General features: G+C 39.8%; 1 protein-coding gene across 2 annotated transcripts; it reads right to left on the bottom strand.

Moving 5' to 3' along the window:
* Positions 1 to 29,285: 29,285 nt before the first annotated feature.
* CD2 (CD2 molecule) lies at positions 29,286 to 64,770 on the bottom strand. Of its 2 annotated transcripts, XM_007485260.2 has the most exons (6): positions 64,576 to 64,770; positions 63,971 to 64,276; positions 62,474 to 62,722; positions 50,937 to 51,053; positions 44,558 to 44,696; positions 31,960 to 32,046 (listed from the first exon to the last, which is right to left on the bottom strand). In XM_007485260.2, exons 1-5 carry the CDS (start codon positions 64,622 to 64,624, stop codon positions 44,563 to 44,565), a joined length of 855 nt encoding a protein of 284 aa, XP_007485322.2. In that variant the 5' UTR covers positions 64,625 to 64,770; the 3' UTR covers positions 31,960 to 32,046; positions 44,558 to 44,562. The 2 variants fall into 2 exon arrangements, with proteins under 2 accessions (XP_007485321.2, XP_007485322.2); XM_007485259.2 differs by lacking the exon at positions 44,558 to 44,696 and having other exon boundaries at positions 29,286 to 32,046.
* Between the last annotated feature and the right edge of the window lie 7,319 nt (positions 64,771 to 72,089).

Raw genomic sequence — 72,089 nt, 5'->3', positions numbered from 1 at the left:
TGGCTTTGCCAAGCCATGTTCATGGCTGCTCATCTACCTTTAGGGTCTATCTTTCCCCCAACTCTTGCTTATCTGTGGCTCTAAGAAGCCAAGGTCATCCATTGTCTCCAGTCATCACCACTCATCCTGACTTTTGTTTTGCCTCTGGACTTCTGACTCTGGAAGAAAGAGTGAAGCTGATGATTTTGTGTAACTGCCTCATTTAAGTTGAGTTCATGAGCAAGTCAAGACATCACCCCTTAAAGTTACTGGTCTTCTATGAAAAGGAAGGAGAAAGAAAAACATCTCATAGATCAGAAACCTTGACAGGCAGCACCTAGATGACTACCCCTGGTTCAGCACATTGCCAGGATGTGAATTTTGATTAATATATGATATACTTTGTAAATTACGCTCCTTTGATCTTTGAGGCAGGGAGATTTCGGCTTTAAAATAATTCCCTAAGGTGTTAACATTTGAGAGGTAGTGATCTCCACATACATAAATAATTGGCCATTGTAGGTAGTAGTCATCAAGTTGTTTGTTTGTTTTCAATCCTTACCTTTTGTCTTAGAATCAATACTGTGTATTGGTTCCAAGGCAGAAGAATGGTAAGGGCTAGGCAATGGGGGTTAAGTGACTTGCCCAGGGTCACATAGCTGGGAAGTGTCTGAGGCCAGATTTGAACCTAGGACCTCCTATCTCTAGGCCTGGCTCTCAATCCACTGAATGACCCAGCTGCCCCCTTATAGCCCTTTTCTCCATGTCACTTCTTGTCTCTCTCTGAGCTGGTCTATCACATCTCAGGAACCAATCAAAGTCTCTCTCACCTGGACTCATAACCCTTAATTCTGAGACATGTTCTGAGAGTTCCTAACCTGTGACCTCTGTTTGTAGCATTCCAGTAACATTAATGGGATGGGTCGGATGAGAAGAAAGTTCATGATCCTGGGAGGAAGGGGTTCCCTTTACACAATAGGCACCCATTTTATTTCCAGTTATTTATAACTATAATGGGAATAATAAAAGGAGTTCCCAGTGCACTGAATTGAGACCTATAGGTTCTACCCCATGGAGTGTGTGTTGGGATGGATCTATGTCAGTGTTGATGAACCTTTTAGAGATCTCATGCCCAAACTACACCCTCAAGCCCCCTGTGAGTCCCTCACATTACCCCAGACAGGGGAGGGAAGAAATGCTTACATTGAGCTGCTGGCCAGAGTGTGGGGCATGTGAAAAAATGTCCCTGGGCACTGTGGACAGGGGGAACAGAGGAATTCCTTCCATTATGCATGGGCATGCATGCCATGGGTTCACCAACATGGATCTATGCCCTGTACCACTTTCAAAGAGTTAAGTGCTTTACTTGGAGCTAAATCACTTATGCTTTGGGATGATGTGCCAATCCTGTAGTGGTCTCTTGGTTGCCTAAATTAGGGAGGTGGTGTGTGTGGAGAGAAGAAATTATAACAAAAAAGATTGAGTCCTAAGCCAGGAGGAGCCATCCACCTAGTAGAATTTAAGAAGAATGATTCTACTTACCCTCTGTCAGTCAAGCATATTGACTGGTTGAGCTTTCTGTCAGACTTCCAGGGAGGTAGAGAGAGGATCCCTTTTCTCTTCTTCCTGGTAGCTATGGGAACTACTCACATGTAGTGAGAGGATGTGCTTTTTTAGGAGAGCCTGAGCCAGTATTTCAAAACTCTATCTGCCTCTTCTACTTTGTATATGTACCTTTTCTTGAACGATGGTGCTAAGATGGTTGTTCATAGCCTGGTTCCTAGTGGTAACCTTGTTAGTTCAAGAGGTTAAAAGTTTCTGGATCCAGGTTTTGGTTTTCCAACGGATTGAGCTTTCTTCAAGATTGTGCTTTATAGAAGAAAAGACAACCTCTGCCAGAAAGCTCAGTCATGCGTGCCTGACCAGGCATAAGCTCTGAGTTGCTTGGACAGTATAGATCCAAGATGAAAATGAAATGTCAGTGCAACAGTACTGTATAGTGATTCATATTTTAATATACTCTCAGGGAGTATATTAGAAGTAATGGGCATCATGTTTTAAATATTTGTCAATCAATTCACATTTATGTGTGTATTGGCTAGGGATATGAGCCTTCCTTTAAGGACAATATGGGAGGGAGTCTAGAACTGGGACATAAGCACTAAACTCTGAAGTCCTCTTCCTAGCCATGGTCAATGGCTCATGAATCTAAAACATACAGTTGGAGGCATTCTTACTTAGGCACAGAATTCAGGTCGTAGCCCTTGCTTTCTTTGGTGAAGGCAGAAAATCCTGGCCAAGAAGGTCAGGCTGCTGAGAGTCTTGGTCCCAACTTTGGTCAACGATTCATGAACTAAGAGGGAAGACATTACATACTGCTGATGCACAAGGTTCAGTGACTCAGCCTTTGCTTTCTCTAGAGAAAACAGAACGTTATCAGTGGTGCTTCCTTATTCCTCTCCAGCCTCAGATCTGCCTGGAAACTTAGTCTTAGCTTTCATCAGTGACTTAAGAGTTAAGAGGACCTACCCATGGCATGGATTTATTTTATTACCCGTCTGTGGGCTCAGTTAGATTATGATAGGAAGGGTTGACTCCAAGAGTCATTACAGAAGGCTCATAGTGGCATATTGACACCACTACCAAAGATCAATGGTGGAAATAAGTCACAGAGGCCAACTGTCCAAATAGTTATAGGAAGAAATAAGGAAGGGGAGAAAGAAGGAAAATCTGGAGTGGGGTGGAGTCCCACACAGGCAATTAGGTATTAATTACAGGAGAAAAAAATAACCTTATCCACAAACATCAGCTGAGGGTAGGAGACAATCATGCTGTCAAGGGACTGACAATGATTGCTTCACGGTCTAACAATTTGAATGGGGGTTTTTCGGGTTCTTCAAGGATGTTCCCTCTGCCTATTTACATAGTGGGGGTGCCTATCTCTAGGAGCAGAATAAATGAAAGCTCACCCACTGTTTCGATCTTGGTCATTATGACGATGGTGGCTTTATGCCAAGAAACAGGGTAGGAGATGGTGTTATGGCCTTACCCTAAGAAATGGTGGAGGAGATGGTTGCTTATCAACATACACAGTCAGAAAAGATTGTGCGCATGTGTGTTTGGGGAGGGGAGAGGATCAGCAAGCCAACTAGAAAGTTTCCATAGCAAGTTAAAACTGTGTCACAAGTCAGAATTTACAGGATGAACCCCAGGCCACAAAATGAGTCTAAGAGGCATCAAAGAATCACGTAGCCACATGTATTTCCACTAAAATCTGCCTTTTATTCGTTGGGAGTTTTAAAAAGTATTTCTTTTGTTAAAAGAGAAGTAAAAAAACTGTTTTATGCCACATCTGCTTTGTACAATTGAGTACCTCTCTAGAAGGGATACTATTAATCCTTTTGAGGGAGACCCTTGATATGAGACTATCTAAGCTTTAAAAGGTTTTCTCTGAGGTGCCAGAGTGGAGTGTAAGTCTGAAAGTAGAGGAGGAGCCTTATTCCCTCCTCTTTGGAGTCAGGGACCTTTAGGACTGAACCAGATGTGTACGAGGCCAGAGCAGGGGCTTGTTAGTTGGAGGAGGTACGCTAGGCTTTCCTGATCCATGACATAAAAGGGCTGATACAAATATATGTATACATGTGGGTCCTTTGGCTTCTTTGAGGGTATATCCATAGGCTGGTATCATTGGCTCCAAGGGATATGCACCCAATGACTTTTGGGGCACCAAATTACTTTTGGGTTGGAGCAGCTCACAACTCCACTAACAATTAATTAAAACAAGTATGCTTGTTTTCCATCATCCTTAACCATTTCCACTTATGACGGAGCCTCAGAATTGTTTTAATGTGTGTTTCTCTTAATATGGTGATTTGGAGCATTTATGCCATTTGTAAATGAGTTGTCATCGGTAATATACTAAAGCCTATTTATACTCATTATGCTATTTTTAATACAAAATCTTCGAAGATCATAGCATGCCATGATTCACAACTATAGAACACCAACAACAGGCCGATATTAACATGAAAGAAATTGGCTTTTATGTCTGAAAGACTTTGATGGTCATGGAAAGCACTTTTAACTGTATGATTTAACTGCATGACTTTCCAAATGTGATTCAGTTCAATTTCATCCTCCTGTTTAATTCTTGACCACTGTCTGTCTGAAGCACCTGACAATTCCACAAATAATTTAATTCAACATTTCTAGCTGCCTACCATATGCTTGAATAAATTTAGATGAGACAGGATTTCATGGAGTTTACCATCTCATGAGGGAACAAGCACTCTGCTGAGCACTTTCAAAAATATTATTTCATATGATCCTTACAACTCTTGGCTGGAGGAGCTATTATTAACTGCATTTTACGGTTGAGGGAACTGAGGCAGACAGGTTAAATGACTTCCCCAAAGTCATATAACTAGTAATATGTATCTGAGACTGAATTTTAACTCAGGTCTTCCTGACTCTAAGCCAGTACTCTATGTCCTGTGCCATCTAGCTGATGAATAATGAGTTCATGTATAAATATGTATAACTGAAATACAAAATGAAAAAAATACAAATATTTTTTAAAGTAGCTAAATACATATAGTATTCTAAGAGCAGGTAATCTAGAGTTAATTCAGTGCTAATCTGGAACCTAGCTTTACCATCAATTAATTTAACTCAAGTGTCTTCCGTATGTGTGCTCTAAGAACAAAACGTGGCAAGAGCTCAGATATGGAAATTTTTGAGTATACCCCACTCATTGAAGACACATGGGGAGAAAGGTAGCCCCCAAGATTGCAGCCAGCATAGCTGAACCTCTCCTTCCAATTGGAACTAGTCTTTTGTCTTCTCTGTCTCTCTCTCTTGCTCTCACTCTCCCTCTGTCTCTCTCTCAGCAAGTTTTCTGCTCATCACCAGATACAACCAACCTGATCCATAATACATCGGCTTCTTTCCTACCATCTGACTCCCTTGAACGCTAATGAAAATATGAGTGTCATCAGCCTCCACTCAATTCTGCTATTTGTTTGAAGTCCTAGCCCTACATGATAGCAAGCTGGTGGATCTCCTGTATGCTATACACAATGCCTCAGGATCATGCAATACATCATTTTTCCTACTGAGAGAACAGTAGTGGCATCAACACTTTTTTCTCTCCAGCCTCTCTTTTCCTACTCTAGAGCTGGCTCCCTCATCCCACTTACACCCACTGCAGCAGGTATGGGAAGAAGGGAAAAAAGGGAATAAGCATTTAAAGAGTGCTTACTATGCTCCAGGCACTGTGCTAAGCATTTTTTATAAATATTATCTCATTTGATCCTCACAACAAACCTGGGAGGTGGGCACTATTATTTTCCCTATTTTACAGTTTGAGGTAACTGAGTCAAACAGAGGTTACATGATTTGCCCAGGATCACACAATCAGTAAATGTCTGAGGCTGGATTTGAACTCAAGTTTTCCTGACTCCAATCCTAGCTCTTCATCCAGTGTACCGCTAGTGTTGGTTCCTCTGAGGGTCTCAGCCATGTGGCTACACCTCTCTCTCAGGAACTATGCTATGGGAGAAGACTTACATCCAAACTATTCACAAATATAGCTCCTGAGCCCCAACTAATGTGCTTTTCGTTTAAACAGATCATCCAAAATGGCACCATGAACTATCATGAAACATTTACCAATTAAGAAAGCAAACAATTATAACACGACATAGCAGTTTACTCATAGCACAATGTCCATAGAGTAGATTTCCATAGGTGTAATGCCCATGCGCATACATTTATTGAAACCTAGAAATGGGGTATGTGAGAAAGTACCAAGAGGAACCCATGACTCAGATCTGTGGGTCTTGATGTCCTCATTTCCTTTAGGCTACAATCTGTACCACAAATCAATTCCTGGGTCAAACCACTCCTTTTCTAAGGATCCACCAGTTTGACCTAGGAGCTGATGATATACAGTGCAGAACCTATCTGTCTTTAGTCCCATTGGATTCAATGGGCTCTGCCTTTGTCAGCTTCTCTGCTCCACATGCTTCTGGGTTCTCCATTCTGAGTTCTGTCCCTTCACTCCTCTTTCTTTCTCGTTTCCAGCATCTTCTCCAATTGTTCCTTGATCTTTTAGCTAAGATCAAGTCCAGTGTCTTCTCTGTTTACTTCTCAGTAACTGAAATTAAGGCTCCCTTGTATATAGCAACCCATCTCAGTTTTGGTTTGAGAAATCTCAAAATTATTTTTCTATCAGATTAAAAAATAGTCAATATGCAATTTCCCCAAGAACCCCTAACCACTTAGGGATGAGAGACGAACCAGATGAAAGAAAAATTACACAAGTTTTCAAACATGAAAGGCTGTCAAATGATGATAACCAGTGATAGAGATTGTGAAGTCTCTAAAGAAAGTACACGTTGACAGTAAAATATTTGTAGACATGTTGAATTTAATATGAAAGAAGGACAGTCAGGGAAAAATGGCCTTACGTGATTGGAGAGGTGGATCTAAAGCTCAGAAGAAGAGTCAGGGTTGGTGAAATAATAAGATTAATAGCGAGCAGTTATATAGTGCTTACTATGTGCCAGGCACTGTGTGCAAATAGTGCCTCTTTTGAACTTCACAATGACTCTGGGAGTTGGTGATATTACAATCCCCATTTTACAATTGAGGAAACTGAGATAAACATAGGCATACATTTGGGAGCTTAGATGTGGTCATTGAAAGAGATTATCAAAGGAGAGAAAGTATAGAGAAAAAAAGAGAAGAGAGCCATGGACAGAGGTCGGTGGAGAACACTGATTTTAATGGATAAGGATGGGGCATCTAAGTGGTTCAGTGGATAGTAAGGCAGGTCTAAAGACAGGAGGGACTGGGTTCATATCCAGTCTCAGACATTTCCTAGCCATGATCCTGAGCAAGTCACTTAACCCCAATTGCCTAACCCTTACTGCTCTTCTGCCTTGAAACCAACACATAGTAAGGGTTTAAAAACTTTAAAAAAGATGAATAAATTCTAAATTACTTATTCAGTGTTTTATGCTTAGAGCACTGTGATAAGTACTAGGGATAGAGATTTTTACAAAGCAAGAAAATTCCTACTTTCAGAGAACCATTATTCTAATGAGAGGCAGCATGATACAGTAGATAGAATACTGTTATTGGAGTCAGGAAGTCCTGGGTTCAAATTCTTTCTCACTTATTCATTAGTTATATGACCCTAGGCAAGTTATTTTATCTTATTAGTCCATAGTTTCCTCATATATAAAATGAGGAGCATGGATTCAATGACCTTTGGGGTCCCCTCCAACTCCAAATCTGTGAGCATATTATCTTAATAGAGGAAGGCAACATATACAGGAAATTTCAGCTCTAAGTCCAGATGGCAAGGCCCAGTGGTCCTTAGGCAGATGCTAACCAAAACCAAAGGCAGATCAAGGTCACAATCAGAAGCACCAGCCTTGTGAAGAGCAGGAATACATCTTCCTCTGTATCGGGAGAGAAGGGTGAGGCTAAGAAGCCGTAAGTCTTGGTAGGATAGGAGGGGAATAAAGGGTGCTTCTGCAAGATGGCCTCCAAATCCTCATCAAATAGGAGGTTAAGTGCTCTGTTATACATGTGGGGTAGTGATGTAATTGTGAGCTTTGGGAGATATTTTTTAAACCCTGACCTTCTGTCTTAGAATCAATACTGTATATTGGTTCCAAGGCAGAAGAGTGGTAAGAGCTAGGCAATGAGGGTCAAGTGACTTGCCCAGGGTCACACAGCTGGGAGGTGTCTGAGGCCAGATTTGAACCTAGGACCTCCCTTCTCTAGACCTGACTCTCAATCCACTGAGCTACCCAGCTGCCCCCATTTGGGAGATATTAAAAGGGTCTGAATGGTCTCTTTGGGGAATGAGAGAAGGAATCAATAGTACAATAAATAGCTAAACAGTGATGAGGACCTAGCTGAGATTACGGAACATAAAAGTGCTATTGGGTAAATTCTTACTGGTTTTGTCAGCAATTTCTAGAAGCTCTGGAGCAGAAAAAAAGAGAAATAAGATAATATAAAATACCCAGGGATGAGGATTAATGGGTCCAGAATAGTGAAAAATCAAGAGTGTAAAAGATCTCAAAGGAATGGCTAGTGAGATATTATAGTAGGAGACAAAGTTAAAATATAGGTGAGGAGTGGGAAAAGAGACCAGAGTTAGAAAAAGGTACCAGAGCATGGAGGAACTGTTGTATTAGAAATAAGGGTGAGGGGAAAGGGTTGATAGTATAAGTAATCAGGTAGGGGAGCTGGAAGGATAAGAAGTTGTTGTTCAGTAATGTAATTTCTAAGTTTGGAATCTTAAAGGTGAATAATGAATTGAGACAGGAGGAAACCATTGATATTGAACCGACTGATCAACTGGGTAATTAAGGGTTTTAGAGGAGTCATCAAGTTACCCATATAGCATATAAGTGCTTGCTTATCCAGCACTGGATGAACCAATGATGGCAAATGAATGATAGAATTCACATCAAATACTCTAAAGCATTTATTATGCAAAAATAATGCATATTACATGTCAAGTAGTATATTTTAAGTACTTTACATATACATCACATAAGGTACTTTGAGTTTTAAAAAGTTATCAAGATGAATATGGAAGTACTAAGGATGATGAAAAGAAAAAAGATGGAGAAGATCCTAAACCAAGTACTGAAGTCATTTAAGAAGTTGTTAGAAAAATGACCTGGAGTTCAGCTGATGGCAGCACCAAGAATAGAGAGAAGATGATTGAACAAATAGCATGGACTTTGAAGACGGAAAGAATATTTAGAGATAGAGACAGAGAAAAAGCTCTGGGAGAGGGGGAGGAAAGAGTGGGAAGGAGACAATTTGTATCATATCACTTCAGAAAACTTATGTGGAAAATTGTTATTACATATAATTAGAAAAGTAAAATATCTTTATTTTTTAAAATCATGTGATCAATCCACTTCCACTAACTTTCATTCTATATCTCGCCTCTCTTTTGTGACCAAACTTCTTGAGAATACCATCTGCCACTGACATGTCCCACTTCCTCTCCTGTTCCTCTCTGGTCTGGCTACTATCCTTATCATTCAACTGAAACTGATCTCTCCAAGTCACAATGATCTCTTAATGGCCAAATCTAATAGCTTTCTCTCAAATTTCATCCTCTGAACTCTCTGCAGCCTTTAATATTGTCAATCAACCTCCTTTCCCAGATACTTGTCTCTAGGTTTCCATGACACTCTCCTAAGGTTTCAGGTGGTACCACTTGACAACTGGGCATTTGGATCAGGTCAAGTAAACCTAAGCCATCATTTTCTCTCATGGGTGGGCTGCTGGCAGCCATTCTAACCTCAAGTAGTGGGTGGTTAAATCGAAGCAAGAGGATTATAAAAGAATAAATGTGCTTAGCTGGTAAGAACACAAAACATAGGGTAAGGGTGTATGTTGGTACTTCTACTGCAACTGAACTGAGTGCCAAGACCTCCCAGGGAATCCCTTTTTTCTTCATGGAGAGTTTGTTTACATGTTTGCAAATGAGGCCAGCTTATAGTGGAGAATCAATCCAGCAGATCCTAGAAGGCAGCAAGATGCCTTCGTAGGGGGCTTTTCACAGGGTCAGAAAGAATCTGAGGGACCAGGTCACCAGTGCAAATCTTTCCTTTATGCATGAAACAAAGAAACTTTTATACTCCAGCTGCCTACAGAGCAGAGGCTGCTGTCAATAGGCATCTCCTAATTGCTATGTGATTTGTATTCCTATCTTTCTCTCAGCCTGTTCCTCTCCCCCACACCCCACCTTGAAATCTTATCCACACTACAGTCTAGAGTTTTCTTTCTTAAAATTCTATATACTTCCCATATCCTGCTCCCTCCCTTATCATGTATATAATATAGGACTTGCTACAACCTATTCTATCCTCTTAAACCTATTGTTTTTGTCCCACCTCCCATCTCTCTCCCATCTGTTCATGGGGCATATGGCCACCATGGTGGCTCTGGATTAATGGCAAAACATTAATGGCTTGCATTTATCAAGGACTTTATAGTATAGAAATACACATACACACATGTCTCCAGGCATGCCAGAGCCAACTTATACTGGTCAATGAGAATCGATTGTTAAATTTGAAGTGTGAGAATTTATGCCCAGGAAATTGGGACTTGTTACAAATCAGGCTTTGATTTATTATTTTGTTGATTGCCTAGTCTTAAAAAAGGGATGGAGATAATATTAATAATACAGATAAAATCTAAAAGTGTGTTGTATATGTAGGTCCCCCTCCAAGAGCTGGTTGTTAAATATTTACCAGCATATTACAGTATAATAGTAGTAGTAGTAGTCTCTCGGTAACCGAGGATGACGATTGTCTTTGTGTGTTTTTGTGCACAAAAACACCTGTGCATGAAGATTTAAGTGGAAAAGTCGATGCACAGAGACAGTCCCACTCTCTCGGCGTTGGAAGCCTGGGTCCATTGGCATGAAAAGTCATTACACCTGGAGACTTCCTCAGGTGCATTGGATGGCCTTGTTGTCTTTTGTGCTCCAACACACCCTAAGCACTCCACAGTGCTTTGCTGCGTCGCCATCTCAGCCATTGAACCTTCTTGTTGGTTTCTTCCGTCTGTTCAGCCAAAGCAGTCTTCACATGCTGGGTGAGCAAAGCCCTGGTTCACCAGGGGTCGACATCGACCCGATGGCTACTCTCACAAGGTTTAGCCGGCCTGTCGAAGCTGTTGCCCGGGGTGTGGCCGCTGCCACATGCTAGCAGCTACTGGGAGCCACAAGTGAGAGCTGGGTGTCAGGTGAGGGTCAGAGGCTGGAGAGTTGCCCTAGGAGGGCACGACAAGCCCTCCATACCAGAGATACTACCCCTCCCTGAACACCCCATATACCCCATATTACAGTATATATGCCCATGTATATACTATATTAATATATAATATCCACACCTGTGTATATTATATATTAATAGTCTATTGCATATTAATTTATCCATGAGATAGTTTATATATACCATATATATAACATGTGTATCCCATGAAGTGTTTATATCCCACATACCATACCTTATATGTGTACATACATGCATGTATATATACCTGCATACATACACATACATAGTCATCTCATGGTGAACTAATATGGGATAATGGAAAAAATACGAGACTTTGAATCAAAAGGGTTCAGTTCTATGTCAGTATCTGGTTTTTACTCTATGTGACTCTGGGTAAGTCATTTCACTTACCTGCATCTCATCTATAAAATGAGGGTAATAATACTTGTACGGATGTCCTCATCAGAGAAGGAAATGGTAAACTACTACAGTATCTTTGCAAAGAAAATCCCAAATAGAGTCATGAAGAATGAGGCATGGCTGAAACAAGTGAACAACAACAGCAACAACAACAAAAATATTTCAGGGGTAGCTAGATCACATAGTGAATAGAGCACTGGACCTAGAGCAAGGAAGATTCATCTATGTGAGTTCAAATCTGGCCTCATATATTTAGTAGCTGTGTGATCTTGGGTAAGTCACTTAACCTTATTTATATTTGTTTCCTTATCTGTCAAATTAACTGGAGAAGAAAATGGCAAACCACTCCAGTATTTTCACCCCAAAACCCCACAAATGGGGTCAAAATGTCAGAGATGACTGAAATGACTAAACAATTACCTCCCTCATTTAACATATTCATCCTACATTGCGTACTGACATTTCCATCTACTATGCATGCATATCTTAAGAATCTGTGGTGATCAGTAAACATCCCTAGTGCTCTTTTTAGACAATTGTCTCTTTTCTTCCCCATCAGAAGAGTTTCTTTTTGCATCTTTGGAATTTTATTTTTAAGAATATCTCTTGCCGAAATACACACACACACACACACACACATGTATTATCTGTACTTCTTGATGCAATTTTAGGTCATGGGGTCCTAACTATTTTTCCTCTGAATTTCCTACCTATCTGCTCCTCCAAATTTCTAAGTAATGCCATCTGTTTCCAGTTTTTCCTTCTTATCTATCATAAACTTAGTTACTTGAAGCCAGAGTTCCCACCATCTCTACTTCATCAACTATTTCTTTCTTGTTGGTTAAAACCAGTTCCTGAATACTAGTTCCTCTGTTGCTTTCTTTTTTAAAAATGTCTAACGGTACCCAGATGCAATACTCTTGGTCTGTTCTTTCCATGATTGGTTGAGCACTTATCTCTCTGGAATGGATCAAATGAGAAAACATACACAAAATATTTTACAGACTTTAAAGTACTATATAAGCATGAGTTCATGCTATTATTTGCTATGTACTATGAAGGGCATAGAGAAGTACTAGTCACAGCTCCTTCCATTGGTGAATCTTATTAATGTTTGTTTGTTTTTGAAGAGGACCAATGACATTAGGGATCATGCCTTAACCTGTGCATGCATTAACTAACTAGATTTAAGTAAGGCAGAGTTGCACACAACAGCCTCACTCCCTCTTCCAAAGTCATCAAAGTTCAGTGGCAGGACAAAAGTCAGGACAACTGGCAATGGGTCAGGATGCAGTGGGTGACATTAGCTTCTTCTATGTCTGGCCAAGCTCTAAGCCCTCCACAACACCTGCTTCAGCCACCTTCATGGCTACCTTCATGGAATAAATTGTTTTCTTCTACCCATTCCACTAGGGGAAATCTTCATGTTGTAGGATAAACATTTCTCTAACTCAGCAACGGATTTGTGGTCCAGTGGTTACCTTCAACCTGGTTTGGCATTTTTGATGAGAAGGTTTTACCAGGGTGTGGCTGCTACCCATGCTATAGCTTCTGGAGCCATTGATGGGAGTTGGATAAAAGGTAGATACCACAGATTAATGAGCAGCCCTAAAAAGGGCTCAGCAAGCCCTCACACCAGAATGAAACTTATTGGGGAGGTAAAGAATAGGTTTTGGACTATGTTTTCATTGATAATGGGAACTCCTGGATAAGGAAACTCTCTCTACCAATGAATATTGATTTTTTATCCATAATTGACAGTCTTTCAGGGGCAGCTGGGTGGCTCAGTAGATTGAGAGCCAGGCCTAGAAATGGGGGGGGGTCCTGGGTTCAAATCTAACCTCAGATACTTCTCAGCTATGTGACCCTGGGCAAGTCACTTAATCCCCATTACCTAGCCCTTACCATTTTTCTGCCTTGGAGCCAATACACAGTATTGACTCTAAGACAGAAGGTAAGTGTTTAAAAATAATAAAAATTGACAGTCTTTCAATAAGCCTAAATCTGGCTCTACATAACCTTGGGCAAACTGTTGACACATGGTTTTATTGCCCCAAATTCCACCCTCTAGGGCCAAGCAGAACAAAGTGAAATACTGAAAGGTTAAGTGAATTTCTCAGGATGTTACGGGCAGTGTATATACAGAGGCAGTCCTCGAAATCAGGGCGGGTTCTGTAGCCACTATACTACAATGAAACAGACGTTCAACTGATAGCCCTGAATAGCTCACCTTTGAAGCACGTCTCGAAATTTCAACATGACTTGTATAGATGATGAGAACAGTACTTCCCTCATCTTAGCAGGACCATCGCTTTCTACTAGAAGATAACCGAAGTTGTTCTCTCCATAAAGCTGGCTAACTGGTTTCATCCCAGGGGTATCATTTTATATCAGAGACTCGAATGACAATGATCTAATGAATCTTTACAGGTGACTCAGAACACTCTGAAGGTGGGTTTCTGGAATTTTTTTAATAGTTTTTTTTTTTTAAGTTTTAGTTTTTTTTAGTTTTTTGTTTTTTTACTTACAGGGGCAATGTAGGGAGGATGGATAGAGTGTTGAACTTAGGGTTGGTGAGAAAACGTGAGGTCAACATCCCTTTCTGACACTAGGTGGTTGCATGACTAAGTCACAAGGACATAAAAGCCTAAGAATTGCCTCCAAAGCAGTGGAAAGGCAAATAAAGCTTAAAACCCAAATAATTAGAAGAATACTTCTCACTTTCTTATCTCCCAAATGATCACCTAAGGTATTGGTTATTTTCAATCTGCAGAACACCAACAAGAGGGGAAGTGGGATTGGGTTTTTTTTTGTTTTGTTTTATTGATGTTTTTTCTCATTCATCAGCCATTTTTAGAAATATAACACTTACACACACGTGCACGCACACACACAGTCATCCCACTATCTCTCTTGTATCAGAAAAACAGAAACAAAACTGACCAACGCTTCAGCTCATGCCTTTAAGAAGCATTCTATATCAGTTGTCCTTCATTTCTCCAAAGGAAGATCCATTTCTTGATCTTTCTTTTGGCCCAGGACTGATCATTACAATGTCATATTATTCCATTTCATTATAGTTTTTTTTTCCATTGACATTATTGTAGCAATTGTGCATCTTGTCTTCTTGGGTCTGCTTACTTCTCGTTCATTTTTCCCGTATGTGAAACTGATTTTTCCTAAAATGCAGGACTTAGCCCTTATCTTATCCCCCTATTCAATAAAATCCACTGGCTCCTTAGTATCTCCAGGATCCAATATAAAATAATGTTTGGCTTTTCTTTTAGATACTTACTTTCTGTCTTGGAATTGATACTAAGTGTTCGTTCCAAGCAGAAGAGAGGTAAGGGCTAGACAACTGGAGTTAAGTAACTTGCCCAGAGTCACATAGCTAAGACGTTTCTAAAGTCCCATTTGAACCCAGGATGTCCCATCTCTAAACCTGGTTCTCTATCTATTGAACCAACGAATAGCCCCTCCTGCTTGGCTTTTAAAGATCTTCATAACCTGAACGCTTGCTACCTTTCCAATCCTCTTACACATTTTTCCATCCCAGATACTTGGTGATCCAGTGACACATGCCTCTTTAATGCTCTTACACAAGACATTCTATTTCCAGACTCCAAGCATTTTTACCTTTTATTCTCATCTAGTTCCTTGAATTCTCTTCCTCCTCGTTTTTATATCCTAAAGTCTTTGGCTTCCTTCAAGTCCCAGTTATGATCCCATTGTCCAGAAGGAGCCTTTCCCAATCCCCCTTAATGCTAGAGCCTATTGTCCATAGATTGGCTCAATTTATCCTGTTTATATCTTGTTTATATGTATAGTTGTTTCCTGGTTATCTCTCCCCTTCAACTGTGAGCTCTTTTATGTTTTTGGCAAGCAAAGATTGGCTTTTTAATTTTATTTTGGTTTGGTTCGATATAGTATTAGTTTAGATTTTTTTTTTTTTTGCGGGGGGGGGGGTTGTTGTTCTTGCCTTTGTATCCCCGGTACTTATCACTGTGTCTGGCATATATTAAATACTTCATAAATGCTTGTTGACTCATGACCTAAAACGAACATTTTCTTTCTATGCTTCATGTAAGCTTCTATTTCTTGAAATTTGGTGACTTTGAAAATATTAAAATATTTAGAATATTCTAAGGTTTCAGGGCTTTACATTTTGGTCGATATAATGAGAAGTCATCGTGATCACGGTGCAGAGTCACTTCCAGGGCAGCTAGGATAAGTTGGGTACATTTCCTGCCAATGATTGTCATTGGCCCATTGTTCCCATACCTCATGGTCCTTTGCTGGTCACCCCCTGTCCCCTTCAGAGAATTCAACCATCTCTGATCCTTTGTTCCAAGGTGCTGAATCTTCTCTCTACTTGGCCTAACAATCTGGGAGACAGTATACCTCATCTCCTGCCTTAGGGTACCCCAACTCAGGGCAGATCATTCTTTATGCCCTCCAACTCTACTCAAATGAATTTGCCCCTGATACCAGCTTTCCTAGTTACAGATCAACCCCAAAGAGTTTTCTGCACTTTAGAAAGCTTTATCTAAGAGTTCCTAAACACCTGGGAATTGGAGAGGCATGCTAGAATCAGCTTAGAGACCAGTGGAGCGTATTACCACAGGAGAGTGAGCTTTGAGCTCTCCTGCCTCATTGAATTGAAAAGATGCCCAGGGTAAAAGGAGGAAGTAGCAAGAGAACTTGAGAGTAGTTTCTCCTTCTTCAAAAACAAGTGAGTAAAATTTTAATGATGACACCCACAATTCCCACCATCCTACTCTCTACCCTGGCCAAAAACCAAACTGAACCAAATCAAAACTCTCTTTTTTCTCGTTTACTCAAAATGTTTTGTAAAATCCTTATCCTCCCATTGGAATCCATACTAAGTATTGGTTTCAAGGTAGAAGAACAGTAAGGACTAAGTAATTGGGGTCACACAGCTAAGGAGTATCTGAGGTCAGATTTAAATCCATGACCTCCTCTCTCTAAATCTGGCTCTCAATCTACTGAGCCACCTAGCTGTCTCCCTTTTTTTAAAGTACTGATTAGATCCATCTTGTAACCAAAAGAGCTTTATACAAAGGAGGAATTATGGGTAAATTGGAGAAGAGCTGGAAGATATACATATAGTAAAGTGGAAAGAGCACTCTTGGAGAAAGGGAAACTCAAGTTCAAATCCCAGCTTCAACTAATATTAGCTGTTTGAACCAGGTAAACCATATCCCATCTCCGAGGCTTACTTTCCTCATTTGCAAAATGGGATAATAATACTTACACTGCCTCCCTGCCTAGATTGTTCTGTGAGCCTTTGAGCATAGCACATATAATTGTGTTATGAGAAAAAAAAATTTAAAGTTTATTTATTTATTTATTTATTTTAGAATATTTTTCCATAGTTACATGATTCATGTTCTTTCCCTCCCCCCTCCTACCCCCTCCTGTAGCCAATGAGTAATTCCACTGGGTTTAACATGTGTCATTGATCAAGATCTATTTCCATATTATGGATATTTGCACTAGGGAGATCACTTAGAGTCTACATCCCCAATCATATCCCCATCGACCCATGTGGTCAAGCAGTTGTTTTTCTTCTGTGTTTCTGTCCCACAGTTCTTCCTCTGGATGTGGATAGTGTTCTTTCTATGAGAAACAATTTTACCTCTACCCTCTTTCAGTAGACCCCTGCCCATCTTGAATCAATTTTACCCCTATGTTTAGTTCTGATCAGTATTATCTAGTTTAATGTGATTCCATAGGGATGGTGATTAGTTACTTATTATTAATAGGCAATAATCAGAAGTAACTAGTTATAGGTCTTAGTTAAGTAGGTTCTTTCCTATAATGAATCTTTCCTCTCATGTTAAACTTTAACTTGTCAGCATAGCTTGGAGAGGGTCTCCAGCCAGATGTCCCAAGCTTCAGTGAAAAGTCCTAAGACATATTAAGAGCCCCTCCACCCTCCACTCTATACTACTTCCTCCTGACACCCTACACAAGAGGTTTGACACTCATATCAGCTTAGAGTCTGTTGCTAGGGTGCCCAGGGTGTGTTGCTAAGAGAGAATATCTTGAAGATGAGGTGTAAGATGGGCTGGTTGCTAAATGCCAATCTCATTGTTTGGTAGCAATGTGACCAATAAGCATACCAAGAGTTTGGAGTCTACCAATAAGACAACAAGCTGATGCCTGAACAGACCAGTTATATAAGGGCACAACTGAACCCTGAAGGGAATAAAAACTGTATTCTGGAGAAGGTGGGGGTCTCAGACCATGAGGAAGGCCTGGGATCCTATTTGTTCGAGTGGGCCAGGTTCCTCTAATAAACAGTTATTGGCTCAAAACTCTGCCTCAGTTGTTTTGTTGCAGATTAGATTTCTGGCATTGTAGCATTATTATTGACCTTATCCCATTCTTGTCATTTTTTGACAGGCTTGAAACAATCCTGAAACAAATTATTATCCAGTTATTTTTTAAAATGTTTAATATTCTATAGACTATTGCATAGCAAGATGAAATAATTGCATTTTATAATTGAATAAGAGCATTAGGATATAAACTTGTCCTCTCTTGGCTCACTGAAAGCCTCCTTACTTGCTATAACTCCAGTAGCAGAGAACAGGGACAATATGTTCTTTTCCTATCATCAACAGCACCATCAGTAGCCCAGACTCTGGCAGGCTTCCCTTAGGTGCCAGTACACCAAGGGTGATTACGATGCAATTCAGCTGAAAGGAGTTCCCACCCAGCCTGAGTGTGGGAGTAGGTGTCTTCAATAGAAACAGTCTTGAGTGTTTTGGTAAAAGGTATGCCTTCTAAGGTTATTTAAAGGCATTGGGGAGGTCATGCAAATTGACTTCTCTGAAAGTAGAACAAGCCATCCTTTGAGGATTTTTTTTTTTATTCCACACGTCATCGATCACTGTTTGGTACCTTCTTGTCATACCTGATTCCAGGATATTGATACAGCAGAGCATGCTGGAACCACTTCAAAAACAACTCCCAGGAACTGTTTTGGTTGTATCTTGTAGCCAGGGCAGTGAGCAAATATATTCTTATGAAAACTTTGGCTCTGTTTTTACCTTCACAAGGTCCTTCGTATGGGTCTCCTCCCCGTCAGGTCCTCAATACCTCTTGTTAAGTCATTTCAGTTGTGCTTGACTCTTCGTGACTCCATTTTAGGGTTTTCTTGGCAAAAATATTGAAGTAGTTTACCATCACCTTCTCTAGGGCATTTTATAGATCAGGAAACTGAGGCCAATAGGGTGAAGCAACTCTTGCCCAGGGTCACACAGCTAGTAAGAGTCTGAAGTTAGATTTGAACTCATGAAGATAAGTCTTCATGAAGATAAGTCTTCCTGATTCCAAACTCAGTACTCTATCCACTACACCACCTATCTGCCCATCACTTCTTGTCTAGGTTATTTCATTAGCCTCCTAATTGGTCTCCCAGCTTCTATTTTCTCCTCATTCCAATCTATCTTCCACTCTGCTAGCAAAGTAATTTTTCTCAGTCATAGGTGTGAACAAGCCTCTCTCTCTCTCTCTCTCTCTCTCTCTCTCTCTCTCTCTCTCTCTCTCTCTCTCTCTCTCTCTCTCTCTCTCTCTCTCTCTCTCTCTCTCTCTCCCTCTCTCTCCCTCTCTCTCTCCCTCTTCTCCCTCTTCCTTCCTCCCTCTCTTTTTATCTCCCTTCATTTTCTCTCTTTCTCTTTCTCTCTCCCTCCATCTCTCCCTCCCTCTTTCTCTCCCCCCTCTTTCTTCCTCCCTCTCTTTTTATCTCCCTCCATTTTCTCTCTTTCTCTTTCTCTCTCCCTCCATCTCTCCCTCCCTCTTTTTCTCCCTCTCCCCCCTCTTTCTTCCTCCCTCTCTTTTTATCTCCCTCCATTTTCTCTCTTTCTTTTCTCTCTCCCTCCATCTCTCTCTCTCTTTCTCTCTAAAACACACACACACACACACATACACACACTCAATAAACTTCAGTAATTTCCTAAAATCTTCAAAGTAAAATATAAATGACTCCATTTGGCTTTTAAAGGGCCACAACTGGGATCCTTACCACCTTCCCAGCTTCTTACATTTCACACTTCTCTAGAATCCAACTACTTTCTCCTTAAATTTAACACTCTTAAGCTGATTTCTTTGCCTCTGACTGGCTGTTCCCCATCACTAAAATGTAGTTATAGGGGCAGCTAGGTAGCTCAGTGGATAGAGAGCCTAGGCCTAGAGGCAAGAATTCCCGGGTTCAAATTTGACCTCAGATACTTCCTAGCTCTGTGTGACCTTGGGCAAGTCACTTAACCTTAAATTATCTTAACTTTACCACCACTCTTCTGCCTTGGAAGCAATACATAGTATCGACTCTAAGATGGAAGGTAAGAGTTTCAATAAATTAATTTAATTTAATGTACTTCCTCTTAATTTCCACTTCTTTTGGTTCTTTAAATAATTTTTTATTCATATATTTTGGTTTTCGGTCACCTAAATATTCCCCTGCATTTTTCTCCCCATCCTTTTTAACACCAATTTTTCTTCTTAAAGAACAAGATTTTAAAAATCAGCAAAAACTGATTAAGATTTTTTTTTTAAACTGACAATATATGTATGGCCCAGGTTTCTAGCCAAGCCTTAATTGGTAAAGATGATGCTGATTCAACATTTTGTGCCTGCATGAGGGGTGGAGTTGGCCCAAAAGCTTTGGTGAAGGGAGATATTCTTTATTTCTTGAGAGAATTACTCATAGTCCCTGCTTCAAGTCTCAGGGAAAGTCACATCTTCTTTGAGGAAGCTTTGTCTTCCTTTTCATGATTATTTCCCATTTATCCAATACATAGCTTGCTTGTACATGGTCATCTGTAGATTGTCTTCCCATTAGACTGTGAGCTCCTCGAGAGCAAGGACTGTCTTTTGACTTTCTTGGTATCCCAGTACTTGGCAGAGTATATAATAAGCACAAATGCTAATTAGCCAACTGACCTGCCCTGAATTTCAGATCCCTCCCATTATTGTTTTTATTATTCTTACGGTTATTATTCTGTCCTTTCCAGGCTAAGCATGATTCTTCTGGGCAGTGAAAACAGAGGCAAAATAACAAGTGAATATTATTGTCTTTTCACCATTCTTTATCATCTTACCATCCCATTTGAAGAGTGATTCCCTTCCTTCTTTGAAGTGAAAGATGAGATTGCCATACCTCCGTGTGATTTTTTTAAACCCTTACCTTCCATCCTTGAATCAATAGTATGTATTAGGTTCAAGGCAGAAGAGTGGGAAGGGCTAGGCAATGTGGGTTAAGTGATTTGTCCAGGGTCACACAACTAGAAAGAATCTGAGGCCAAATTTGAACCCAGGACTTCTTGACTTTGAATCCACTGAACCACCTAGTTGCATGTGTGATTTTTGAGTGGTCACAGAAAGATACTGAAAAGAGATGTCATGATATAGGACACAGACAAATATTGTCCCAATTAAAAAACACACACACAAAAAATAGAATCTGAACATTTGAAAACAATCCATAAACTTGGCTTTAATTCCTGGAAACATTCTAAAATGGTTTATTAAAGAAATGGCTTTTGAACATTTAGAAAGGGAAATGATGAATGCTAAGAGCCAGCATGGCTTCAAGCCTATATGCTAGGCTATATTTCCTCAGAGTTGCCAGATTAGAAAAATATTGTAAACATGATTTACCTAGTTTCCAACAGAGCATTTGAGAAGATCTCTCATTTATTCTATCTTTGTTTATTAAAAGGCATAATTCCCAGGAATAAGAAAAAGCTAGTCCCACTGCATTCTGGACCACACCTATAAACCTATTATGGGTAGTGGATCATCACCTTTTATAAACGACACTGACAAGAAGGAGAAAGTCAACAGGAAGACCACCAGAGTGATTATGGGCCTGGAGTCTATGGTCATATCACTCAACCAATCAAAAAAGCATTTAAGTGCCTACTATGTTCTAGGCCCTATGATGGGAATATGAAAACAATAATCACATAATCGCTGTCCTCAAAGAGTTTATTTTTTTCAGGGAAGACATTATAGGAAGATTCACAAAATAAATATAAGGTAATTTTATATGAAAATAGACTGAGGGAAATGGGGGTGTTTTTCTTCAAGAAGAAAAGACTCAGAGGAGACATAATAAGTTGTCTTCATACTTGATAAATTGTCACACTGCAGAGAAATTAGACTTGTTCTGTTTGTCTCCAAGAGGCAGAACTGGGGGGAAATGGGCAAAAGTTATAAAAGTCTAATTTAGAATTGATATCAGGAAAGATTTCCTAACAATTGAACTTAACCATAAGTAGAATGGGATGGCTTAGAGAAGAAGTGGAGGGTTTTTTAGATGAAGAAATCAAAGCTATGTTATTATACCCATATAGAAAAATGCTCTGTCATTATTTATTAGAGAAATACAAATCAAGACAACTCTGAGATGTCATCTATCAGACTGACTAAAATGATAAAAGGACAAATGTTGGAGGGGATACAGAAAAATGGGAACACTAATACATTGTTGGTGGAACTGTGAATTGATCCAACAATTTTGGAGAGCAATCTGAAATTATGTCCAAAGAGCTATTAAATTGTACTATTAGGTTTGTTTCCTAGGGTAATACGGTGATCAGGGTAAAAAGAAAAGAATCGATATGTTCTTAAATATTTACAGCAGCTCTTTTTGTGGTGGCAAAGAACTGGAAATTGAGGGAATGGCCATGAATTGGGGAATGGTTAAACAAGCTATGGCATATGGTTATTATGGAATACTTCCATATTGTAAGAAATGACAAACAGGTTAATTTTAATTTTGGAAAAACATGGAAAGATCTACATGAAATGATGAAGAGTGAAATGGACAAAACCAAGAGAATATTATATATAGCAATAGAAATATTGTTTGAAGAACAACTGTGTATGTCTACCTCCAGGGGGAAAAACTGATAAAGAGAAACAAGCAAGATAGAGTTTATATATCTATATCTTTATTTTATCAAGTGATGCCTTCTCTAACATGAGGAGGGGAGAAAGAGAGGGAGATACCTGGGAACTTTAATATAACAAACAAATTAATTTAATTTTTTTAAAGCAGCTTAAAAAAAAGAGAGAAATAGTGGGTTCTCCTTCACTGAAGGTCCTCAAATGCAGCATGACAACATCTCGATGTGTCCAAGTAAGAAACCCTGTTGGGGCATAGATTGAACTAGATGGTCACTGAGATTTCTTTCAACTCTGAAGTTATATGAATCTCTTGTCATGAAGATGGAAATGTGGCCTCGATGACAGTAAAGCTATATTCAGAACTGGCTGAATGGCTAGAGTTAAAGAGTTAATGTTAATGGGTTAAAGTCAGCTTAAAGAGAGGACTTTTATTAAAGTGCTCGAAGATTTGTTCTTAGCCCTACGCTGTTCAAATTTTATATTAATGACTTAGATACCATCCTAAATGGCAGGCTAATCAAATTTTCTAATGACCTGAAGCTGATAAGCTTCATCCAACAAATTGAATGATAAGAGTTAGGTTCCAAAAATTTTTTCAATATGGAGCATAATATGGTTTAAAAGGGTCTAGTTTTGGATTCAGGGGATTAGGGATCAATCTCTAACTGTCACTACCTAGATTACTTTGGATAAGTCATGTAACTGTTCTGGGTTTCCACTGCCTTTTTTAAAAACTGAAGGCTTAGATTTGGCAGAATAAGGACCTTCTCAATTCTAAATCTATGATCCTGTGGTTCTATGAATGAAAGACTAAATCTAATAAGATGCAATTTAATATTGATAAATGTAAAGTCCAATACTTGGGTTCAAATAGTCAAATCCACAAAGATTCATGTATGTGGTTATCCAACCATTTATAAGAAAAGAAATCTGGGAATTTTAACAAGCTAAAATCAATACAAATAATGGTATAACAGGACTGCCCCCCAAAAGTCATGTGATATTTGGTTACATAAATGAAGACATATCCAGAATGAAATAAATTATAGTCCTTCTACACTCTGCCCTAATCAAACCATATCTGAAGTATTATATTCACTTTGTAACTAGATGGTAATGGGAACCTGGTATAAGGGAAGTCTCAGAGGAGCAATTATCGCCACACAACAATACTCATAAAGAGAGATCTCAAAGCAAGGAACAAGATGGTAGATGCTTTGGAGTTGGTGATTGCTGGTGTAATTTTGGGGGACTCTTGTTCCTTAGACGGAGAAATAAGGATTGAAGGTAGTGAGTAAAAGGTTGATAAAATGGCATCTTCGCTACCCCCTCCCAAAGTCCCCGGACTACTTGAGAGGAGACACAATGGATTTCTCCCCAGGTGAAGGCTTGCCCCTTGAGGGCTGCACTGGCCCTCAAAGGTGGCGGGGAATTTTGACTACATCAAATTAAAAAGTTTTTGTACAAACAAAATCAATGTAACTAAAATCAAAAGGGAAACAACAAATTGGGAAAAAATCTTCATAGAAACCTCTGACAAAGGTTTAATTACTCAAATTTATAAAGAGCTAAATCAATTGTACAAAAAATCAAGCTATTCTCCAATTGATAAATGGGCAAGGGACATAGATAGGCAGTTCTCAGATAAAGAAATCAAAACTATTAATAAGCACATGAAGAAGTGTTCTACATCTCTTATAATCAGAAAGATGCAAATCAAAATGACTCTGAGGTATCACCTCACACCTAGCAGATTGGCTAACATGATAGCAAAGGAAAGTAATGAATGCTGGAGGGGATGTGGCAAAGTAGGGACATTAATTCATTGCTGGTGGAGTTGTGAACTGATCCAACCATTCTGGAGGGCAATTTGGAACTATGCCCAAAGGGCGACAAAAGAATATCTACCCTTTGATCCAGCCATAGCACTGCTGGGTCTGTACCCCAAAGAGATAATGGACACAAAGACTTGTACAAAAATATTCATAGCTGCGCTCTTTGTGGTGGCCAAAAACTGGAAAACGAGGGGATGCCCATCAATTGGGGAATGGCTAAACAAATTGTGGTATATGTTGGTGATGGAATACTATTGTGCTAAAAGGAATAATAAAGTGGAGGAATTCCATGGAGACTGGTACGACCTCCAGGAAGTGATGCAGAGCGAGAGGAGCAGAACCAGGAGAACATTGTACACAGAGACTAATACACTGTGGTATAATCAAACGTAATGGACTTCTCCATTAGTGGCGGTGTAATGTCCCTGAACAATCTGCAGGGATCTAGGAGAAAAAACACTATTCATCAGCAGAGGATAAACTGTGGGAGTAGAAACACCGAGGAAAAGCAACTGCCTGACTACAGCAGTTGAGGGGACATGACAGAGGAGAGACTCTAAATGAACACTCGAATGCAAATATCAACAACATGGCAATGGGTTCGAATCAAGAACACATGTGATACCCAATGGAATCATGCGTTGGCTATGGGGGGTGGGGGGGGAGGAAAAGAAAATGATCTTTGTCTTTAATGAATAATGCTTGGAAATGATCAAATAAAATATTATAAAATTTTTAAAAAAGGTGGCAGGGAAATTCCTCTCTACAAGGAGAGGTATGTGGGACCCCAATCCAGATATGCATTACTTTGGGACACTCACAAACCTCCTCTGGAGTCTTCTTGAAAGCTGGCAGCAAGATGGAGTCTGCCAATGAGCTTACTCTCTAGGTATATATAAACAAGATTAAATTCGCTATCTGACTGCTCGATGTAGTTTATTTGTGAATTGGAGTGAAGGAGAAGCAGGTAAAGGTTAGGGGGTTGTGGGTCACCCTAATTTCCATCTAACTAGTTGCCCCTGTCAGTCACTGTTAGTTCTGTAGGCAGGGGAGAGGTAGAAAGGGGGAGAGAGCACTGCTCACCAAATTGAGTCCAGTATCTCAATAGTTCATGGAATGAAAGTTTTTCAGAGAAGTTAGGGTTTGTTCACAGGAACCATCAATGTTAGGATTTCTGTCAGAGACAGAAATCTCCAAAAGTGTCTTGAAAAATGGTACAGAGAAACAGCTCCTCCTTCTACTCCCTTCTGTGTTTCAGCACTCAAGACCCCCTCCTCAGGAGAATTTCCCAGAAGTCCTTGTCCATGTCCAGTTTCCAATTGCCATTCCTGCCTCATGCACTGTTGAGTTCTCAACATCCCATTTCCCCCGACGGTTCTTTTTTCCTACTCCCCATCATTACATTGGGATGGTGCCTCCTGGGGAATAAGCAATATCATTGTTGATAGTCTAGGGCAAAGTCCTGCTATTCCCCTTCTAGTTATGGCTCTGTGGTCTGCAGTCATATGTGCTATGCAAAAGGATTTAATATTAGTGAAAAGGCTGCCATTGGATGTCATCAAATAGTTTAGTATTGAAAGCAAGTGTCATTCAGTTACTCAGGAGGAGACAGGACATGGAGGCAAAGGCGATGAGTGGAAGGGATGGGAAGTTAGGGTCAGGATGGTGAAGAAGAAGAAAAGAGGGAGATGGAAGGATATCTCTCCTATTCTTCTCCCTGTGTCCTTCTCTCCATTTCAAGCATTTCAAGTATTGCTATTCCTTAACAGTAGAAGAGCCTCTGATGGTAATTATTTCATGCTTAGCCACAAGGATGTCAAGGAAGATCAAAACAATGAGGAAGATGAGAACACAAACAAGACCAGTTGCTTCTTTCCCTTCCCTAAAGGAAAAGTGGGCTTTAACTCCCTTGATCTTCCCAAATCCTCAAGAGGTGTATCTCCCCTTCTTGGAGATGATTCTGAGCCCTATGTCCACAGACATCATCATCTCAACCATGGTCTCCAGGGTTCTCCTATGATGGTGGCAACAAGGTCAACATTACTTTTGCAATATTACTTATGCTGTTTTGATAATTTTCTGAACACTCCAAAGCAGTAATGCTTTACGTATCATATGTGACCAGACAGGATTAACAAAATTAAATGCTTTAACTTACAAAACTGACTGAAACCTCAGAAAGAAAGAGAAGAAAACAATCACCCTCAGAGAAATAAGAATCACACATACTTGTACTGTGAAGAAACCCCAATGATTTATGCAAGGGTAAGCAGTATGTAAAAATCTACTGAAATCCACATATTTCTATACCAGATGATCACCAGAAAAAGTATGCCATAGTTAATCTGTACATCCAAATGTATTTGGGATCTACAACTCAGTTACATTATTTCGTGTTATATACATTTATTATCCTCTCTCCCTCCCTTTCATTTTTCTTTTGTCTTAAGTAAAGCCTTCATTCAAATCCAAACAAAAGATATAAAACTAAATTGGAAAAGGGAATGGCACAGGTCTGGGGGAGAGAAGATAATCACTTGACATTCAATTATAATGTTTACATAGAACTAAAAATGTTTGATGAAAACAGTTATTGTCTCCATTTAACATTTTGCTTTTCAACTGTTCAATAAACAGCATTGTAGAGAATACATCTCTGCCTTTAGACTTTACCTTCTTTGGATGGAATTAAGATGTCATCAGAAATTTGTTTTAAAGATAAATAAATGGGAAATTGGTTCAAATAGGACAGCAGATATATTACATGCAGTATTTAAAATATTCTGTTATAACATACATGTTTAGACAGAGAAAGAGATTTTTAAAATACTACATACTAGTATGCATATATATATTTTAATATATATAAAATAATACACATACTTTCTAATTACCTTAAACAAAGGGTATAGTTGATACTGCAAATGAACTGGGAAAAAAATATTGCTTCTAGTTGGTGGACATTTTGGTTGCTGAAAGAGAGAGAAAAAAATTACTTGTGAAACACTTATAAAATAAGATTTAGAAGAAACACAGCCCCTCCAGTAAACATCCTTGTAAGAAGACATCAAGTATTCTGAGAGGGATAAAAGAGAACAATTTCTCTCAGAGTCAAAAGCCTGGACTTAATATGGAGATAGCTATAAGATATTGTTGTCCAAGTTTATTTATATTTGACTGTTTTCAAAAGTTTTGAAGAATAAAACTGAGAAAATACAAATCACAGAACTGTCTGGGGGCCTGTGACAAAATGTTTGTTGTCTGTTTGTATTATATTTGACAGAATTGTCCATTTTTGTGTTTTTCAACACAAGTTAGAAATGGATCATGACTCATGAATAGGCTCTGATTTGAGGCATTAGAAGTCACAGATGACTAGAATGAAAATTGAAGATGAGAAACTAGAGAAGACTGAGAAGGCATATCAGCCATCTGAAGAGAGAGGCTGACCAAGAACTACCTCCGTGAATATCACTAGATGAGAGTAGTTACTTTGGTCATGCTCTCTGACACTGTGTGTATTAGTAGGAAAGTATGACCCAGGTTCATGGATGGACCGTATGGACTTTATGCAGTGATAAGTAAGATGTAAAAAGCAACCCATGTTCACTTATTTCTAAACCAGATAGATCATCATTTGAAAAAATATAAAATAGTAAACTTGTACATTTGGGATATGTTGTTCAAATTATTCTAAATTTGTCTCCTATTGAGTCGATGCTATGGTTACTCTGGTGTTTCTGTTCTCCCTTGATCAATATTTCATGTCTAATGAATGATACAATGATGTCAACATGATTGATTTTCTGCAAATTGTGGCATATGAGTATGGGCTTAGGAACTAAAGTGGCAAGTATTAGGAGTGTATTCCCAAACACGTGCCAGGGTTATCAGCACCCCTAGACCCTGAGAGTAGATAATGGCCAAGTGGTCATTCCCCTGAGGACACCACTCTGACTTGGCAAACCAGATCTAGCCCATGAGAGAAAGAGGTCTTAGGGCAATGATGGTGAACCTTTTAGATACTGAGTGCCCAAACTGCAACTGTTACACTGCATGAGTCCTCTGCTATATCCCAGAGAAAGGAGGGAGGAAGCTCTCCCATTGGGCTGCTGGGCAGAGGAGCAGGTGATGAGAGAAATGTCCTCATTGGTGTGTGGAGAGGGAGAAGAGAGCAGCCCTCTCAGGCACACGTGCCATAGATTCACCAGTATGAATTTAGAGTAAGTGGAAGTCATTATTTACAATCTATACATATAAAGTCAGCAAGATATCTCTTCTTCTTGGAGTTTATCTGTTACATGAGTTCCCTTGAGTGTTCTGGAGGGTTTTCCTTAGTTGAAGCTCTGGAAATCACATGTATGAATCCATCCTTGCCACACTTGACTTATGGAAGAATTAAGCCCCATTCCCTGTCCCCCAGTATTTGGTGACTAACTCTTGCCTTCCTAATGCTGTGAATTGCTTATTATGTTGGGTATGGGATACTAGGAAGGCTGGAGTACCATTCCTTTCTTCCTTCTGGATGTGACTGTGAAATAGAATTTATGTAGCCAAAGTTCAAATTAGCTTTATTAATAGTCATGTCATACCAATGACTCATTGATTTCCAATCCATTAAAATTCCTAGGTATTTTTTATATATGATTGAATAACCTTGATTTCTCCATTTTGTTCTCATGAAGTTGAATTTTTGACCTCACGTACTGGACTTTGAATTTATGAATATTAAATTGTGACTTAATATTAAATAGTAATTAATTAATATTAGAGCTGAAAGGTCTAAGCCTGAAGTAGGCATTAAAGAGGTAAAAGGAGGCAGGGAAATAGTTATAGAAACTAGTCTTCCTTTTGGTCTTCCTCTTTGGTGTCAGATTGACTAGTCTCAACAAATGATGAAAAGTTTTCAAAATGTGGCTGACTTTATTTGAATGGTGCGTTATTGCCAGAGCTGTCCTATGCATTTTAGAATCTTTTGTCTCTTTCAATGCCATACAAATGGTAAAGCTTGGAGTTTGCGTCCACAAAAGTCACCCACTTTTCTGAAGTGCTTATTTTAGACTGAGTACTGTACTGTACTAAGCAGTGGGGGAAGGGGAGGTGGTAAGTTCAGATGAATCATGGACCTTCCTTCCAAAGCCCTTTTAGTCTATTGAGGTGGGTGAGGTTCCAGGAGAATCGAAAATGCTTAAGTAGGGTTGACCCATTTGCAAAGGAAACTCCAGGGCAGTAACTTCAGTAGTTAGTATAATGCTTTGATTTCAAAACTGACAGAGATGATGTATTACAGTTTTTACTTCTTATGAACCATGCTTACTCACATATTACAACACATATTTAGATTTATTAAGCTGGGCAACGTGGGCAAACACAAACATAGAAGATACTCAATACTCTGGGAAGTTACAGTTCAACCCGATAGACCAGAAATATACACCAAAAAAGAAATGCTTACAGTATTAGATAGCGAATCAATTAATTGACGAGCATTTATTAAGCACTGACTATATGCCTTTTATACTAATGGCGTACAGATATCCAGATGTTCAGAGGAGGAAAGAGAGGTTGCTGTAGGCTGATGTGAAAGACTTTCTGATGGAGATAATACTTGATCTGGTCTCAAGGGAAGGAGGGGATTCTTCTACATTGCTCAAATGTAAGAAAAGGGAAGTATCTATGACTATCTTGTCTCTAGCTGAGTAGATGGTTGGCTTAATCCTGTTGATTCTGTCTTTGCATTCCAAATAAATAAATGAGGAGTTTTCACTTTTTACCAATTGACTCCAGATGTTCAAACTGGAAACATATGAAGTGGGCAAAGCTGTTCAACACATACTAGGGCTCTTACAGGAAGTTTTAGGTTCGAGGCAGAGTTTGTGGTTTACACCTCAGCGTTTCCTGGCAAGGCTGAACAAGTCTGAGAAACCCAGGGAGAGATGGGGCCACAATTATCACACCACTTGTTTCAAAGAACCTACCTCATTGTCTCCATTTTAGAACTTTAACTGACAATTCTCGCTCTTTCCTGTTTTTTCTCTCCTTTCTGATCCAGGGTGTTTCAATATCAAGTCCCATATGGGAATAGGTAGAAGCATGTAGAGGGCATAGACGAGCCCAGAGCTCTCTGCATGCCCTTCGGGTGACCTTTGATAATGACCCGTTAAGGTTATTTGATGGAGCCAAATTCTTTCTCATCCCTGCTATTGTGCAAGCCATCTTACTGGCTTCTTGCTACTGCCCTCTAGTCCAGGGTGGACTTCGATTGGTTCACAAGAAACAATATGGTACAATGGAAAGACCATTGCATTTGGAACTGGTACATGTAGGTTCAATTCCCAAATGTACTCATTACTACCTGTATGACCCTAGACAAATCCACTTGTCTGGGTCTTGGTTTCCTCACCTATAAAATGAGGCAGTTGGACCAGATGGCCTTCATGATCCCTATAGAGCCAAAGCTTTGATCCCTATCATTTCTCCTCCTTTCTACCTATATTTGAGCAAGTAACTTCATCTCAATGGGCCTTGGTTTCTTCATCAGTAAAATGAGGGGGTTGAATTAGACATTCTCCACAGTCGTTGATGTGTGTGGGTGAGGGGAGATATTATAGACCTGTGCTGATTAGACTTTAGGGTCCCAGTTTGATTCTTCTCCTGTTATATAAACCTGACCTATCTCAGTTTTATTCTAAAGTTAACACTGAGGGCTGACAAGAAGTAGACAATATCACAGCAATTATTTCTCTCTCCCTTACAAAAGAGTAGATAAACACAAATACCTCAAGAGGAGACCAATTTAATTTAGTCACACATATTCACAACATCTGTATGGCCCAGCAAAGCTTTTTTTTTTTAAAAAAAAACAATATCCATTATTCCCTAGCTTCCTTCAAGGCTTGGTTCCTATACAATCTCTTAGGAGAAGTATTTTTTGATATCTTTGGTTTAAGAGTTTGTAATTTGTGGTCTATGAACTTATTTGTTTTTCTTAATTTGTTAATCACCATTTCAATATCATTGATCTCTCATCCATTTCAATTTATCTTATAAATTTAAAAGCATCATACTGAGATAGAATCCACAGGCTTCCAAAAGAGACTGCTAAAGAGTCCATGCCACAGAAAAGGCAAAGAACCCCTTCTTGCCTTAGTTGTTGGTTTTCTCTTCCTCAAATGACAATGTACTTCATTTATCTTATTTGTGTGTGGTAGCAACCCAGGAGGATCTAAGTTCCTTAAGGACAAAGACCATTTTTCAGTTGATTTTTATAACTCTGGTACCCAGCAAAGCATCTTATTTGTTGGATCATTGGACTGAACAAGAAAACACCAAAGAATTCTCTTGTCAAAGGCAAGAATTGCTTGGTCATTGAGGTCCCTTCCAGCTCCCACTCAATGGTCCCTATGATCCATCCTCTTAATGGTCACAACCTTAACAGCTTTTCTCTCCCTTGACACTGAAGGAGCTCTACCATGAGACCACGATTCCCTGGGCCAGTTTGATTCCCATAGTTTGATATTATTTCATTCTCCCTTACAAAAGAGTAGATATGTACTCAGTCACTGTCCATGGTCAGTGATACTTGGGAAAAGTATTAGCCCAACAGTCGAAAACACTTATAGGAATTTGTGCCATGAAGAGGGAAAACTGCAGTATTGTTTATTTGGAACGATCTTTTTACAAATATTCACAGATGGACCAAAGAGGAAACTTCCTCAGGAGAAATAATTATCATTTCCCCTTTTCTTGGTGAGGAGGCTTTGGCTGATTTCTAGGTCTAGGCAAAGGAGGGCCAGTTTGCTGCGGGACTTTCGGAGAAGGCCTTTTCTGCTTCTGTTGCTGCTGCTGCGGACGATGACAAGGAACAGGGGGACGGTGACCAGGTACCTGGAGATGATGACCAGGTGCCTGGGGACAGTGGCCACTTGGATGCTGAGGATGGCGACCACCAGATACTTGTGGACGTTGATCTGGATTCTGATGAAGCTTTCGACCTCTCTCTTCTTTATTTACTCTAGAGATATTAATCTCCAGATTCTGATCTGTAGCCATAAAATGAAACAAGACACATTTTAAGCCTTTAAAGAAGTGGTCTTAATATAACATAAAATCTTGAGGGATGCAAGTTGGAGGATTACACTGAAGAGTTGTTCTAATTCTGCTCCCAGGGACAATGCCATCAGACTCCCCAGGGCAAGAGTTCTTAGCCTGGAATCTTATTTTTATAATGGCATTTAATAAACTTTATTTTAGCAATTTTAATTGTTTTTCTTTGTAACTCTACGTATTTTATTTTATCTATTTAAAAACATTATTCCGAAAAGGATTTCATAGGCTTTATGAGAATGCCAAAGGGGTCTCTGGCACACAAAAATGATTAAAATCCCCTGACCTGGGTCACATAGAATTTTAAGATTTTATTGCTGGAGGAAACCTTAAAGGGAATGTAGTCCAACTTTTTTCATTATATATTACTTGTTAAATATATATGAATACATTATAATTTATATTTAGAATATGTATATTTTCACTTATATTTACCCAATAAATTATAACTTATTTATATGTGATATAATATGTTCATGAATACATATAGAGAGATTTCATCTATGTAATAAGGAAATTGAAGGCAAGAGAAGGACAGTTGTACAAAGAGTCTCCAAGACAAATTGGCCTTTTACCAAACTCCATTTTATAATCGAGTTCCAGGGTAGAGTGCATTTATATGGGGCATTCTTGATTGGCTTATAAGATCTAACTCTTCACTCCATCTTCAAAAGGTCACAAGTAGTTCAAGTTCTGAGGCATCAAAATAAGAGATCTTCCTTAGAATCAAAGGGCTCCTTGGCTACCAGTAATGTGCTTTACTGTATTACTTCAGAAATAGCAAAGGAAATCCATGATAGAAATCAATTAATAGCCACAGTGTGCTACTACTTAACCCCATCTCATCTTCTTCCCCCTTAAAGGCACTAGGTTGGGGTTTATCATACCCAGGTCCTACTAGATGCTAATGCCCCCAAGATTCTGTCTCATCAGCTCCCATGAATCTAATTATCTTCTCTATAAAGGTTCCCACATCTATTCATCCAGCCCTCTCTCCTAGGCTCTCCTGCTCAAATTAACCAATTGTCATTAGTATGTTAGAAATGGATGTCTCAAAGACATCTCAAACTCAATAGATACAAAACAGAACTCATTAATCGTCCTTCATCAAAATCTTCCTCTATTCCAAAATTATCCCCGGTCATCCAGGTCCAGAATCTCAGTATTGTCCTTGATTCCATTCATCACATACATTGTCTGTTGCCAAGTCTTGTCATTTCTACATTAATTCCATCACTCCCTCTTATGTGGCTCAACTAACAAAGTGACCACTCTGATTTGGGTCCCCACAACTTCGCTGGTTGGTTTCGAGGTCACAAGTCTTTCCCCATTTTTAATCCATTTTCTACCCAGCTGTCAAAAAGATCTTCTTAGGGGACAGCTGGGTAGCTCAGTGCATCGAGAGCCAGTCCTAGAGAAGGGAGGTCCTCATTTCAAATCTGACCTCAGACACTTCCCAGCTGTGTGACTCTGGGCAAGTTACTTGTCCCCCATTGTCCAGCCCTTACCACTCTTCTGCCTTGGAACCAATACATAATGTTGAAATTAAGATGGAAGGTAAGGGTTTAAAAAAAAAAAAGATCTTCTTAAAGTAAAGGTCTCCCAGGTTCTCCCCATTAACTTCTGTGAATTTTAGATTTACTCCACCCTGCTTAGTCTTTAGAATTTTAGCAACCAGGAATGTATACACGCCCACTTAAGGATTAAGTGTGGGGAAGGAAGGTCTATGACCAGCATGTGCTAGCAAGGGACAAATTAGAAACAACTGACTGACCCCCTGGGCTGTCCAAAGCCAAATTTAAGCCACCATTGGTACATGTGAAACACAGTAAGTGACGTAAAGAACTGCCTTTGTATTTTGCATCACTTCCTGTGAGAGGGACTGGGCAGTGGAACTTGACTTGGAGGAGCTCAGACTGCTTCCCTGAGATGATCATGTGGTGAGTGTTAAGGCTGACTCCCCTTTTTCTTTGGCTTTTCCAGATACAACAGTCTCTGGAAAAGCCCCTTGGCTGAGGCATTTGAACTCCCACTGGGTTCAGACCTGGCACAACTATCCTCCCCTTTTCCCTCTCTCTCTCTCCCTCTCATTCTTAGTTTCTTCCTTCTATTGTAAATAAAACACCATAAAATTCCATTCTGACTTGAGTATTTCATTGGGATTTAGAATTTAAATCCCTGGCCACCAACTAAAAAAATATATTCAATCTCAACCCTAAATTTTACCCTTAACATGCCAGAACCAACTAGAAAATCCTCTACTTGGCTTCTAAATCTCATTCACAGCCTAGATGCTTCCTAACTTTCCAGTCTTCTTATATTTTACTCTCTATATACATACTCTGCAAATCAGCCACATTAGCCTCGTTCCTCATACACGGTATACTCCCATCTCTTAAATTGATGCCTTTTCCCTAGTTGATGCTTATTTCTGGAATGCTTTTGCTACTCACCTTTGCCTCCTGGATTCCCTGGCTTTCTTTATAATTCACCTCTAATCCCTCATTTTTAGAGGAGGCTTCTTTTCAATATCCCAATCATTTATGCCTTCCCTTTGTAGATTAGCTTCCTTTTTTTTTTAAGCCTTTACCTTCCATCTTGGAATCAATACTGTGTATTGGTTCCAAGGCAGCACAGTGGTAAGAGTTAGGCAATGGGGGTCAAGTGACTTGCCCAGGGTTACACATTAGCTTCCTTTAAACTGTATATATCTTGTGTATTTATAGTTCTTTGCAAGTTGTCTCCCCCATTAAAATGAGACATCATTGCAGTTGGGGAAAAAGTTTTTGTCTTTCTCTAAAACCCTAGAGTTTAGAATGGTGCCTGATTTATAGTAAATGACTAATAATGTTTGTTGATTATCTAGTACTCCCTTTTAGGCAACTGTGACATAGTGAATAGAGCACTAAGGACCCAAGCTCAAACTGGCCTCAAACACCACTTCCTAGCTATGTGACCCTGGACAAATCACTTAACCTTTGTCAGCCTCAGTTTCCATGTCTATAAAATGGGAATAATAATAGCATCTACCTCTTGGGGTTTTTGTAAGGATCAAATGAGATAATATTTGCAAAACACATAATGCAGTACCTGACACATAGAAGGCTCTTAATAAGGGCTTATTTCCATCTGTCCTTCCCTAATGTCTCAGGGATGAATATTTCCTTTCAAGTAAAGCTAGATTTCCTCTATTGACTTTCCAGCAGCTCCTTCTTCAATATTCATCATTTACCAGGGACATCATAGCATAATGACTGGCAAACCAAAGACTTAGTCTTTGTCCCTATGGATAATAATGGGTCTGGTCTTAGGTAAATCACTGAAGCTCTCCAATTTTTTTCAGAGGCAGTTAACTAAGTGGCTCAGTGGATAGAAAGTCAGATCTGGAGACAGGAGGTCCTGGGTTCAAATCTAGCCTAAGACCCTGCCTAACACCATGACTGTGGGCAAGTCACTTAACTCCCATTGCTTAGCCCTTACAGCTCTTCTGCCTTGGAACTAATACTTAGTATCTATTCAGAAGGTAACTTTTTTTAATTCTGTTTTCTTATCTATAAAATAAGGATAATCATATGTACCTCCACCTACCTCACAGGGACTAGTATAAGAATTAAATGAGATAATGTTTGAGAAATACAAATGCAAAGTCAGAGGATTCTAGCTATCACAAGAAACCTGACTTTGGAATCAGAGGGTACGCATTCAAATCCTGCCTCCTTGGGCAAATCCCTTAACTTCTCAGGGCTCCCAGTGTCTTCATTTTTCAAAACAGGAAGTTAGATTTTTATTTTTTTAATTAATCCTTTGAACCCATTTTCAGGAAGACTAAAAATGGAAAGCTTGCACTTTTACCACCCACAAGCTGGAAATGAAAAGCAGAAGTTGGACTGAGTAGTTTCTAACGGTCCTTCCCAGATCCTTTTCTATGATGGCACCTTGTTTTCTGCTGTTAAACTGTGAGCACCTCATGAGGACTGTCTTTTGCCTTTCTCCATGCACTCAGCACTTATCACAGACCCCAGCATACAGCAGGTGCTTAATAAATGTTTGCTAACGTCCTGCCTGACTAAAAGACCATCTAGTTCAACCTCCTTGTTTAACAAATAAGGAAACTGAGGTCTGTGCAGGTGAAGGACTTGTTCAAGGTCACACTTCTTTGTGACTATTTTCAAGCTCTTATTCTTAAATAAGTTCTTTTTCTGCAATTCTGACACTGATTCTTAATATGCCTCATTGCAACTTCCAACCATTGTTTCTGACTCCTCCCTTTTATTTTAGTTTAGTTTAGTTTAATTTTTTAATAGATATTGGGCATCAGTTCCAAGGCAGAAAGCAGTAAGGACTAGGCAATGGGAATCAAGTGACTTGTCCAGGGTCACACAAGGGAGTATATGAGGTCACATTTGAACCCAGGACCTCCTATCTCCAGTCCTGGTGTTCGATATACTGAGCCACCTAGCTGGGGGTGGGGGTGGGGGGGGAATACATTCCATCTTGGTTCCTCTTTTTTAGAAGAAATTGAACAGGAACTCTTCAAAACTTTGAACATAGCAATTATCTCTAGGCACTTCCAGTCGCTTCAGCCAGTCCTCCTATGGAGTGGATCTGAGTTTTTTCCACACTTGTTGCCTTTTTCTATAAACTCTCTAGCTTAACAACATCCTTCCTAAATTGTACCGCCTATAACTAAACAGGATACTCTGATTCTGGCCAATCCGGTCAGGGTACAAGGCAGCTATTGTTTCCTTATTCCTAGAAGCCATGACACTTTCTACAGCCCCAAATTGCATTAGCTTTTTTGGTTGCCACATCACAGTCCTGACTCATATTGAACCTGCAGTCCAGAAAACGCCCTGAGATTTTTTCAGATAGTCTTCTATCTAATCATTCTTCCTCTGTAATATAAAACCGATTGAAAAAAGAAGAAGAAGCCCTAGTAACAGCTAGGAGGTTCAGCAGAATGAGAGTCAGACCTGGAGATGGGAGGTCCTGGGTTCAAATCTGGTCTCAGACACTTCCTAGCTGTGTGACCCTGGGCAAGTCACTTAACCCCCATGGCTTAGCCTTTACTGCTCTTCTGCTTTGGAACCAATACTTGGTATTGATTCTAAGATGGAAGGTAAGAGTTTTTAAAAGAAAAATCATAAGCCCCAACATTTACTTCTTCTGAATTTCATCTTTTTAGATTTAGTCCAATGCTTTAGCCTGTCAAGATCTTTATGGATGCTGGATCTGTCATCCTGTGCAATAGTCATTCTTCCTGGCTTTGTGTCATCTGAAAATTTGACAATCTTGCCATCTCGGCTTTTATCCAAGTCATTACCAGAACTGTAAGCAGTGCAGGGTCAAATACAGACCCCTTTGGCACTCCCTTGGAGACTTCCTGCCAAATTGTTAGTAACTCCTCTTTGTTTCTCGCCTCTCCGCCAATTCGGAATCCATCTGATGGTGTTATTGCCTCGTCCTCGTCTTTCTGACCCCATTTGGAATTTTCTTGGCAGACATACTAGAATGGCTTGTCATTTTCTTCTCCAACTCATTTGATCAATGAGGAAACTGAGGCAAACAGGGTTAAGTGACTTGCCCAGGGTCACCAAGCTAGTAAGTGTCTAAGGCCAGTTTTGAAATCAGGAAAATAAATCTTTCTGACTCTAGGTGCCAATAAAGCCCAATATGATTAGCTTTTTATTATGCAGGGACTAAAATTTCATTTTGGGTAATGCTCTTTGCTCCCTCCTCCCTGTTTCTGCTCTCTCTGTGTTAAGATACTAATCAGTGTAGATAAAACGCATAAACATGTCCTACTCACAGCTTGTCATTTCCCAGGTGGGAATCAATGACAAGATTTCGTCTGCCCAAAGACGCTGTGTCCTAGCCTAGCTCTGGTAGCCATTGGGAAATTTCCTTAGAGATTGGATCCAGTCCTGAGTAAACCTGAAAAATCCCACCCCAGTCTAGGCAGCCAGGTGACATTGGTTAAAACACTGAGCCTGGAGGCAAAAAGATCTAAATTCAAATCTGACTTCAGAAGCTTACTAGCTAACCACATAACCTTTGTCTGTCTCAGTTTCCTCATCTGTAAAATGGAGCTAATAATAGCATCTGCCTTCCAGGCTTGTGGTGAGGGTCAAATGATATTTATAAATATTTATAATCTATAAAAATTTAGAATTAATTTATACTATATAAAATGTGTGTTTAATTCATAATATTTATCAAGTGTTTTACAAACCATAAAGCTCTATATAAATGCTACCTGTTATTAAAATGAGGGTGCCTTCTTTGGCTCTAATGGAACTAAGCTTAAAGGTCCAAAGACATTTACAGGATTAAGAAATATGGAAGGACCATGATATAATTTTCTTAATTAATTAATAAAATTAAATTAAAAAAAGAAATATGGAAGGAGGTAGCAAAGTGGCACTGTGGTTTGAGAGTCAGATCTAGAGAGAGAAGGTTCTGGGTTCAAATGTGACCTCAGAAACTTCCTAGCTGTGTGACCCTGGGCAAGTCACTTAAACTCTATTGGCTAGCCCTTACCCCTCTTCTGCCTTAGAAACAATACACAGTATTGATTCTAAGGAAAGGGTTAAAAAAAAAAAAGGTAAGATGTGGGAGAGACCTCAATACCCACCTAGTTTACCTATATTTAAAATGGCATCTCTACAACTGGCTCCCACATCTTACCTTAATAGAAAACATACCTTCCTAGAACTACCAACCACTGTTGACTTCTGGGACTAGAAAAAAAGTCATCTTCCTGCCCAACATGGCAGTCCATATACTTTAAGACAAATATCATTCTCCTCTCTATGTCTTCTCTAGACACCCCTCATTCCTTTAATGGTTCCTTTTCTTACATGGCCCCCAATCTACAAGACCATTTTGGGCATGCTCTTCTTCAATGTCCCTACTACAATGTGGTGGTAATGATCATGATGGTCATGGTGATGATGGTAATAGATTACACTCAAATTGTGCTTATTATGTGTTAGACACTGTACTAAGTATTTCATAAATATTTCTCTCAATCCTCACAACAAATCTGAGAGATAAGTACTATTATTATCCCCATTTAAAGGATGAGGAAACTGAGGCCAAAAAAAGTTAAGTGACTTGACCAAGGTTAACACAGTAAGTATCAGAGGCTGAATTTGAACTAAGGGCTTCCTGACTCCATGCTTGGTACTCTATCCACTGGGCCACCTTCTGCCTTTCAAATCCAATCTGAACCCAATATAGCCAACTCTAGTCTGACCAAGATAGAATACCAAAGGACTCAATTCCTTCATTCTAAATTCTATGCCTCTCAACACAGCCCAAATATCTTAGTAGCCTTAGGGCTACCATGTCACACTGTTGACACTTTATTGAACATACATGGGGTCCACTAGAATCCCCAGATCTTATTCACACGAGTTGGCATGCTTCCATCCTATGGAACTGTTTTTTGGAACCCAAATGTACAAATCCGGTTTTATCAATATAAAATCTGGTTTACTTCAATTAGCTTTGGGCCATTGTTCTATCCTGGGGAGATCCTTTGAGAGTCTATCTCTCTCATACAGAACATTAGTTATTACTCTTGGGTTCAATTTGGTAAACATTCCATCTATGTCTTAACTCAAGATATTAAAAAAGATTTTTTTTAAACTTAAATAGCACAGAGCTAAGGACAGATCTCTGAGACATTCCACCAGCTATCTCCCTCCAATTAATAACTATCATTCTTAATAATTATTAATAACTATTATTGATAACCATTAATAACTATTCTTAGGTCATCCAGAGATTTCTAAATAACATGATCATCATCTAGCTCACACCACTCCATCTTGTTCATAGGGATAAACATGGAGCTTTCCAAAGCTGATGACCACAACTCCCTATTCATGATTCACGTGAGGACAATCTAGAAAGTGTTGCCGGGGATTTTTAAATCTGGGGCAAGACATGAAAGACTTTTGGAAGCCTGGATGGTGTTTTCATCACTACTGCTGATTCATGGGAAGAGATTCGGAAAAGAAAGGCAGATCTAGAAAGGCAACAGCTGAAGAAAAATATAGTATCAGAAAATGAGATTTGGGCATTTGTAATACAACTTAAGATACAGTAATAGTATACAGTTTTTTCCAAGGATGGCATATATATATATATAATGAGAGCTGATAAATATATATATATATACATACTTACCTAGTGTTTTACAAATCTGATTCAGAAAGCTTTAAAGTAAAAAGAATAGTGGAGAGAGAATCATTTCTACCTATCTACCATGTTAGAAATCATAGAAAATGGCAGCTGTAACATAAAAAGAATGGCAAGAAAGATCCCCATTAATTAATAGGAGCTGAAATCCGAGAAAGAAGTCAAAAATAGAACCCATGGTCTCAGATGTCCATATACAAATCCATAGCACATTAGTAATAAGCAGAATAAATAAGGAAGAAAAATCGACCTCATGGGTATCTCTGGGATTTGGTAGAATAAGACTCACAAATGAATTACAGGTCTGAAAAGATATACCTTATCCACAAAAAAAGGGTAACACAAAATAGGAGGCAGAATAGCACTATATATTAAAATGGCATCCAGGTGTCTCTTCCACATTATGGGGGCTAAGGGCATAGCACCCCTCATTTGGAAAATCCAAGTAAAATGTTTTGGCCCTCCCTTCATACCGGAGAAGTCTGAATTTTTTCTTTTTCTTTTTCTTTTATGGAGAATCTACAGTACCTTATTGTAAAACCTGGGTTAAGTATTTGGTCACAGGCTAAATGTAGGTCAATGTTAAAATATCACTACATTTCTAGTCTTTGTGTGTTGTCTGCTGGCTTTCACATTCTTTTCACAAACTAATTTCTTATTTATTTTAACTTTAGTAAAGAAATTATTTTTATTTGTAGTATTGAAAGATAAAATATGTTTAGATTATTAAATACTATACATATATGTTATGCATTTCTGAGTTTCTAAACTTTTTCTAGGTTACCCACTGGCATTCATATGTCATCTATGGCTTCCGCGAAGCTCCCACCCAAATTCTGATTTAATTTTTTTTAAACCCTTGTCTTCTGTTGTAGGATCAATATTGTGTATTGGTTATAAGGCAGAAGAGCTATAAGGGCTAGGCAATGGGGGTCAAATGATTTGCCCACGGTCCCACAGCTAGAAGTATATGAGGTCAGATTTGAACCCAGGTCTTCCTTTCTCTAGACCTGGCTCTCAATCCACTGAACCACCCAGCTGCCCCCCCCCCCAATTTAATTTCTTATGCCAACTTGCAATATATCAAAACCTTGTTGTGGAAAGTCATGATGTGAAAGGGATACCTGTACTTCTGTGACTATATCCAGGGATCGGAGTGGAAAGTGGGCTTAGAACATTTGATTGAAAGTCAAGAGAGAGGGGGCCAGCTAGGTGGCTCAGTGGATTGAGAGCCAGGTGGGAGGTCCGATGTTCCAATCTGGCCTCAGACACTTCCTAGCTCGGTGACCCTGGGCAAGTCACTTAACCCCCCATTGCCTAGCCTTTACCACTCTTCTGCCTTGGAGCCAATACAGAGTATTGATTTCAAAGTGGAAGGTAAGGGTTATAAAATAAATAAAATAATTTAAAAAAGAAAGTCAAGAGAGGGAAAACCTGGAGAAATACCATCAAAAAGTAGCCACCTCCCCCACCCCCAGGATAATGAAAGTCCCTTGAAGTTAAAGACTCTTCCTTGTATTTACTTGATAACTCATTTGTATCTTCATGGCATCCTTCTTTCTGGAATTTACCACCCAGGATGAGGTAAAATCTCCTAAAACTATACACTAGCTCGCCAACTCCCGCCAATGTGCTTCCCATTAGCAGGCAGCCAATAGGCATAATTAGCTCCTAGCAAGGTCATTTACTGAGATGGATAGTAAGAAGAAAAATCGTAAAACACCTCCTTATAAACCTTGGCCACATTCTCTCTGCTACACACAGGGTCCACGGGGAGGTGGAGGAAAACTTAGAAAGTGATGCTTATGAGGCATATAGGAAATACATGTAGCCAAGGCAAGTCACACCTAGGGCTGCAGGGGCCAATCATATTGTTTCTCTCTTCTTAGCTCTAGCCCAGATCCAGCATCTCTGGTTGCATGAACAAGCTCCTGGAATCTTCTCTCCAACTGCACTCTGGAACCCTTTATTTATCGTCAAGAAAAACTCCTCTAAATCCACAGTCTTTCTGGGCTGCTCATGAGAGTTGCTTTCTCCTTCAAGTTACTAATTTTCTGAATCTACGTCTATCTGGAGGCTATATCCTTGCACCTTGAAGCAAGGTCTCCTACCGATTGAGTAGCCTCCCTTCAAGCTATATGACTAGTAGTAGGGTGGTAGAGAAGTCTTCTCTTCCTCCCAGCCACCCAGAGTAGTCTCCTCCATAGGTACTTCCTGTCATGTATTCTCCTAAAACTTCTGAATGAATCCCTGATTTGTTTATTTGTTGTTGTTGAGTCATGCCCAACTCTCATGACTCCCATATGGAGTCTTCTTAGCAAAGACACTGGCCATTTCCTTCTCTAGTGGATTAAGGAAACAAAGGTTAAATGACTTGCCCAGGGTCACAAAGCTCATGTGTGTCTTTTGAACTCAAATCTTCCTGACTCTATCCACTGAGCCCTTCTCACTGCCTTATTTATTTAAAGGCTTGCAAAGACAACTCCAATGGAATTGTTCCCTATAATTCCATTCTAGAATGGTGCTCACATTTCATAAAGGGATGACTAGATGTTAATACCTTCTTAACACTTTAACACCTCATTACCTCAGTCATACTTGCCTTCCAAGACCACATTAACTATGAAGCAGGAAATAAATCCTCCTTCTCTTACCAATTCTTGTTGATTGATTGATATCATGGACTGATAGCTGCGTAATCAGGAAGTCATCTTTCATTGCTCCTTAATGGCTGAATGATCTCTTTTGGAAGTAACCTTTGAAGCTATATTATTTTATTATTTATTTATAAGATTATATTACATTATTTTGGAGTCAATCAACAAGCACTTATTAAGTATTTACTAAGTGTCAAGCCCTCTACTAAGTACTAAAGATGGAAAGAGAAGCAAAAATAAACAATCCCTGCCCTCAGTCTGGAGAGCCAGAAGCAGGAGAGAAACAGGGGAGTAAACAGAGCTAGCCTAGCTTTTCTTCAAATGAAGGTTTTAGGAGGGACAGACCACTTGGAGGAAGGGACGTCAGAGGTGGAATAATGTTCCAGGGCAAAAAGTTGCTTCCTCCTCAAAGCATCCAGTTCCCCATTGTACAGGAAGAGTCTCATGCCTTTGTCATATTTTCCCACTTTCCAACTTGCTGACCTGGTTCAAAGATTTTCCTTCTGTCTCTTCAATTTCCTTTTCTTTTGTCTTTTTGCCTCCACATGCTTCTTGCTTTAGGACAACAAGCAGTTCAATAGAGTTATTGGAACTGGGTTAGAATCCTGACTTTGTTAGCCTCTCCCCTTATCATCTTGATCAAGTACTTTAGCGTCTCCAGATCTCAGATCCTTAACCTATAAAATGGAGTTGGACTCTCTTACCTCCGGGGTCCCTTCCAGCTCCAAATTTTAGGACTTGGGGATCACTAATCCTCTGGATCCCCTGGAGAAGGAAATGACGAAATACTCCAAAATACTTCCCAAGAAAACCCTCTGGATAGTTACGGTCACAAAAAGTAGGACATGATGAAATAAAAATAAGATCCCCAATAACCTTGAGGGCAGAGAAGCCCTTCTCTAGCCTTTTCATCTTCTTTCCAAAAAAAGGTTTCTACTGATATGCTTTTTCATATCACTATCACTTCTCAAGAATTCCTTTACCCCAGGAGAATGCATCCTTCTAACAAAGTACAGTTAAGCAAAACAAATTAACCAATTGGCCACACCTGACAAGGTATGCCTCGTTGCACACCTGTAGCCCACCCACCGCATCTCTCTATCTATGCAACAACCCCAGAATGTAGAGGCTATTATTATATTATTTAGGGAGTATTTTTTATTTTAACTTTTAAAAAGGAATTGTGTATGTTTATAGTATTAAAAGATAAACTCCGTTAATATTATACAATACCATACATATTTTACAGATGAGGGAACTGAGGCAACCAGGGATTCAGTGACTTAGCTCAGGGTGACCCAGCCAATAAGTGGCTGAGGCTGAGTTCCTCCCAACTCCTGGTCAAACACTCTGTCTACTTCCCCACCTCACTTGCCTTCTACTCTTCCTGGAAGGGAAATTGTTAGCTCTCAGCCTTCTGTGGTCTCATTCGTGCTCTCATGTCAAATTGTAGCCCATTCAACGACCTGAATACCAATTGGCAGCTCCCTGGCAACTAGTCATGAGAAACTGAGCCCAGCTGGTGACTATGAGAGGGATTCTAGCTGAAGCTGGTGACCAGCCACTTCATACCTCTTCCTACCTTTTCTATCCTCTCCCAATGACTGGAGAAGAGAAGCCTCCTCCCATCTTTCTGCTTCTTTGATGCTCATCATCTGTTCTCTCCTGGAGAAGCAGTTCACTCTTGCAAGAATCCTGGAAGTAGAATCTGAACCAAGACCCTAAGGGGGAATCAGTGAAACATGGATTTATTTTTTTCCCTGGATCGCTTGGTTCAGAAGAATCATTCCAACCCTGCCTTCACTCCAGGCAGTGACAGATGCTGTCAGCTGCCCCATTCACTCCTCACATCTCTTGAGATTCTTGTCCTGGCACCTTTCCCTAAGCCCTACGTACAGTACATGCATATCTGGCCCAGGACTGTCCAGCATCAAAGAAGGAAGGAGGGGTTGTGCTCTGTGAGCAAAACAGAACTGCAGTAGCTCCAAGAGAATGTGAGATGAGCAAATTTAGAAACATCTCCAGCTCCAGGGTTCATGCGGCGATTTGTGCCCAAGCTGGGCTACAGCCTCGGAGCTTGTATTGCTCTGATCAGCCACAGTTGAACACACTGTACCTTGATCCTACCAACATCGTGATGTCATTTTGGTCTTCTTTACTTAAGTACAATGGACAACCACCAACACACATATATGCCCAGGATACTGGAAGCCTTCCTCTGAGGCAGCTAAGGTGAGGTAGAGGTTAGAGTGACTGATGTGGAGTCATAAGCATATTCTGGCATTCATGCCATAGGTTCACCAACACAGACCTAGTCCTTACTGCTCTTCTGCCTTGAAACCAATACATAGTATCAATTCTAGGATGGAAGATTAGGATTTTTTAAAGAGGGAAATTAGTAGAACCAACAACAACAAAAAAAAAACCATATATAGCAATGAAAATGTTGTTTGAGGAATGACTTGTGTATGTCATCCTCCAGAAAAAAGAACTGATAGATCAAAACAAGGAAGACATAGTTTTATCTATTCATACATCTTTTAATCACATGATGCCAAAAACTATTTTAAAAAATAAATAAAAATACAATAGAACATACTTAATGTTAATCTATAGTTATCGAAGTCAATATGTGACCTCCAGGGATTCTTATGTGTGGTTTAAAGTCCCCATTTCTATTTGAGATTTAATGCTTTTTCTCTAGACCTATGACTTGAAGACTTCTCTCTATAACATCCAACAAATGGTCATTGGGTTGTTGCTGCAGACTTCCAATCAAGAGAAATTCTGCTCTTCACCGATGTGACCTTAGGCAAATCACTTCTCTCTGGGTCTTGCTCTGTTCATCTAAAATATGCAAGGCTTGCAAGGTATGATTGCCAAAGCCCCTTCTAATGCTAAATCTTGGGACAGTCTGGCAATTCATTAAGTCAATAGAAGTTCAGATAAAGTGGCATAGTAGATTCCAGAAGGAAAAGTCACTTCTAGTTGGAGGAGAGATCTAAGAAGACTTCCTGGAGGAAGATGCCTTAAATAAGGGGCACTTGACTTTTTTTTTGCAGCATGGATCCTTTTGACAGTCTGTTAAAGGTTATGAATCCCTTTTCAGAATAATGTTTTTAAATAAGAGAAGGAAATCCTCCATTTCAGTTAGAGGCCCCTGAAAATAAAGATGCAATTTTTTTTCCATCTGAATTCATGGATCCTCTGAAATCAATTCAATCTATTCAAGGATCCCTTTGGTGTGGAAGGAGTCTGCAGACCCCAAATTAAGAAACTCTGCCCTAAAGAAAGAGAAGTAGGGTCGGCAGACTGAATGGTATAGGTTACATGGAGGAGGTAAAGTGATGAAATGAATAGAATGCCAGATAAAGAATCAGGAAGATCTGAGTTCAGTTCTGACTTCAGACCTGTGACCCTGAACAAGTCATTAAACCCTGTTTACCTCAGTTTCCTCATGTATAACACCACCTGGAGAAGGAAATGGCAAGCCACTCCAGTATCTTTGCCAAGAAAACTACAAACAGGGTCACAAAGAACTGGAAACCACTGAAAATGACTAAACAATAACATGGAGGAGACCATTTCAGGAATATGGGAAATCATGGAGGTGGCAAAAGAAAGTATAAATTTGGGGAACATCAAGGTCAATGGCTTTCTGCCTAGTTTACCTTTCCAGTCATTCTCCTTCTCTAGAATTATCTCTTGCTACTCCTCTTTCATCCCTAGTGCTCTGAGCACCAAGAAACCCAGAAAATTCTCTTTCCCTTGAACACTGTCCCAAGCTATCCTGCCACTTTGGCTCATAGTATTCCCTAAATTTCCTCCTCCCTTTAAATCTTGTTTTTTCAAGGCTCGACTCAAATCATGTTTCCTCCTTGCAAACTTCCCCCAGCCAAATGGAAAGGATCTCTCTTCCATCTGAACTCATAGCAAACTCTAGCATAATTTATGCTCTTCTACTCTAATTTTGATTATAGGCATTTGTATACATTTAGAGATGAGCCATCTTGATTAGTGACTGAAGGCAACCTTATAAAGACCGAAATAGCTAGTGAAGTCCAGGCTAGACCATGATTCACACATCTCAAACTGGTTCCCCCCACCCCTTGCCATTTGCCCTGCTGCACTTTCCTTCTGACTCATTTCTTCCTCTAACTCTGACCAAAGAAATTAAATCAAGACTATCATGACTTCTAGTAAGGGTATGTCAATTGACTGCCCATTATATCAGTCTATGTTGTGACTCAGAATTAAAACTCTTGCTCCATGGGAGCATCTAGGTGGCTTAGTGGACAGGGTCAGGACTGGAGATGAGAAGTCCTGGGTTCAAATCTGGCCTCAGACATTTCCTCACTGTGTGAGCCCAGACAAGTCATTGAACTTTCATTGCCTAGCCCTCACTGCTCTTCTACCTTAGAACCAATACATAGAATTGACTCTAAGATAGAAGGTAACGGTTTAAGAAACCAAAAAACTTTTGTTCTTTTACCACCGCATATATATATATATGTATGCATGTAATTTTATGTGCATAGTTGTTATATGTATAAATGTATGTCTGTGATATGTACATGTGTATATATTCAGCCACGAATAGGTATATCTCCTCCTCCTATTAGCTCCTTGAGGTCAGGAACTCTTTAGCTTTTGGTGTATCCATCCATATCTCTAGCTCTTACTCAGTGTTTGGCACATAGTAGACATTTAATAATTTTTTATTCATCCATTAACCATTTCATTGGCTCATCACATAGACTGTAAGCCTCTCGGGATCAGAAGAAAAAGCAGTCCCTGGCCTCTAGGGGTTTGCCTTCTACTCAGGGTGTACAACATGTACCCAGATAAGTAAATGAAAAATAATTTGGGATGGAGACAGAACAATGTCAGTGGGAAGGAGGTTCGGGATACGCTTCTCATCAAAGACTCACGAGCTGAGCCTTGAAGGAAAGAAAGGATTTTAAGACAGAGACATGAAAAAGGAATGCATTCCAGGCCCAGAAGTGGCAGATGGGATACCAAATTTGGGGAACAGCTAGAAGGCAATTTGGCTACAATGTAAAATATGGGAAGGCGAGTAACATGCACTAAGGTAGGCCAAGTCCAAATTATGGAGGGCTTTAAATGCTAAGATGGAAAATTTATATTTTATACTCAAAGTCTTGTTCTCAAAGGGGGATTCTTATGGTCAGAGGTGGCAGAGGAACCTGAGTTCGAGTTCTGACTCAGATTCTTACTACCTGTATGACCCTAGATAAATCACCTAATCTCTCAGCCTTTAGTTTCTTTATCTATAAAATAGAAGTAATAATAGCACCTACTGGAGTCAGCTGGGTGACTCAGTGGATTGAGAGTCAGGCCTAGAGATGGGAGGTCCTGGGTTCAAATCTGGCCTTAGACACTTCCCAGCTGTGTGACCCTGGGCAAGTCACTCAACCCCCATTGCCTAGCCATTACCGCTCTTCTGCCTTGGAACCAATACACAGTATTGATTCTAAGATGGAAGGTAAGGGTTTAAAAAAAATAATAGCATCTGCCTCTCGGTGTCATGAGAATCAAAAGAGGTAACATATATAAAGCACTTTGCAAACCATAAAGTACAAACATCAAATCTGGCCTCAAATACTTACTAGCTATGTGACCCTGATCAAGTCACTTAACCTCTGACTACCTCAGTTTCCTTAACTATAAAATGGGATGAAAAATAGGACCTATTTCCCAGCAGATCAACTGAATAAATGCTTATTATTGTTATTGTTGTTGTTGCTTGAGATTCATGAGATTACTTGGAGAGGGGGAGGGAGGGAAGGTAGATTAGAGGGAGATACTTAAAGCAGTGAGAATAATTAAGAAACTGATGGATTAATCTAAGTGGGAGGAAATGGAGGTCTGGATTAAGCTACTAGTCTTGTAAGTGGCCAGAAAAGGACAAGTGCAAGAAATGACATGAAAGAAGAATCCCCAAGATTTGAAGAGATCATGTGCCTTAGGTGATGGAGAGTGAAGGGTCACGAATGACTGAAATTGAACATGGGTGACCGAAAGGACCTTAACAGCCTCAGCAGAAAGAGAGGAATCTGGAGGATGAGCAGACTTAAGAGAGAGGATAAGGAATTCTTTGGACAGTTGAGTCGAAGATGACTACCAGACCTCTAGTTGAAGAAGTTCACTAGGCAGTCACTTATATGAGACTGGAACTCAGGATAAAGATTTGATCTGGATAGAGATCTGGAAGTTATCTATATAGAGATGATAGTTGAACCCATCAGAATTAACCAAGGCAAACAGTATGACAGAAAGGATGAAAAATATGTCTCTGAGGACTAGTCTCTACACCCATGAGACTAGATCTGTAAAGGGCAATAATATAAAGTCCAGTATTCAAAATTGTCTACTATTTGACCCCGGTCAACCCTTCCAGTTATATTTCCCAATTCTCTCCTTTCAAGCACTCTCTAATCCAATGATATTGGGCTATTCCCCATGACCCAAACATACGCTAGGTCTTCCCAACTCTGAATTTGTATGTATGTATAATGTTATTTGATCTGTCTGAAATGTCCCCTCTTTGCACCTCTGCCTGCTGCTATCCTACTCATGTTCAAAGCCCAGTTCAAATGGCATTTCCTTCAGGAAGTCTTCCTTGAGTCTCCAGAAGGAAGCAATCATTTCCTCACCCAATCTCATAGCACTTAGTATTTTCTTATGTACTTATTTTCATCCTGTATATCAGTAGGTGGCTTATTACCTCCTACTAAGTTGTCAGCTACTCAAGAGCCGGAAACCGTCTTATTTATTTTTGTATCTCCTTTATTACATAGCATGGTGTAGTGCTCATGGAAGTTACCTCACCAGTATTTTTTGAATAAATGGATGAAAGAAGGAATCAAAGTTTCAATTTACTATAAAAGTCCAGCCACCAATAAGATATGTTTTGACTAGCCTGAGATGTCAAGGAGCCTCATAAAAGGACAGAGCTGGCCAGAACCTTTATCCCAAGCTGATACAAAAGCCAATCTACCCTTTGGGATGTGTGTGTGTGGAAAAAAAGTCCTTCTGATATGCTCTACTACCTTAGAATTCAAGATATTCAAAATTTGACTCTGATCAATACAATGACTAACCACAATTCCAGAGAACTCATGATGAAATATGGTACCCACCCACTGATAAAGAGCTGATGAGAAAATAAAATAATTATAAAAAATAAAGAGTTCAGGGAAGAGAAGAGGAAGGGAATAACCATTTAAGTCCCTACTATGTGCTAGGCACTCTACTGAGTGCCTTACAAATTTTATCTCATTTAATTCTACAGATTGAAACATGTTTCCTTTTTCTTTACTTTTTTATATAACATGCAGGAATCTGTTTTATTTAAGCAAATGTATTTATAAGAAATTCTGTTTTTCTTAGCTTCTCAATGGATGGGAAAAGGAAAAGGTTGGAGAGAATATTCAAAACTTAAAATAAAGTTGAATTAAATTTTTTTTCAATTTGTTTTTATGCCTAGGACAGTGATGGTGAACTTTTTAGAGACCAAGTGCCCAAACTGCACCCTCACACAATATGTGAGCCACCCCCTTACCCCAGACAAGGGAGGAAGAAATGCTCCCATTGGGCTATTGGGCAGAGAGATGGGTGATGTGAAAAAATTTCTTCAGGCACAGTAGAGAGAGGGAAGGGAACAGCCCCCTTAGGCATGCATGCCATAGGTTCACCAACATGGGCCTAGGAGAAGCCAATAATTTGAGCCCAGTTTTTTGAATCTGACCCATTACCACTCAAAAGTAGTTGATCTTCCCAGTTAAGCAAACTGTAAAATGCCCTGCCCAAGCACAGCTTGCCAGCCTCACCAGGCAAAGTTGCCCAGCTCACCAATCTTTTCCTTATCATCTCTCTTCATCACCAGGAGCCCACTAACCCAAGTAGGTATTCAGTGTCAGGATTGAACAAAAGTTTACCATTGGTCTTCTGTTTTTTCCTCCTCTGGAAACAGAAAATGAGCAGAAGCAAGAAGATTAACAGAATCATCCCACCTCCACAAATACTCAGGATGTGATAAATGTCCAGGACTTTCTCTGTAAGACAAAAAGAAAAAATAAAATGATAGTTCACTGGCAATTGGAAGACAGGGACAAAATTCCTCATACTTGTTGAATGCATTTAATCTCTTCTTCAGGTAGGTCAATGAGAGAAAGTTGTTTCAAGTTCATCCCAGGCTGACATGATCACACAAGAGGTGAGTAAATGTTTGAATTCATCTTGAGAGAGTCAACACATGGCATAAAACCCTAAGAATCTCTCATGGGCATTGTTCTATCAGACTGACAACATGTTCTTTACACACCAAGCTGAAACTACTAGACAATCAACAAGTAATATAGTTTATATAAGTTGTTTTCTGGCAGTGGTGAGGTGTGGCATTGAGCCATCCCCACTCTTTTGCCTCCACATGGTCTATTTGTAAGGTAGCCAACTGGGGTCAGGAGGATAAAACATGCCTGGGAATCAGATCGAAGCTATCGGGGAGCCACAGAAATGGAACTCATGGCCTTGACCTTAGCAGTATCATTTTACAACCAATACAACTATCATTCTAATAATGTATCATGAAATCTGACCTAAAACAGAAATAGCTTCTTCAACTGAATGTTTGCACAAAAATCAATAATAGAAAGAAATTTGCTTACTCTTTTGCAGGAAGCACAAGATGGATTCCAGTGGGAAAGTCAAAGCAATAGAAATCAGATTTCTAAAAGTATTTTCCTTAAGAAGAGAAGTCCTCCTCCAAATAGAAACTACAATGGCTTACTAATATTGGCTTCACTTTTTTTTATGCTCTCAAACTTACTTGACTTTTGCCAATAAGCTGCATTCCATTGTAGGTCATCCAATGGGAAGAAGAAAACAAGACTAATCCTAGGTCATGGTAAAACATGGCTAAAACATTCAGTATCCTTTAAATGTAGCTAAGATGGAAGGCTGGGGTAGTTTAAATCCAATTAACTGAAGAGAAATGGTTAGACCGTCCATGCCCTCCAAAAACTTTACCATATTCTTATAGCAATCCATTTCATTGATTTCTGTAGAGCTGGTTTTAAAGAATTAGGAGGATGATTAGCTCCAATGACACTCTCATTGGGGCTGAGAGTTCTATATTGATCCAGGTCCTCAGGCTTTCCCAATATGGCCCTGGAGCTCAAGAGGAGAACTGAAAATTACTTAGGCAGAAAGATGGGGAGCAGAAGGAGGGCACTGCTGACTGCCTCTTTAGGAATCATCTGACCCAAACCCCTGTCTTTATATATGAGGAAAATGACTAACCGTATGACCCTGAACAAGTCATTATCCCATTGGTGTCCTTGATGAGTCCCTATATCAGTCAAAGACAAATGAACCTATATTCACCATGCATAAGGAGAGCTAAATGAACACACCATGAATAGGAGAAATGGACCTCAAAAACCAGGAGCTGTGAATTACCCCTTTGCCATATGTGTTCTCTAAAAGCCCACTTTTCCCTGGACTGTGTATATACTTGAGGGAAAATGGAGGCTCTTGGTGGTATGTTTTATGCCAACTGTAATTGTACCACTTGAGCAAATCCCCCTATATAAAACTATTTAAGGCTGCTAAATTCACAACTGATTATCTTAGATGGAAGCACACTGGTAGGGGCTCAAATCAATGGCATTAGACAATCACTCCTGCCTCCTCAGAGGTATCTTTAGAACTCTAAAAGGGAGATATACTCAGGCTCTGGGAAGCCAAGTCCTCAATAGTAGTAGGCTGGGATAAGGATGCCTCAGATGGGCTACATGGACTACATTTGTATTACCATAGTTTAGTTTAGTGCCTGGCACAAAATAAACTCTTGATCAATGCTTTTTGATTGCTTGTATACTGGCTGATATCTGAGGATGGATTCATTTATTTATTTTGGGGGGAATTTTAATTAATTAATTAATTAAGAATATTTTTCCACGGTTACAAGATTCATGTTCTTTTCCTCCCCTCCACCCACCCACCCACATAGCTGACACGCAATCCCACTGGGTTTTACATGTTCCATTGATCAAGACCTATTTCCATATTATTGATATTTGCACTATAGTGATCATTTAGAATCTACATCCCCAGTCATATCCTCAATGAACCATGTGATCCAGCAGTTGTTTTTCTTCTTTGTTTCTGCTCCCACAGTTCTTTCTCTGGATGTGGATAGAGTTCTTTCTGGTAAATCCCTCAGAATTGTCCTGGATCATTGCATTACTGCTAGTAGAGAAGTCCATTACATTCAGTTGTACCACAGTGTATCAGTCTCTGTGTACAACGTTTTCCTGGTTCTGCTCCCTTCACTCTGCATCAATTCTTGGAGGTCATTCCAGTTCACATGGAATTTTAGGATGGATTTAAACTCAATTTTCCCCAACACCTGGACTGGCACTCTATCCAATGTGCCCCCTAGTTGTGTGACCCTGGACAAGTCATTTAACCCTGTTTGCCTTGGTTTCCTCATCTTTAAAATGAGTTGAAGGTAGAAATGTCAAACCACTCCAGTATCTTTGCCAAGAAAACCTCAGATGGAATCACAGAGTTGGTCATGACTGAAATGACTAAACAGTCACAGATTCACCAATACATCTCAATGCCACAAGCTCAGAATAGTCATTACGGAAAGATTTGCCCATCTTCATTCACTGAGATTTTTTTTCCATCCCAAGGATTCCCTACAGTAATGAAATCACATCTGAATCTCTCTCAAAATCCTCCCCATAGAAGCATAACCTCTTTTTCTTAACCCTTACCTCCTGTCTTAGAATCAATACGAAGTATTGGTTCCAAGGCAGAAAAGTGGCAAGGGCTAGGGAATGGGGGTTAAGTGACTCATCCAGGGTCACACAGCTAACTAGATGCCCCACAGGCTTAATTTCTAAGATAGAAAAAAAAATCATAGTTATCATCTACACAACACTTTAAGGTTTGGACTTTATGCTTGTTATCTAATTTGACCCCTACAACAATCCTGTTAGATAGATGCTATCTTTATCTCCAATTTATAGATGAAGAAACAGGTGAAGTGACCTATGCAAGGTCAAACAACCAATGTCTGAGACAGGATTCAAACAGTGATCTTGACTTGGAGACCCCTGTTCCATTGGCTATAACACATAGCTACCCTCATAAGCATCAGAGGTGAGATTTGAATCCTTGCCCAGAGAGCTATTATTCTCTGTCCTGTACCCCATCTGAGATCAAATTCAGGATCTATAACACTTAAAATTGGACTTGGACTGAAATCACAAATTGCTGACATATTACTAAAGCATACTCTGGATAAGAACAGTGTTTTGGTTACCAATAATGAGTTTTTTCTTCAGCCCCTAGGTAAGGCAGCAAGGTGGCTCAGTGGAAAGAGCACTAGGCTTGGAGTCAGAAGGACCAGAGTTCAAATTTGGCCCCAGACAGTTACTAGTCATGTGATCCTGGGTAGGTCATTTTATATCTGCCTCAGTTTCATTATCTGTAAGATAGGGGTCCTTATAGCACCTATCTCCCAGGGTTGGCGAGGACCAAATGAGATCATAATTATAATGTGCAGTGCATATTCTGTATGGTATTTTAATGTTTAATAAATGCTAGTTCCCTTTCTGTCCTCTCCCCCCTGTACGTAGATGAGCCTATATACCATGAGACTAATAAGAGCGTGAGGGGAAGGGAAAAAACTCTTCTCTGTCTTGGCTGTAGGTGCCATATGGCTACAATGTCCAGATGTTAGCCTAGACCCATAACCTCTAAATGGGCAGGATTTGGAAAGGCTGCAGCTTTTTAGTAGATTCCTCTTGTATGGGAAGTTAAAAAGAGTTATAGGAGCCAACGTTAAGAATATACAATTAAAAACGCAAACATCCCCACACTGAATCAGGCTCATAGTCAAGTTAGTCTCACCAAAGGTCATGTCTACACTATGTGCATCTTGAAAGCTCAATATGTAACAATGCCCAAGGGCAGCTGAGGAGCACAGGGGATAGAGAGCCAAGCCTGGAAGTGGGAGGACTTGGGTTCAAATCTAACCTCAGCTGGTTACTAGCTTGTGATCCTGGGCAAGCCAATGAACCACAATTGCCTAGCCCTTATCATTCTTCTACCTTGGAATCAACAATGATTCGGAGACAGAAGGAATGGGTTAAAAAAAAAAGTACAGTAATACCTCGGTTTTCATTGACATTGATTATCCTCAGTTTCGGTTTTTGTCGATAATTTGTGTGAAAAATTAGTCTGCGTTTCCGTTGGTTGCCTTGGATTTTGTTGGCATGCCCATGTGACCTTGCTGCTAATTTTGTGAAAACAAAGGGTGACCCATGCATTCTCCTGCTCTGTGTGTCCTTGTTTCTCATTGTGTGAGCATCATCCCACACATCTAGACAAACAATTCCATTATTTTCCATTGTTTTTGTACTTTTTAAATTGATTTTGAGTGCTAATACTCCAATTACATTTAAGTGATCACTGCCTATACAGTATTTGGTTTAATGTGTTTATTTTGTATTTTTCTGTTTCAAAAGGTACATAACACATGTGCTCAAATCTCATTGGCCTTGTTAAGTGTTCTCCTTGCTAATGAGCTAACCCTTTCCTTTTAGCTCCATCATGGGACCAAAGAAAGTTTCCAGACAGTGCCTTGATATCTAAGGTCCTTAAGGAGGGGGATTCCCTTCCAAACAATAACCTCTCTCTCCCCTCCTCACCATCTTCCATATGCCAAGAAGAGCCTTCAGAAAGGTGGATGCCATGTTAAATGCTCATTTAATCTTTACATCAGTCTTTTATATTCATTTTATATTCATTTCTTATTGTTTTTAATATTAAACACTATATTTATTCTCTATAGAATACATTTTGGGTATGCATTTTGGAGTGTCTAGAATGAATTAATTGGATTTACATTGATTTATACGGACATAATTGCCTTGGTTTTTGTTGGTTTCAGATTTCTCTGGTTGTTTTTCAAGGGATTATTGACAAAAAAACTGAGCTATCACTGTAAAAGAAAGGGAAGGAGGGATAACTAGGTAGCATAGGGGATAGAGAGCCAGACTTGGAGTTGGGAGGATCTGGGTTCAAATTTGACCTCAGATGCTTCCTAGCTATGTGACCCTGGGCAAGTCACTTAAGCCCCTTTGCCTATTCATTTCCACTCTTCTGCCTTGGAACCAATACACAGTTTTGGTTTTAATACAGAAGGGAAGAGTCTTTTAAAAATAAATTATATATATTTATAATATTAAAAGATAAAATATGTTGATATTATACTATACATATATTTTATGCATTTCTGAGTTTCCAAACTTTTTTTTTCATCAGTTGACCTTCACATGTTATCTATAGCTTCTGCAAAACTTCCCCAAAAATTCCCATTTAATTGCTTATGTTGACTGACAATTTATCAAAAATATAATGGGGAAAGTTCCAATGGAGAAAGGATACCTGTATTTCATTTTATGTTTGTTAAATTCAGAATAAAAAATATAAATGAATAAACAAGTAAATGAAGATGGGAAGGAAGAAAGGAAAGAGAGAGAGAAAGAAGGAAAGAAGATACAAAGAAAGAGAGAGAGAGGAAGGGAGAAAGAAAGAAAGAAAGAAAGAAAGAAAGAAAGAAAGAAAGAAAGAAAGAAAGAGAAAGAAAGAAAGAAAGAAAGAAAGAAAGAAAGAAAGAAAGAAAGAAAGAAAGAAAGAAAGAAAGAAAGAAAGAAAGAAAGAAAGAAAGAAAGAAAGAAAGAAAGAAAGAAAGAAAGGAGGAAAGGAGGAAAGGAGGAAAGGAGGAAAGGAGGAAAGGAGGAAAGGAAGGAAGGAAGGAAGGAAGGAAGGAAGGAAGGAAGGAAGGAAGGAAGGAAGGAAGGAAGGAAGGAAGGAAGGAAGAAGAAAGAAAGAAAGAAAGAAAGAAAGAAAGAAAGAAAGAAAGAAAGAAAGAAAGAAAGAAAGAAAGAAAGAAAGAAAGAAAGAAAGAAAGAAAGAAAGAAAGAAAGAAAGAAAGAAAGAAAGAAAGAAAGAAAGAAAGAAAGAAAGAAAGAAAGAAAGAAAGAAAGAAAGAAAGGAGGAAAGGAAGGAAGGAAGAGAGGGAGGAAGGAAGGAAGGAAGGAAGGAAGGAAGGAAGGAAGGAAGGAAGGAAGGAAGGAAGGAAGGAAGGAAGGAAGGAAGGAAGGAAGGAAGAAAGAAAGAAAGAAAGAAAGAAAGAAAGAAAGAAAGAAAGAAAGAAAGAAAGAAAGAAAGAAAGAAAGAAAGAAAGAAAGAAAGAAAGAAAGAAAGAAAGAAAGAAAGAAAGAAAGAAAGAAAGAAAGAAAGAGAGAGAGAAAGAGAGAGAAAGAGAGAAAGAGAGAGAGAAAGGAAATAAGACTGAGAGACAGCATTAGAACACATGTCCTCTGACTCTAAAGCCTAGTGCCCTTTCCCCTGTAGCAGTCCTCTGGAACTTAGGCTTTCTATATTGAACTAGACTGTTCTCCATCTCATAGATACACAGTCATTGGCTGAGCCTGGATTTCAAGCCTTTGTATGTATGAAGAGACCAGAGGTCTCATCCTGTTGGCATAACCTTTAAGAACCCAGAGTTACTTCCGTGCCAGGATAAGGTGTCAAAATAAACTTGAGTGAAGGTAAAAGGAAGCCACAGAGCTAGGGGAGAGAGAACTTTTCTCCATCTTAGTGACAGAGGGGGAAGGGAGAGTTAGAGGCTGATGACAAGATCACTTTATGGATCCCCACTTAAGTCTCAGGATTTTCAGCTGGGCTGCTCCCTGAGTCACTGCCCTCTTGCCAGTCACTGAAGTAAGCCCAACAAGTACCCTAACACCCAGGCCAAGGCAAGCATTCTACCCTCTGGACCCTCGATTGAGTTTAATGATAAGGAAAATGAAACCTAGTGAGATGAAGTAGAATGGTGAGGGTGGTTGGCACAATAAACAGTATGCTGATCCTGGAGTCCAGAAGACCTGAATTCAAATTCCAGCTTTCACACTTAATAGTTTGGGAGACTTATGGACAAATCAGCTAACCTTGCTCATTCTCAGTTTCTTCATCTGAATAATGGGGATAATAATAAACGTAAGACCTCCCTCCTTCCCAGGATGAGAAATGAGAAAATATAGGTAATAAAAGCGAAAGCATCATATATATTTGCCAGTTGTCATACTGTTTCTATTCCAGGTCACCCCACTAAGTTTGAAGAGGATTAAAATTTATGCCTCTCCTACTAGCCCAGTTCTCCATCCTCTCTAGCATATAGACTCTCTAAAAGTACGTCTGGGTGCCACAAAAGTGACCAATTCTTTGCAAAGCAGCTTTGTCTGGGAAGCAGTGTCACTCATTAGACATCCTCAGCAACTCTGAAAGGAGCACCACTGTTAGCGAGGATTTCCTCTAAACTGCCTCCCATACTTTCAGCTTTTCTTTTGGGACCCTGACTCTATCATCTTTTGCTTGGGGAGAAGAAAGAGTGGGCTGCCAAGTTCTCCTCATCCTTCCCTCTCTAGATTTCGTTAATGTCAGTGTTCCATCCTTCACAAATCCTCAGAGCTGGGACCTCAGACAGAGGCCGTCTGGTCCAACCCATACTTAAATAAGAATCTGCCCTTTGATACCTTGAAGCTCTCATTCCTTTGTGGAGGTGGGGGTCCACCAGTGTTCAACATAGCATATGAGGTCAGTTTTTTTTTCAATTACTTTTGCTGAATTCCTTTTCTCCTCTCCTACTTTTCCTTTTTTTTTCTTTAAAAAGAAATGAGAAAGGTTAGCTAGGTGGTTCATTGGATAGAGTACCAGGTCTAGAGTCAGGAGGATCTGGGTTCAATTCCAGCCTTATACACTTCCCAGTCATGTGACCCTGGGCAAGTGGCTGAACCTTGTTTGCCTAATCCTTGTCCTTAGAGTCATTACTAGGAGAGAAAGTAAGAATTTAAAAAATAAATAAGTGAGAAGTTATATTTCCCTGTATTTTTCCTAGTCCTTCTTCTGGGAGTGGGGGGGGGGGGGTAGGGGTGGGAATTCCAACAATACACCCAGCAAGCAGACAGCCAGACCTTATCTGAAGACTTCCAGTAAAGAGAAACTCTATTAACCAACCAACCAAATAATATTGATTAAGAGTCAGTTTGATCACTATAGTCATCATCATCATAGCTAGCATTATATAGCACTTAAAGTTTGCAAAGCACTTTAAAATATTTTCTCATTGTCTTGAATATTGACCTCATTCTAACAGTAGTAACTAGGGGCTTTCTTCTATTTACCTCCTTAAGTAGGCACATGACAAATAGTGGGAACTTGATACCATAGGTCCATATTGGCAACCCTATGGTGTACTTGATGGAGTGTGCAGAGGGACCTGCTCACCTCCTCTTCTTTACCATGCCTGAGGACATTTCTCACATCACCTGCCCCTCTTCCAGCAGCCCAATAGGAATGCTTCCTCCCTCCCCTGTCTGGGGTAAGACTCGGGGGCTCACATGCAGTGTGAGAGTTGCAATTTGGGCACTCAGTCTTTAAAAGGTTCACCATCACTGCCCTAGGTGAACACTTGGGAACTGTAGAGAAAGAGTAGTGGAATCTCACACTGGAAATCTTTTCTTCTCTTGACTAAACATCCCCACCCTTTCACCTTATCCTCATACAACATGACCTCTGCTTCACCCTCCTAGAAACCCTCCTCTGAATGTCCTCAAGCTTATCGATATGCTTCTCAAACACAATCCCAAGAACTGAATGTAATTCTCTTGACCCGATCTGACTAGGGCAGAGTACAACATGACTTCCACCTCCTTGGTCCTGAACACTTGGATAAATCTTTTGATTTGATCTAATAACATTCACTTTGGGGCCTGCCAAATCTTTCTGAGTTTACATACCACTAACCCACTCAGAATCATGATCAAGTCAGGCCTCCTCCAGCCTTGTGCTGGGAAAGTTGATTTTTAGAAACCAAGAATAAGACTCTACATTCACGACTGTTGAATTTCATCTTGGGTTAGCCCTTTAAGATCTTTTGGGATCCTGACTGTCATCTACCTGTAGCTCTCTCTCCTGGACAGTGTTCAGCTACAAACTGAAGAAATATCATAGCTATGGCTCTAGGCACAGCATTGATAAAAAAAAATATTCAACAGCACCAGGGGACCAAGGCTTCTGTCTGTCCAGTTCAATTCAATCCAATTCAAAAAGCATTTATCAAGCTCCTATTACATGTCAGGAATTATACACTGTGCAAGACTTATGGGACATGGACAAAAATGAAAACTCCTATCTTTGAAGAATCTCCATTTCATCAAGGAGAAACTAACTAGTACACAAATATGTACACATAAAATGTACAAAATGTTTGCTCTATGGGGCGATCACAATATCCCATACTCAAACCAATACATCTCCCCTGGTTTTATCCATTTGATGGGATTCTAGGGCACAGACTTTTGTCTCAAAGACTCACATCCCATGGAGCTGGACCTGTAGGTTCCAGGGTCACCTTGCTGAAGTGATGCAAAGAGCAATCGATTGGTCTACAGTGACTAAGGTTCTGTCTGTAAAAGCTGAGGGGCGGGGTGTGAAGGAGGGGGCAATGGTTCAATCATGTCAGAGGAATGTACCCACTTTTTTAGGCTAGAAAAAAAAAGAGTTAGGAAAGAATCCTTCGTTTTCAAAAGTTTTCCCTCCCTTGGACTGCCAACAAGATGCTAGATCCTGTATCTACCTCCATTGAGAGGTACACCCTTCTTACGTAAGTCAACACCCTATAACCTCATCAAGTCTTTTGAGAAGACTCATGGAATTGAGCTCTCATCACCCCTGGTGCAATGCAGGGTATCCCAAAAGACTTAGTGTGATTGTTGTGAGTTAGCATGACTCAGAATTGCTTTTAATTACCCATCATTTCTTTCAAAAGGAAAGAGGGTGTGATTGGGGAAAGTATCTCTTGGATTGCTTGTTAGTTTGAGTGCCGTGGGGAATTTCTAAGAATAGTACCTTTAACACAATATGCCATTCTTCTTACAACTCTCCCTAAACATTTGACCTCATACTCCAGACAACAGGACGGTCCAAGACAAGGGTATGGTTGCATCTGAATTAATCACCTCTGATAGAATGTAAGCTTCCTGAGGCCAAGGATTGCTTCACTTTGTCTTTGTGTCCCCAACATCTAGCATAGTGTCTGATACCTTGTTGGCACTTAATAAATACTTGTTGGTCAGTTGATTGTAGAACTGGCATCTCCAGAGCATTGGATATGTTGCCTTTCTGGTGAGCAACAATGAAGGCAAAAAGGCAGCATGATCTAGTAGCTAGCTAGTCACTAGTGGGCTGGTCTTGGACTCAGGAAGAACTGAGTTCAAGTCAGATCTCTGTCTATGATCCTGGGAAAGTCATATACCTCAATATGCCAGGCAACTCTCTAAAACTATAAGAACCAGTAGAGGTAAGGGGGTGGAGACAAGATGGTGGAGTACATGGAGGAACTGACTGTTCAACCAATTTAAAAATAATGCCTCAAGGGGGCAGCTGGGTAGCTCAGTAGATTGAGAGCCAGGCCTAGAGATGGGAGGTCCTAGGTTCAAATTTGACCTCAGACACTTTCCAGCTGTGTGACCCTGAGCAAGTCACTTGACCCCCCATTGCCTAGCCCTTACCACTCTTCTGCCTTGGAGCCAATACACAGTATTGACTCCAAGATGGAAGGTAAGGGTTTAAATAAATAAATAAAATAAAATAATGCCTCAAAAATAATTCTGGAACAAAAGAGCTAACAAAAGGACAAATGGAAACAATTTTCCATCCCAAGACAACTTAGGAAGTCATAAGGAAAGGTCTCTTATACTAGGTGAGTGGTGGCACTCCTACCCACCTTTATAACTCCAACAGCAGACCTTGGAAACTACTGCAGCAGCTGCGATAACCGTAGCTTCAGGAGCTCAGCCCACAGAAAGAGACTACATCTGACTTTTACTAGTTAGATGATCATGGGCCAGTCTCTTAAACTCCAAGCCTCTACTTGCTCATCTGTAATATGGGGAATAATAATACTTCTAGTATTCATCTCAAGGGTCATCAAAGTGGTGTAGTCGAAAGAGTACTAAAGCCTAGAGTCAGGAAGATCTCAGTTCAAATACAGCCTTGGACATTTACTAGTTGTGTGACCCTGGGCAAGTCACTTAACCTCTATTTGCCTCAGTTCCTCATTTATAAAACAGGGACACACTGGAGGATGAAATGGCAAACCACACCAGTATTTTTGCCAAGAAAATCCCATTGACAAAGTCCATGTAATCACAGAGAACCAGACACAAGTTAGCCACAATAGAAAGTACTTATCTTACAGGCTTGTTATAAGACTCAAGTCAGAGAAGGGATAGAGATTGTTTTTGCTCATTTGAAAATGCTAGATAAATAAATACCAGTTACTACACTTATTATTAACATGGCTGTTTCATACCTGTTGCCAACTACCCACCTGTACAAGGGTTTTGAACCACCACCTCCTTCTCACTGGCTTTGTTTTTCACCACACATCTCAACTGCCATGGGGGAAGATTTGGCCAGGTGTACTTGAGCCTCATTTCCTCACTTTTCACGGTCCCCTTCTTCAGAGGCTGTGTCCCATTGTCAAACAAAGTCAGCTCGGCGTTCGTCTCATTCTGCACCTCACAAACCACGCTCCTTTTGGTGCAGTCCCATGTCATTACTGGCTGTGAAACAGCCTCTTTGAAAAGAAAGAGGAAAAGTCCCATTTACCTTGAGAACATCCCTGAATGGAGCGCGGGTTCCAGTTTGTGTAGCCCACATGGAACTAAAAGCAAAGCTGGCCCTGGGTCAGAGTAGGGATGTGACTCTAAGGTCATAGCCAGGTAGGAAAAGCTAAATGGTGGCAAATCACTTCAATTCCATTCCATTCCACACAAAATTTTGAATTAAATTAAATTTTCATTTGAATTACAGTAGCGTGTAATCTCCAGGAGGGTAGAAACTATTTGTATTTGTCTTTGTAGCCTCAAAAACAATCACTATGCCGTGTACATCGTGGTGTTTATCTATATTGAGATTTTACTTAGCTCACACTTCAAATTGCTTCCTCTGGTTATTGGGGAGGACAAAGGTGCTTTGAGAGTGGAAATATAAAGGAAGAGGTATGGATGAGGGTAGAAAGGAAGGAGAAGAGAGGCGAAGGGCAAGGAGTTCTAGATAGAAAAGGCAAGAAGATACTTCATGAAATAATGTGTTTTCCATCCCTGAGAATGTGTAAGAAGAGATTGAATGAGCATACATTGGTGAGGTTATAGAAAGGACCCATATCACAGATAAATGGCTTCTATTGAGCTAAATGACCTATAAGATCTCTCAACTGGACCATTTGGTCCCAGAAGAGGCATCATGTCATAACAGAGAGGGTTGGTCTTGGAGCTAAGAAGACACGTGTTCAAATTTTGCTACTAATGATCTTGCAACCCTAGACAAGCCACATAACCAACCAACACTGAAAATATCCATTATAAATGAGTGGACCATTTACACTGGCATTGGAAGCATCCCCGCACACCAGTACTTCCCTATACTGATGGAATCAGATAGTCTAAGGATGTTTAGGGAAGTCCACTCATTTTTCATTGCTTATTTACTCTTACAGCTAATAAGTTGCTTCATGCAGAAGGTCATGGGAAAAACAACAGATCAAAGTAAGAATGGTGGGTGGGTGGGGTGGCAGGAGAGGCAATAAAGAGACCACATGAGGAATCAGGTCATCAGAGGACACTGACACACTACGCAGCTTCCTCAGGAAGACGTGACTAAAATTTTAGCCCGGTCATCTGTCCAGTCAGAACTTTATTGGCCTCCTGCTTGTTTCTCCACTAATCGCCTCTTTACTGGAGTTCCTACTCAGCCAGAAGACATAGAAATGTTGACTGTCTAACCGGCAACCCCAAGGAAGAAGACTGAGAAAAAGAATACTCACTCATCACCCGCAAAGCCAATGTTTTCTCCAACAGGTTTGTTCCATTTTTATGATACACTGACACCTTGTAGATGCCCTCAAATGAACTGGTCAGCTCTTTAATTTTCAGAGTTCCATTGGCAGATATCTCATAGGTTGTATTATCTTTCAGGAAAAAAAGTTCATTCTGTTTTAACATTGCAATCACAGTCTGTCCTTTAGACCACCGTATGTCATCTGCTCCTCCATCCTGCTGGAAATGAGGAATGTCCAAAGAGATGGACTGAGTCAGTGCACCCCAAACAACATTGTCTTCTGTCATGGCTCCTGTCAAAAAAAAAAGCAGGGACATGGTGTAATATTAGAGAGCCATTGAGGAGATCGATTCACCCCCAAGATCTCAGAGCCAGTACTCAAGTGGAGGAGCCGGGTCTAGACTTCTGACTCCCAATCCCACACCCTTAAAGGAAAGAGAAGAAGACAGAATGATGCACCAGGAGACATTCTCACGAGGAAGAGAAACTTTTTCAGACCCCCTACAACCCGAAGTTTGGTGTTTCAAAAGCAGCTTCTCAAAACATCACAGGAAGAAGGAGAAACCATCAGAGAACAAACTGTTAACTTACCTCTTGGGGGAAAAAACAAAAGAATCAGGTAGGCGACTAAAAAATTCATCTTCAACTTGAGTAGCCAACGATATGACAAAGAGAGAAATGGCAACCTCCAGTAGGACCTCAAGCACTGCTCCCTCTTTCTGGCTCTTCTACATTTGTAATCTAAAGTTCCAGCTACCCAGTGCTCTCTTCTTGCCACTCAGCTTGTACAGTATTCTAATTCAGCTGGGTGGAAGTTGGGGGATGGGGCAAAGGGGTGGAGACCAAGGAGAGGATGCCAAGATGGGGAATAGATTTCTATAAGCCCAGAACGGCTTTCGAATTTTCAGTGATGGTGAGCAGCATGATTATAGGAAGGAGGTAGGGCATTCAAAGGCTTCCAAAGCTTGTTTTCCTCTCCCTCTTTCCTTCACTACTCCTTCCCCCCCTTTTACAGGGAATGGAGCAAAAGGGGGCACTGTGGCCCCACAAGACTTGATCTGTTTTAAAAATACTCGAGTGCTAAAAACTACAATATTTGGCACCTACCACGTAACAATCACTTTTGTGACTTCTTCCCAGTAAAGTGTCCTCAGCCCAATTGTAAACCCCTCGATGATAGAGGGATGAGCGCTTATTGCTTTTGTGAATGAACCTTTACAGATAATCGGTGTTTTGGTAGAGTTTTCAAAATGTTCAAATTCAAATGATGCCTACAGCAACATTCTTGAGGCAGGGGCAGCATTTTGTAGCATTTATACCTTAATATAATCTAGTGTGTCATTTTATATTTGCATGATAAATTATCATATTGGATTAGATAATACTATACGATATAAGTTGTTATGTTAATTCTATTACGTGATGTTCATTCGATTTTATGTTGTTGTGTTGTATTGTGTTATATTGTCTTGTGTTGTATTACGGTTTGTTATGTTATGAGGTTATGTTATATGATGTTATGTTATGTTATATTATATTTCCCCATAAAGAGGCTGAAGGTCAGAGAGCACTTGCTCCCTGTGTCAGAGATGGGATTTAAACCCAGGTCTTCCTAATTCCAATTCCTACATTCTATCCATGGCAATATGTTGCTTTTACACTATTTTCCTCATCCACCTGCCCCTGTTCTCCCCATTTCCCACAATCCCAGCATGTCTGGATGAATTTAGAGACTAGCTTTTTCCCCCCTTTTTTTAAATTTAAACCCTTACCTTCCATCTTGGAATCAATACTGTGTATTGGTTCCAAGGCTGACGAGTGGTAAGGGCTAGGCAGTGAGGGTCAAGTGACTTGCCCAGCGTCACACTCTGAGGCCACATTTGAACCTAGGACCTCCCGTCTCTAGGCCTGGCTCTCAATCCACTAAAGTACCCAGCATCCCCCTAGAGACTAGCTATCGATCAAAGGTTTAGCTCGTGAGTTCTTAACTCAGTTTGTGCCGTAGGTCCTTTTGCCAGTCTTGGAAAGTCTTTGGACTGCTTCTCACAGTAATGTTTTTTAGATTCATAAAATAAAATAAATAGGATTACAAAGGAAATATGGACATTTTCATGGCAATAGTTTCCAAAATATATTTTTTTAAATCCTTACTTTCCATCTTGGAATCAATTCCAACATAGAAAAGTGGTAAAGGCTAGGCAATGGGGGTTAAGTGACTTCCCAGGGTCTCATAGCTGGGAAGTATCTGAGGTCAAATTTGAACCCAGGACCTCCTGTCTCTAGGCCTGACTCTCCATCCACTGAGCTACCCAGCTGCCCCCCAAAATATTTTTTTAAAAAGAAAATTAAATGATCTCAGGGGAAGAATTCCTGGTTTAGGCCATCCAGCATTACTTCTTTCATTTCAATTTGACAAACATTAAGACCTGTATCCTGACTAGAGAGCTAAGCATTGGGAACACTTACAGAATACGGATGGAATAATGATGCCCAAGTAAAGGAAATATGACACATACAGAAATAATAAGAAGTCAGAAGTTCATAAGAGAGTTGCACAAGTTATGTGATTCTAAGGGAAGAAAGGTCAATACTGCCTAGGAGTAAATATCGTGGGGCTTTCTGGAAGAATTGAGCCAAGATTCTTCAGCGTTGCTATTAGGAAAAAAGAGCAAATCCAAAGATTATAGATTTACTGTTACAAGGGAACTTAAAGGTCATCTAACCCAAAAACCCTCTTTTTTACAGAAAAGGGAACTGAGGTTCAGAGATGAAAGGGAGTTGTCCAACTTCACCTACACCTCTATTAAGAAATAGAATAAGTATTTGAACCCAAGTCCTCTGATTCTGAAAGCAGAACTTATAACCTGAAGTGCTGAGTCCTCTCAGATTGGGTTTAGCTTTTGAACTCGGGACCTGGAAATTCAGAAACTTGGAACTTCAAGCCAATGAGGTCTCAGGTGAGTGAAGGGGGTGGGGTGTGCGGGGATAAAGCAGGGCAAAACATAAAATGCTACATTTACTAAAAGGCAAAAAAAAAATGGAAGAAGATGATTCTACGTGGAAAGCAGTCAAAAATCAATGACTCTGCTGTCTTAAAATCAAAGACTCCAAACTTTCATTTTAATTCACCCAACATTTTCAGAATATCTCTTGGATATAAAATATGGTGCTCCTCACATGAAATCCCCTGGGATGGAAAGGTGGGAAATCATTTTTTTTTATGTCACCATTGGTTGTATGAACAAAATGAAAGGACCCAGAATTAACAGAATCACATCATTTAGAACTGGAATGATCCTCAGTGACCTAGTGGTCCGATTCAGACCCAAAAAGGAAGCCTTTCTACAAAAATCCCCCAAAGCATCATCCTGCCTTTGAAAACTCAATGACAGGGACCTCCCTACCACCTTACCACCACCACTACCCACGCTCTCTCTCTGGCTGTCCATTCTATTTTGGGACCGCTCTTGCAGGAGGTCTTCCTTGACATCAGGCCTAAATTTACCTTTTTTACAACTTCCACCCTGATCTGACCCCTGAGATCATACAGAACAAATTGAATCCCTCCTCCACTCAACAAACCTGAAAATACTAGTGTTCACATTTCCCACTGAGTCTTCTCTTCTCCAGATTAAATAGCACTAGTTCCTTCATCCTCCTCTATCTTGGGTAAAGCAGGAATTAAGTCAGAAAATTCTAAAAGGGCAGGTGAAGAAATGGGTACAGAGCTCCAAGATGAGCAAAAGTCGAGGAGTGAAAGTCAAAATTTAGCTGCCCTTGAGTTTAGACTGGTTGTCCAATTTGCCTTGCTCTAAAGCACCATGGATCACCAGTCCTTTGGAGAGAGGTCCTTCCTCTGCAATTTCAACCATCCAATGCTGCAGCCAAAGTTTGATTCAGGAATACATTTTGTAGTTAATAAAGGAAATGATACCCATAGAACACTTCATATAACAGTTAGGGGAAATAATGAAAAACAAAACCAAAACTCAGAGTTGGTTGAGAGGATGCATCGGGAACTGCCACCTCCTACGTCATCTTAGATATGTAAGAGGACTTGGCTTCAAATCTTCTTTGAGTGACCTTGAGCAAATGATTTAATTTCTCTTGTGCTTTGTTTTACTCGTCTTCAAAATGAACAATTTGGAGTAGATGACTTCTAAGGACTCTTCCATCTCAAAAATTATAATCCAAGATTTTTTTTTCTGTCTCGTTAGCCCAATTTCCTTCTCTATAAAATGGGGGATAGACTCAATCACCAGGGTTCCTTTCAGGTCTAAGAAAATCACTCTATGATATAGTAAAAAGAAAAAGTTTATGCCCTACTCATCATTTGGATTATCTTCGCCGCTGTGTAGGGAGGCCAGGAGATCTCAAAATAAGAATCCTAACATGAAAGGCATACTCTGGCTGCTGATCCATTCAAATAACCCCCAGATGGTTTCTTGGGGGTCCATTTCAGAAAGGAAGACATTTAGGGGGAGATTGGAGAAGGCCAACTGGGATCAGTCAGTACACATATTTGTTAAACAGTTTATATATGTGTATATGGATAGATTGTAGTAGATAGATTGTGTGTGTGTGTGTGTGTGTGTGTGTGTGAGAGAGAGAGAGAGAGAGAGAGAGAGAGAGAGAGAGAGAGAGAGAGAGAGAGAGAGAGAGAATGAATACAAGCGATTTTGGGGAAAGTACCAAAGGGGATGAGGAAAGATTTCCTATAGAAGATAATGCTTAAGCTGAGTCTTGCAGGAAACCATGGGTTGTAAGTAGCAGAGGGCATCAGGGAGTATATAACAGGCCCCTCAAACAGTGACTTTGAAGGCACAGTAACAGGAAATTAAGTGTCAAAATCAAGTGTTGTGTTCTTGGAATGGTGATTAAGCCAACATTCCTGGACTGAATTCAAAAAGAAGAGTATGGCGAGAGAAAACTGAAGTAAGAAAGGGTTGGGTTTGAAGGATATTTAAATGTTCAACAGATTCGTTTATGTTTGATTTTAGAAGCAATAGGGAGCATGGGAATTACATGATCAGAAAAGCATTATAGGAGAAACTTTTGGTTGGTGTTTGAAGAATGGATTGAAGTGGAGAGAGGCTTGAAGCAGAAAGACCAAAAGGTAGGCTACTGCAATAGGTCAAATGACAGGTGACAAGGACTAGGGTGATGGTAAGTGAATGGAGAGGAGTGTATGAGAGAGAGGGTGTAAAAATAGAAAGAATGCGTTGCAAAAAGAGAGGAAATTGAAGTATTTTGGAGGAATCAAGGCTCAAATCTGAGTAACTGTAACTGAAAAGTTCTATTTTTCAGTGTGGAAAGAGTACTGGAATAGGAGTCAAGAGACTTGGACATTAGTCCAGGCTAGCAGAACACAGACGAAAGGGAAGAGAAAGTGTATTAGAGTATATCTTAATGGCTTGTTTTAATCCATGATTGAGAAACCATCTTTCCAGCTTACCTTCCCCCCAATCTCAGGCATGTGGCCAGGAAGTGACATCTCTATTTATGACTAAAGTTGCAAAACCCAAAAGTCATTAGCAATAATATCCTTTAAAAGCCACTAGATATAATCACTACTCCCATGAAAGTCAGTCTTTCCATTCAACTGAATTTTTTAAATTATTCCTTTCTTCATTTGATTTTTTTGCCTCTTTTTCCAGTAGGTCAATTCTGGCTTTTTAGATACGATTTTCTTCCTTTGGTTCATGTACCTCTTTTTCTAGAAGACCTATGTTGCTTTTTAAGCTGTTTCCTTTTTCCCATTTTTCTTCAGCCTGTCTTATTTGGTTTTTGACTTCCTTTTTGAGCTCTTCCAGAGTCTGAGTCCAATTCCCAGGTTGTTGGGTTTTGGTTTTTTTGAGGTTTTGCTTGAAGTTCCTTGGATCCCAACATACTCTATTGATTCTGTTCTTTAATCCTTATCCCTATAGAAGCTTTTGATCATTACCTTCTTTTTTCTGTTATTTATTATTTTTTCTCCGACCCCCCCCATCATAGGTCTTAGTGCAATGGGGGGGGGGAGGGGTTTAGTCAGCCCAGTCTTGTTTCCTGTCTCCCCCTAATACCATGGAAATCAACTCTGTCTGCCTACCTTTCCAGTTGTGTCTAGCAGGAGAGGCACATGACTCCATCTTGTGTTTGGGTTTGGATTCTTGTCTTTTTGAAGTGCTTTTAAAAAATTGGTATGGAAGGATAGTCAGAAAGGTTTAGGCATTTGCTGTTCCTAAGCCACTCGCTTGAGTTCACTCTCAATTGAATTTAAAAAAAAATTATTCAGCTTCTGTCACTATGTATAGTCTAGGTTGGAAGACAAACAAATAAACAAATAAAAATAAAGCAACAAGTCCTTGTTCTAATGTTGCTGTCTTTGCATGCTATTATTTTGTCTCTATTTCTGTTTTTGTTTGTGATTACCTGTGAGCCTCAGACTGACTATATTCATTGTGTAGGAATTCTAATCTATCTTTCTCAAGAAATCTAAGGTCCACAATGGAAGAAATTATTATGTTTTTGTGTCGATCCAAAAAAAAAAAAAGACTTTGTATAAAATAGGTACTTAAATTTTTGTTGAATTAAATTCCATGCCTCTATGTTGTTATGACTATGAGTTACAGACTCCCTCTATGTTGCTCCTATATTCCTTTCTATTTCTAGCTCTCTGTGTCTTACTTTGTACCTTTTTCTTTTTAAACACTTGCCTTCCATCTTAGAGTCAATACTATGTATTGGTTCCAAGGCAGAAGAATGGTAAAGGCTAGAAAATGGGGGTCAAGTGACTTGCCTAGGGTCACACAGCTAGGAAGTGGCTGAGGTCAGATTGGAGCCCAGGACTTCCCATCTCCAGGCTTGGCTCTCTATCCACCAAATCGCCCAGTGGTCCCTATGATGTACCCCTTTTTCCTGCTCTCCTGTATCCACTTAATTAGCCATAATAGAGAACAGAAGCATCATTTTTAAATGATCTATGATGTAAAATTTTTCATATTTTATCATATGTTTTAAAAAAGATTTGTTCTTATGCTTATTAAGCACGTACCATGTTCTAGACACGGTATGCACATACAATATTAATATTTTAAATTATTTGTTATGTTAGATTAACAGTTTGTCCTTCTATATAGTACTTTACAAAGAGCTTTTCTTTCAATCTTATAATGCAGAGAGGGGAAGAATTATTCATTATTATCTCCATTCTTCAGATGTGAAGTCTAAAGTTTGGAAAGAATTATTATTTGTCCATAGTGACACAGCTAAGAATTGTTAGAGCCAAGGTTTTTGGAACTGAAGAAAGACATATTCCTTCTAGTAGATATCATGCTGCTTCACTAGGTTCACTTACAGATTTATTCATCTATTTAAATTTTATATTTCCTATCCTTAATTTAAAAAGTGATTGAGCTCCCTGGGAGATAAGTGGTCAAAGAATATGAGCAAACATTTCTCAAAAGACAAATTGCGAATTATTAAGAAATGCATGAAAAAATGCTCCAAATCACTACTAATAAGAGAAAGGCAAGTCAAAACAACCTAACACTTAGCAAATTGGCAAAAGGAACAAAAGAGGGACATAGTCAGTGTTGGAGAGGTTGTAGAAAGATCAGTGCACTCGGATATTCCAGCTGGTCCCGGATGCCCTCAGTACTTTTAAGTACCCCTGGTCACATTAAAATGTGACTGAGGAAAGGATAGCTGGGTGGTTCAGTGGGTTGAGATTCAGGCCTAGAGACGGAGGTCCTAGGTTCAAATCTAGCCTCAGACACTTCCCAGCTGTGTGACCCTGGGTAAGTCACTTAACCCTCATTACCTAAGCCTTATAGTTCTTCTACCTTGGAACCAATGCACAGTATTGATTCAGAAGATAAGGCTTTTTAAAAAATGGAATTGGAATATTTTAACCAAATAAATAAAAATATAATAAAATATAGATAACATTACATTTTAAAACTAAGTCAATAGGTGCTCCTCACCACACCCCCACACTCCCAGGAATCTTTAAAAAGGACGAGCGGTCCCTACTACTTTCTATTTGAGTTCAACACCACTGCTCTAATGCATTGTTGATAGAACTTTGAATAAATATCATCATTGGAGCAGCTACAGTGGATAGA

This window comes from Monodelphis domestica, chromosome 2, assembly GCF_027887165.1.
Source record: "Monodelphis domestica isolate mMonDom1 chromosome 2, mMonDom1.pri, whole genome shotgun sequence".
In the NCBI taxonomy this organism is placed as follows: Eukaryota; Metazoa; Chordata; class Mammalia; order Didelphimorphia; family Didelphidae; genus Monodelphis; species Monodelphis domestica.
Note: the sequence above shows the minus strand (reverse complement) of the source record. Positions and strands in the feature narration are given on the sequence as shown.

What these genes read in the sequence shown, in the direction of transcription:
- CD2 (XM_007485259.2), bottom strand. Translation starts at nt 64,624, where the DNA reads ATGAATTTTTTAGTCGCCTACCTGATTCTTTTGTTTTTTCCCCCAAGA. An exon ending in GGTTCAAAACCCTTGTACAG is followed by an intron (nt 51,054 to 62,473) that starts GTGGGTAGTTGG and finishes TTTGTCTTACAG; the next exon opens with AGAAAGTCCTGGACATTTAT. An exon ending in GAAAAAACAGAAGACCAATG is followed by an intron (nt 32,047 to 50,936) that starts GTAAACTTTTGT and finishes TTATGGCTACAG; the next exon opens with ATCAGAATCTGGAGATTAAT.